This window comes from Cyrtonyx montezumae, unplaced genomic scaffold (assembly GCF_038088225.1).
Source record: "Cyrtonyx montezumae isolate F1298 unplaced genomic scaffold, pur_monq_1.0 scaffold_3, whole genome shotgun sequence".
Lineage (NCBI taxonomy): Eukaryota > Metazoa > Chordata > Aves > Galliformes > Odontophoridae > Cyrtonyx > Cyrtonyx montezumae.
The window spans coordinates 142364937-142437025 of NW_027072034.1; the positions used below are offsets into that span (position 1 = coordinate 142364937).

General features: G+C 37.2%; 1 protein-coding gene across 1 annotated transcript; it reads left to right on the top strand.

The window, feature by feature from the left end:
- Positions 1–5671: 5671 nt before the first annotated feature.
- IL17REL (interleukin 17 receptor E like) lies at positions 5672–48306 on the top strand. Its single transcript, XM_065741526.1, has 17 exons — positions 5672–5773; positions 24618–24645; positions 30717–30866; positions 31609–31718; positions 32926–33040; positions 34585–34629; positions 35437–35576; positions 35731–35802; positions 38072–38126; positions 38355–38518; positions 40178–40225; positions 40855–40912; positions 41122–41267; positions 43560–43619; positions 44503–44560; positions 46734–46788; positions 47741–48306. Exons 1-17 carry the CDS (start codon positions 5672–5674, stop codon positions 47766–47768), a joined length of 1434 nt encoding a protein of 477 aa, XP_065597598.1. The 3' UTR covers positions 47769–48306.
- The last annotated feature ends 23783 nt before the right edge of the window (positions 48307–72089 follow it).

Here is a 72089-nt window from a genome sequence, read left to right on the forward strand (position 1 = left end):
AGAAGGGTGAGGGCTGGGACTCCTTCCAGCAGTGACTCATCCTTTCTTGCCCTTTCCCTGACACAAAGGAGGGAGCTGAACTGAAAAGTAGAAACAAGAAAAGACACTCATTCACAGGAGGGACTTTTTTGCTTTGACAGGGAAGCAATGTCACCAGACAAAATACCCTGACTAATTGTTTTACCTGAAAGTAAATCACTTTACATAGAGGTTGTTGCCCTGACATAGTATACATGATTTTAATAGCAAATGCAAACATGAGAATGACTCCCTAGGTGTCTGTTGTACTGGACCTTCCTCTGCTTCAGACCCTGTTTTGAAAAATGCATTTTCCAAAGGGGACCAAATGAAAGACAACTGATATAACTGTGTAATCTCAGCAACAATGAATATAAGTGCCTGCCTGTAGTGAACCTTGTGATAGATGAAATAGCTGCCTTCTCTTTTTGCATCCTGCTGAGCATTTAATTCTCCTCCTTGTACTGAAGACATGCTCAGTACATTTCCAGCCTTTACCTGCAATTCTGTGTGTTTTAGCTATAGGTTGTAGGCAGAACTCCTAAGATGCTGCCTGCTTTATCATTGTCCATCACTGCTGAATACTTAGTGCTTTTGTATGAAACAGGGTGGAGAATGACTGTGGGTGCTTTGGATCATGTAGCCCAGGTAAGAAGTGATTGCTTTTCAACAGTGAAACAATATAACGTTGAATACAGGAGCCCTTAGTCAATTCCTGTGTCACCAAATAGCCTATGGCCCTTCAGTGCCCCTGCTTAGTACCTGTGTGTCCAAATTTATGTCTTTTTGGGGCCAAAATGATTGAAGAGAAATTCTCTTGGGCCACATGTACATAGGTTGATCCAAAAGTAATGCCTTCTATTTATTCTCGTGGAAACTACAACAGATACAAAGGGGACAGTAATGGATGGAATCACTCTCAGCTACAGAAAAACTCTTTCATCATAGTCACCACTATTAGCTGTGCATTTTTGCCAGCAATTAACAAGAGCCTGCATGCTGCACTCGTAAAAATCGATACCAGTGGAAGTGACCCACTGTTGCTGTTGCCACTGTTGAAATGCACTGCTCTCTACCTCACTGCACTCACATCCACTGTTTCATCTCCATAAATGTTCAGCAAGCATTGACAAATGTCAATAGGTGCAATTTTTCTGTATGGAGGAATTCAGTGACACAGTTTTGCTTCATATGTACTTCTGTGTCAGACATTGTTTTGTCAGGCTGCCCCTCTGCTGACATCTGTCACAGAGCAACAAGATGTAATGGAATATTGGTGGGAAGATTCAACCTCTGCTGCCATACCTCCAACATCTGCCTCTGATGTTGTGGGTCAACATTATAAAATAGAAGGCCTTACTTTTGAAAAATATATAATAATGTACACAAGTAACAAAGTTTATTTTATTCTTTATTACAAACATAAAAAAGAGAGAAACAAAATCATAAAACTAGTGGGATATTTGACAATGTTTTTATGAAACTAATGCATCAGGCTAGTTTGATGGCAATGGTTGCAATTTGTGGTGAGTTTGCAAGGTGTTTGGCAGAGATTTTTGTTGAAATTTTACTCTTCCTTTGCTTTATCCTTGAAAACAATTTCTAACAAATGTATGTACTGCAAAAAGTGATTACATGAATAAGGTGCTATTGTTAAGGGAGGGGTAATTTCTTGGTAAGAGATGTCTTATAGAAGTCTGGTAAAGAGGCATAGTCAGATTTTTCTTTGAGTTGAACGTCTGACTGCAGCTTTATACATTCCATTTCAAAATCCACAGGTAATCTATTTATGCTGACAGAAATTGGAGTTTCAGATATAACAAAAATTTGATACTATTGAAACCTCAAATTCCTCTGTCAAAACAGAAACATGGCTGTGTTTTTTTTTTCTGCTGTGTTCACACAGTGTATCAAAATACATACAGTTATTTGCCATCACTTGAGTCAGCACTGCGCTGTGCCCTCCTTGTGCCCTGGTCCCAGCCCAGACAGTACCAATCCCACACTGACATTTGGTTGTGCAGAGTGATGTGTGCTGGGCTGCCTGGTGGAGCACTGCCCTGTCTATGTGGGCTCACTCAGCTGAGGAGATGTAGGCAAACTTCTATAAAACTGCAGCTCCATTGTGGCTCTGAATCATTCTGAACATTTTGTTGTGATTACAGTAGTACCCTGCATGGCTCTACTCCAAAGCTTGCCTAACATGACAAGAAGCTGTTGAGTTATAAAAACTCAGCTGTCTGTTGGTTGATGTGAGTGGCCCTGAGGCAAGATGTCTGCTCCCTGGTGCAGGCAGTGCGACTGCACACTGAGTTCAAAGAGAAGCCTGTGGAACTGTGCTGGCTATGGCCCTTCTTCTCAAGACAGCTGTAATAATAATATGTGTCCCTGTGTTGGTGAGACATGAAAGTATGTAGTGCCATACCACAGGATACTATTGCAAAATGTAGTGTGAATGTGGCTATTGTGGACCAAAGAAGTCTGGGACATGCCTACCATCCCAGACATAGACATGTTCATCTCAACAAAGTCAGTACATGTGAAGCCAAGTAGAAATTTATGTAGATTTCTGCACTTAAACTCCTACAGAAGAAGTCACAGTATCTGACTGTTTGGGTCTATCTACTGATATGCCTATTCTAACTTTTGTTTCCACATAATTCTCCTTGTACATACTTGAGCAATGGTGGTATCTCTTGAGATACCTCGATACAAATTATGTAAGAGTGGGAAAATAAATAGCACTGGTTGAGACATAAATTATAAAAAGTTTACTTTCAAATAAAGTATAAGTGTATTAATAACTAGGTTATTAATGACTTGCTGAACCTAGTTCCTACTATTACAGAAACTTTCAGGACTGAGAAAGTATACTGTTAGTGCAGTGCTGACCAGTGTGTTTATATGGTGAAAGAAATGTCCTATGAAACATCAGAGAGAGTGAGAAAAGAGAAAATGTAATAAAATGAGTGATATCAGTCACTTCTGTGGAAATGGAGGAGTATTACTTCAGGGCTTGATACAGATACTTTATTAGTATGAACACTATAAATGACTTAAACACTATAAATGACTGTTGCTTGGAGCAAGTAATCATAGACACCATAGGAAGAAAAGAACTCTTGGTGCTTTTCCAAGCAGCCACTTAAAATGCTACTCTTCAATAGTGGCATGAGTTCAATATCCAAAAAATGTGCAGTGCTAAAGTATGAGTAAAAAAGTAACTATATTAAATGAACAAGTGTTCAAAAGGAACTTAAAAGGAGCAGCTGAAGGGATGGAACTATATAAAATGAACAAGTGCCAAAAAGGAAATTAAAAGGAGCTGTTTTAGGGGTAGAAGTTTTCCAGGCTCATAGAGCTCACTTTAAAATAATATAGTGAAAGCTCAGAAGAGAATACATATAAGATATTTCCCAAAATGTCATTTAGCAGATCTTAATGAATGAGTAGTTTTAAGAAATGCAAAATACCATCCATTTTTAACCAAAGATGAGAAGGATTACTCATAAGTAGTCTTTGAAGCTGGCTAGAAATAGAGGAGATTTTCATGAAAGGACACCTTATGCTTAAGGCATCTATTGGCACAATAAAACATTAAGTGCTTGCTTGCAGTAGAGTTCATTACAGGGAAACATACTAAAGGGTAAGCTGGAGGAAATGTCTCAGAATCAGTGTTCTACAGGGTCCCATAAAGTTCAATTGAAGTTGCAAAACGGCTAACAGTGGTGTATGCTTAACTGGCTTTTCTGCAGTTTTAAACATAGTGGTAAATGTGATACACCAAGGGAGAGGCACAATGCCTTTTTGTTGAAGGCAAATCATGCCACTGATGATTTGGTCAACATCACTGAGTATAAACGGTTCTTGGGCTGATCACTCCTGAACAGTCCCAAGCAGGACCTCCATCTTACAAAAGGATATAATGAAAATAAAGAGGTATATTCTTAATTTTAAAATTAAAAATAATAATAGTAATAAGAAAATGCTCAATTTTTTAATGCAAGAACAAGAAAAGAATCCTGCTGAACTATTTAGAAGCAGTTTAAACTCAAAATAAAGCAAGTAAACATAGTTAAGTAGTGTAACTCATTGCCACAGGATGTTTTGAAAACTACAAGGAAAAATAGATGCTATTTGTACAAATGTTATTACAGATGTTATTGTACAAATTCATGTAAGAAAGGTCCAGAAGTAGCTATTAAAAATAGTGACATTCACATGATTTTCAGTTCAGGAAATTCATAAGCTGTGGATCACCAGAACTTGGTAGTATTTATGCTAAAATTATTCATAAAATTAGCATATTATATTTGATTAATTTCTTATATTTTGTCCAAGTATGTGCAACAGATCCTATTTGTCATGGGAGAGTAGACTGGGTAGATCTTAGCTCAACTGCATTTATTAGTGATGACATTTACTTGTTATTTTTTAGCCAAAATAACTTAATGACAATTTGTGCAATACTGTGACTGTTACCATTTTTCATCTTAAAATAATTAATTAAATAAATAAAATTAGAAAATTGACAAACTGGATTCATGAGACAGTATCTAAAATACTAAAATATAAATACAGTAGATACATTGGCAGAGTAGACACCAGCTCTAACCAAAAGAAATATTGGTAAGGCTGTATCCTGTCAGATGGAGTTAACTGTGCATACTCTACTGTAATTAATGTGAAAAGTTTATTTAGAGCACTGAAGGTGTGGGTTCTAGCACTGTCCTGGTGGAAGGTATCTCTAAGTTGTGAGCAAACCCTCTGTGGAGTAATACTTCCCTATTCCACCTACAGGCATAACATACCACGTAGCCTCCATATGAACCAGAAACTATGTTTTATGGAATAGTTATTACTTGTGTTTGATACGTTGCAGGATCACACAAAGAAATACATTCCTAAGCTAGGAATTATTGAGGTGTTGTAGCTCTCTCATACACAGATTTCAGTGCTGGTGGTGTTCAGCTTCTTCAACAAAGCCTACTTCCCAAATGTGATGAAAATCCCAAAACTGGAAGCAGGCCATAGGACAAGGGGCTTCTGTCAATACACTTTACCCAAATATAAATTCAAGACATAGATTCCTGGGATAAAAGAAACTGTTTTTCTTCTTGATGAGAAACAAGAAACCTGTCTTCCAAGACTACTTACCCGAACACAATTGTTCTTTTTTTTTTGAAAGACACATTTTTAATTTGATGCATTAGAGAAACTAGAAAAGAAGTAGATGTAATAATGCATTTTGATTTCAGTGAAGCTGCCTGCTAGAAACAAAATTCCAATTAATACATAGAATCACAGATAAGAAATGCACTAAATCTAATTCAAATCTGTCATGGTGAAATCCAGAAGAAAAAGGCTTTTATTGCAATTGTCAGAAATACAAGTTTCTTTTTTCTTTCTTTTTTTTTTTTTTTTTTTTTTCACTAAGGAACATAATAAATGAACTGAGCATGCTTTATGTTTCCCACAACTAGCTATTTTCTGTCTTCAGGAAGTTGCAGTGGGAGGAGTTGAAAGGTGCTGGGGGAGGGGCTAAAATTCATACTAAAGTTTTGGCTTGAGAGAGGGAATTGTCAGAGTACAAGATTTCTTCTGAGGTTTTTCTTTTTTCCTTCTTCTTCTTCTTTTTTTTTTTCAGTTAAGGATGAGAAATATTCATGTTCTGATTCTTCTTATAATTCTGTTTTGGAATTACGATTGTCATATTATTCCCAGGATTGAAGAATGTGGACTTTCATGTTCTCAGGTAACTTCTTACTTAATTTTATTTGCTATCTCTTAAGATAATAACAGTTGTATGTTGATAAAATCATGTAAACAAAGCAATAAAGGAAAAGTGGAAAAAATATTTCAACTGTCCTGACCATTCACTTTATATTCCTGTCATTCTGCATTAAGGATCCGAAGTGGCAGTGATGACTGTTATAATAAGAAAATGCTCTCTTTCCAGCTCCTCTTTTTGTTATTACCTTTAAGAATTTGACTGTTATATATGGAAAACAATAATAAAACTAATTTAATTTATATTAATTACTTTGGAGATTCAATTTTTACAGCAGCACTGGTGTCAAAGAAGTGACAGGAGGAGGAATGGGAGGCTGCAGGAATTACTAATTCTGTTAGGAATACTGATTTTCCTATGAATAAATGGACTAAGCTTGAGAACGAGTAAAACCTGTTTTTCATTTTGTGGAATGAATGTGACTGGACTGTTACATTTAATGATTTATGCATGTGCACAAAATTGGAGTGTAAACTATACCATCACTTCAAAAGCTTTCAATTTTGAATACTTCCAGATATCCCCACAAAGGGGCAGTATAGGGACATTCTGCTTCTGTCGGCTTTCTGGAAGTTCAAGAATACAGCATACTGGAGGACATACCAGAAAATAAAATAATAGCGTATAAATAACAGGTTATCTGATGTTTTCAGTCTGAGTAGGCAAGGATAGCTATGTAGCCGCTATGGAGAAGTGGAATTAACGGCATAAAAGAATCTGGCTGAATGTGAACTTCTGCTTGAAGCTGTACTCTGCAGTCCCTGGGACAGAGAACTGAGACATACTAAACATTGTCTAAATGTGATAGTACTATCTAAATATTGTCAGTATATTGCAGTAATTAACTCTGTATTTTATATGTGTATTCTAGGATGCATCTGGAGTGAAGATGCTTATAAAACACTGGAGTTGAGGGGAAATAAACCCTCTACTTCAAATACTGCTTTATACTTCCAAACTCAAATTCTGTGCAGTCTCACCACATTTAGATGCTGTTTTTAAAATAACAAAATGTAGTCATCAGAGATCCATTTCTGGATGTACCTGAGCACTTTCCAACAAATTATGTACCTATGAATGTAAAAGTGTGTGCATTTAAATTAATTTATTCTCCTTGACATGCAACAATGAGTATTTAAAAAAGATCTGCTTTAACTTTCTAATTCCTTTCTTCAGAGAGTAGTTTGCTCTCAGACTCAGAATGTGAAAAATAACAGCTTTTATTCTAGGGCCCTTAAAAGACATCCTTCTCTGTTGTATCTTAGGTATCTATTTTAGGAAGGCTGATTCACTAGCTGCATAAGATGTTGACATAAAGAAAGGATTCCTTTCTTTGCCTTGCACATGTTGTCTTGCAACTTATCCTGGTTGGATAAATGAGAAAGCTCTATTTATTTATTTCTTTATTCGATTTACAAGGAAAACAGATTCTTTCCAGTGTAACAGAATCAAGTATGAAGTCCATTTGTGATGTTAAAAGACAGAATTCAGTTCATGTTCTGTATGTTATGTTTCTGCTAGTTGTATTCAGTAGAATCTTGAATGCATTAATGACTTTTCAAGACAAAAATGTTTTCTTACTGGAAACAATAATGATCTCAACAGGACAAATTACTGCCAACTTTGCATTTGCAATCCAGTGCAAAGCATTTTGAGCATTTTGAACTCTAGACTAGTCTCGTGACTGGGTTGTTAGAGAAAACTCCCTCTTTCTTTTCCACTGGAAGTAACATCAGTTTTTCTGCATAATCCATTACAGTTCCATGGCTTCAATCTCATTCCTACCTGAGTTACTTTAAAAAGGTGCAGTTTATCTTTTCTGTAATTCACAATTCAGTGGTTTTCATAGGAGCACTGGCCAGGGGTTACAATTAATCTTTCAATGAATGATTAGTACATACCTGTTGCCTTCTGCTATAGCACATCAGGTCTTAAGGTAGAGAATATTGAAAAATTGAATTAACTTTACTAGCAATTTACTTAATGAGATAATGAGAAATTGTAATTATATAGCTATAGGAAGCTTTCTTTAGCTGTTATGAAGTGCATATTACTGATTTTTTTGTCCTTTATGAAATCTTCCCATAAGTCTGTTTAGTGATTTTTTCTTCCAGAGTCAGCCTTGGGGGTTGTACATTTCCTCATAAAGCAATAGAGAAATGAAAAGCTTTTTTCATTTTTTTCTGCATTTTTCAAGCTGTGGGCATTGTCAGAGGGATATTGTGCAGAGTTGGTAGCACAAAACGTTGAGATTGACCATCAGACTAGACTCTAGAGTCTAGTGTCTCCTAACTATTTGCAAGCAGCTTTGAACTCCTTGTGTACTCCTTAGCAGAGAAAGGCATTGGTTACACTTTGGGGGAAATAGAAACTTAACTGTTTAGATTTTGGATCCTGTTGCAGTGTAAGGAATCTTTTTTAGCTTACCAGGAGTATTCAGCAGGGCATCTCTGCACTGCCTTTTGCAATATCCACATACCATTACTATAGCACAAATTACTTTATTCAGTACAGGAAAACAAAAGATCACATTTTTGCGAGTGTTATGCAAACATTTAAACATCATGAAAATATACAGTTGTGGTTGAATGATGGCAAAGGAACATACAAATTTTTATTATGTATTGTGATTTTGTTTTCTTCTTCCTTATTTTAATGGCTTCTCTTTAAAACTTGCATTATATTCTGCTATTCAAGGGTTAACTGCCATAGGCTTGGTCTTCAGACCTCACCCAAAAGCAAATACAACTATCAACCAAGATTCCCTGTAAAAGCACAGGGGAATCCCAGCCTGCAATTGATACTGAGTTTGTGCTCTACTTGCTTTACAATCCACATTGTTCGCAGGCTGTACACAAAGGAACAAGCTAACGCCAAATTTGACTCAACAGCTGGTAAAGATCATGAGCACTGCATTTAAAAAAAGTTTCCAGAAAACTATGAAATAGTATTTGTATTGTCTGCCTTTAAATGTAGCAACATTTCCAAAGTTCACAAATAAAGAAGAAATGAATGAAGAAAAGAAACCGAATGTGGGATTTTCCTGCAACTATAAAGGTTATTGGCAATAAATTTTTGATATAGCTGTTGCCTGTTCATGCTATTCATTGTGAAAATATGTAGTGTTTCTTGTCTGGATATTTGTGCCATGGATCAGACTGTTCTGACTGAATACTATATACTACAAAACCAGTGATATAACTCTCAGGCTACCAACTCAGCTGACATAAGTTGGAATTCATTGTTCTTTACTGAGGTAAGAAATTTGCATTTTAAAAGTAATCCTATGACTCTCAGAAATGTAATACCTAGTATCTAGTTCATGAGCTGCTAATTCAGTTTTTCTCTAAAATTTGTTTGTAAAACTAGTTTAAGATGTGGAAAACGTAGGTCGAGATCAGTGGCCTCTTTTACTCAGAGTAAGATATATTGGCATGAAGGCACAAGAATGGAAGAATCACCACAGGTGTTTTTATGTGCAAAAATATACCCAGTGACTGGAGGAGACATGCAAAAATATGAAACATATCCTCTGTTAAAATCTGCTGTTGTGCAGTGCAATCCGTGAGAACATGCTGTTAATGGAAAGCCTGGGTTTTACATCCCTGTCTGTCACTGACTTGTTTGAGTGGGCCTAGTCAAGTAATTTTACCTCAAGAGTTTTCACAAGTACAAAATAGTGCTGACCTTCCTGGTGATATGTCTTAATTACATTTTTTAATTTTTTGTCTTGAATGCTATAATTAAATATTAAGTTTTCATTAGTCAAATTATTCATACTTAAGCTGCTCTTGAATCATTGTATTAGTGATATTAACCCATTTTCTTGCCTGCTCTGCTTGTAGTCAGGAGAGCTGCTGTTCAGGAAAATTATATGACGTATGGTCTGTGTATTACAGGATCAAAAATAGCTTGGTAATAACAGGGGACTGTCAGCTTTCGTGTTTCCTGCTGTTTCCTGTGCCACTGATTGGTTATCATTCTGTTTCCACACTCCTAGAAAACAGTCAGATACACTTACAAGCAGGGACTTAAACTCTCCAATGTTCCTCATAATTAAGAGGATCTATTATCACTTCTTTCAGGAGAGGTGAGGCTGGAGAAAGCTCTGCAGTTCAAAACTTGCCAAAAATGCAGCAGTAGCTCTTATTTTTTTTTCTCACTCCTCCTTCCTCATGAACTCTGGAAAATGGTTCCAAGGCCTGGAAAGAGATGAGCTGCTGGAGTAGTGAAAGCAAAGGCACTACAGACAGCCATGAAAGTTTGGGGCATAAAATAAGCTGATTTTGAAGCTGGAACTGACAGGGTGTCCTGAACTTCAAATACAAAGCAATGTTATGTGTAAGTTGGTCTAAATTGCGACTACTAATCATAAAATCATGGAATGGTTGACGTTGGAAGGGGCTTCTAGAGGTCATCTTATCCAACCCCACTGCTCAGGAAAAGACTCCTAAAGGAGGTTGTGTCTGTATAACTTTTAAGTATCTCCAAGGAAGGAGATAATTTAGGAAGGACAAATTTTGCAGAGAGTTGTAGTAACTTGTTCTAGACAAGGTGGTGTGACCTAGCTGGAATTCTTGCAGTGAAGTCAAGAACTGGCCTAATTTGTAAACTTACTGGAGATGGTAGTGCTTTACCTATTACTTTGTCATTTTGATTTATATGGTTTCATTCTCCTACTCTTGACAGAATGCCTGTGCTGGTGAGAGAATCTGGATGATCCAAAATGTGAAGTAAGAATAGATTTTAAATAATTCCTTTCTAAAGATAGTTTTGGATAGTCTCCTGTCTTTTTAGCATTTGCTTCAGAAGTGAGAAGCTCCCAGATAGGTAGGTTACTTGGACCTATGGAAAGTTGTCAAAGGTTTCTGTCACTCACTGAAAATCATTAGATATTTGGGATGCATGAATTCCCAGGTGCAATGCTATGGGTACCAAACTGTAGCATCTAGAAACCCACATTTAAAGTTACACACATTGTGTTACCATTATTCCCAGAAGAGATGTCTTAGATCAGTTTTGGCACAGATCATTTAAAAAGTTATAGAACAGCCCAGCCCACATCCAACTTTTTTGAGAAAGGGAGCCTAAGTGAGGTTCTAGTACCTAACAATTGTATTTTGAAAACCTCCAGTGATGAGGATTCCATCCTGTTCCTGTGTAGTTTGTTGTGGTGATTCATCCTCTCTGTAAAAAATTTCTTTTTTATATAAAGAATAAAGCTTTCCTGGTAAAACTTATACCTGTTGTCCTTTGGCTTCTCTTTGTGGCTTCTTGTGAAGAAAGACCCTCTGTCCTCTTTATAGCTATCCTTTAAGTACTGGGAGACTGGAAATATCACTCCTAAGACTTCCTCCATTTTTGTTAACGTTTATTGGATGGTTTCTGAAGACCAGTACATTATTGATCTTCTTAAAAGTTTAGATGAAACACAAACTAGAAAATGTTCCTAAATAGTAACATGTGGCAGAGGAAGTTCCAGAGTAGCTCTGAGCTACTTGGCTAGGGAAGTTCACAGAACCAGTAAATTCATGTATACTCAGGTGGGTTGTAGACTCATCATATCCCTGACTCTGCCTTCACAGCCATCTGAATTCACTGGGCCTGAATTTTGTGAAGTTGTGAATGATTTGGATTGACATAATGACTAATGATGCTGACCACTGTAATGGATTGCCTGTGGAGCTTGCAGAGATCTCACATGCTAGGCAAATATCTCACATATATGTCTTAGATAAAGGACATTCTTCCTAAGGCAGAAGTGCTGAGTAGATGGCATCTTGAGTTCTTTATAACCATAATATCTCTACCTTTATGTGCAGTTTTATCTTTTTGCGGGATCTAAAGATGGTCATATTTGAGTTGTAATTAACTTACTGCTTTGAAACAGACAATAGAGCCAAAGACCTGTTTTGTTGTATTGTACGTGCTGTCCTTTCAGCATGCAAAATCTGGGAATTGCAATTTCATTCTGGAAGTGTCTGTGCAAAAATAACTTAGCAAATGATCAGTGCCTCTTTCTTCTGCAGGAAAGTGTTTCTGATTAGTTACTTCGAATATGTGTGGTAAGTTTCAATAGCTTTTGGAAAACTGATTGTCTTGGAGTTGCCTCTACTTGCCTACATATTTTCAGAAAGTATGAATCATAAACACCATTGTACAATATTAGATCTACATTCATTGTCTTTTCTTGAAAAAACAGTGAGGAAATATAATTTATTAAAACTGTCTCCAATTTTGTTTTTCCCTTTCATTCCTATATATGAAAACTTCCTTGATCTTTTTCCCACTTCCTCATCTCTCTGACTTGCTATTCTTCCTTCTGTGACAGTAAAGTCAGATTTCTCCATTGCTTTTAAAATATTAATATCTTTGTATTATGGTCTTCTTTCTTATTTTTTTCTACTTTTATTTTACCGATTCTCATTAGAATATCAAGCTTAATGCTGAACTTTGATCAGTAGCATATATTCTTTAAATTTTGTCCCCTTGATGTTCATATATTATTTTTCTGTAGGATATAGAAAATAGTTTTAGATCTTGATTGCATCTCTGTTAGCATCTAGTCTGTTTTTGTAGCTTATTTTCTCATCCACCTTGGAGAAAAAGTAACACATACACTTTTTAGAAAAATATGTGGCATAGGTAGTTTTTAGTGAGTTAAGGCTATCGCTAAAAATGAGATGTAGGGTGAAGAAGCATAGGATGGTACTGAACTCTGTGGATTCATTAAGCTGTTGCCATGCCCAGGAATCATTGCTGCCTCTAGGGACAACTGCACGATCAGGAGAGTCAAGTGAAACAATGGTGCTGTTGTAAAACTGGTGGAATCCTTCCTCTTTGGAAGCACTTCTTTTGGACCTCTGCCACCTTTAATTGGACCTGTGCTAACTTTAGCAACTACAGATTCACAAGATAAAGTTGAACTAGATTAGTCCTTAGTTTTTTTGGTTTTTTTTTCAAAACCTCTTCCCTCCAATTTGAGTTAACTGTAAGAAAGTGAAATAGACTAGGTAATGACTGTTTAAGTAATTATTATTTAAAAAAATATTTCATATGATTTATTCTTCCTTAGAAATTCTATTTTCATTCCTCTGTCAATTATTTCAAATTGCCTATCTTTTAACTGAAATGCCCATTATATATATTTTCTTTAGGGCTTTTCAACACAGCTGACTCTTTCAGGGGAATATTACTTTGGCTTTTGTTACTTCTGGCAATACACATAGGGAATCTGGTATGAATTTTTTAATGTGGACTGAGAGTTTCAGATGTCATAAAAACACAAAAAACTTCAGGGAATAACTCATCTCACACCAAAATCTTCAAGCATGCAACAGCAAAAAGGTTTTCATCTACATCTGCTAAGACAACTTTCTCTGCTATGGTGAGAGTGTTTCTGTAACTCAAGCAAGCACAATTAGAGATAGTCAGATATCTTTGTCATTAACTCTATAATGGAGGCAATTCCTTAACTGATGATATGGCACCAAGGAGGAATGCAAACCTCTCAGGATTGCCATCTGAGACTACTGTACTGCTGCTTCTAGCATGGCCTGAGGGATCATCTGTGTGACTTTATATCCTTACACAGCAACACAACAAGCTAAGGCTAGAATAAAAACAAAGTCAACATTAAAAATTTTTCCTTACCAGGATGAACGGTAATTAGAGGTACTTATAAATTTATTTCAGTTTCAAATTTTTTGTGTCTGAGGACAAGAGGGAAAAACACTTTTATGGGAGCTGCAACCAACAGAAGCATGTTCCTGTATTTATCTCCATGGCTTTAATATGTGTCTCAGATCTGATATGTGACTTCCAAAATCTTGAAACTTTTATAGAAAATTATTGCCGAGTTTTCTAAGTTCTAAATTTTGCTATGACTTTGTGATCCACACTGGCTGGGATGGGAAGAGATTAGCAAACTCATTTTTAAGAACTCCTCTTCTACACCAAACATTTAAGATAGCATCTGTAGAACTTTCATGCATTCTATAATCCAGCTCCTTTTCTGTAGTTCTGGGTTATTAATTGCAGTCTAAATGGTGACTGTGAAACAGCACTGAACATCTGCTAGGACAGTATAAGAAACCTGAATGTTCAGCATGATGATTCCCTATGTAAGCCAAAGTAATAAGTTAAGTGCAAGTTTAATCTGAACTTCACTCTCTGCAGCCCAGACTTGAGTTAGGACCCTCAGGTTATGAGCCTCCTCACCTTAGTTAGGAGACAGAGTTTAATGTTTTCTCTTCAGGGTAACTTTTGAGAGCCAGTCTTCAAAAGTGTCAGGTTTTCTTTCTGTTTTGTTTTGTTTTCCTGGTGAAAATGGAAATAGCCTTTGAAGTGAGAAATAGATCTTGCAATTGAATGTTGAAAGCACTCAACTTTGAAAATCACCCTCTCTCTTCCCTGTCCTTCTCTCAAACCATCAATTTTCCATTTCATACAGTGTCATTGCTTTGATAGGAAGCCTCAGAAATTCTCATTTTCTGGGGAAGCATTGCAAAAAGATAACTTGTGTAAGGTTGGGGCTATGGAACATGATGAACTTGGCTGCCTCTTGAGGTTAGGATTTGAGCAGCCAGAGTGTAACAACTGGAACATGCCCTTGTTCTGCTTATCTTCTCTGGTACTTCCATTTTGTAACAGAAGCTACACTTGATCTTTGTTAAATCTTTTCCAGTCACCTGCTGCACTGGAGACATGGGTGTCTCACAAGTGAGTGTTTGCTATCCCAAAGAGCTTTGGTGTGAAGTAGTTGCCATTCCAGCTCAGTTCTGATCATGAACTACATGCCAAGTCTCAAGCATACAGGGAGCTTTTAGATCAGAGGCTTGTAAGATTCGGTAGCAATTAATAGGGTATTACAGATCATGGTGTTTGGTTGTGATTACTACAGCTTTCTTAAGTAATGTTTCAGGTACCTGAATCCTATTTTAGATTTGGGCCTCAAAATTGACCTCATCTCATTTTGGAAATGACTTCATTTTCCTACTAGTAATAATGCAAAATCCACAAAGAGAAGTTACTTACTTGGAAATAGTGTTAGTGGCACTTTTCTTGTGGGTAGAGCTAGAATTTGTATACACAAAGAGTTTCTACCACATTTAAATCTGAATCAAAGTTCATTAAAATATGTGGAAAGAGTTTCAGTCACTTTCAAAGGTTTGCAGTTAAAACCATAGTGTTCTGCAGTTTGTGAATGTGAGCAGGGTGACATATATCATTTATAAAGGCTACAATGCACTGCAGGACAATGTTCCACATGAGAAGATGGTGACTGGAATAGGAGAAATCTTTAGGCCTTCCAAAAGAATACGCACTGCCTTTAGCAGCAGCAGGAGGAGAAAATCCAGACCAGAGGGTCTCTTTTCGTAATCTTCAGTTCTTGCTTTCTTGCTTGATTTTTTTTTTTCCATTCCTGTGGAAACCTTACTGCCCTCTTGTTTCAGTCACCTCTCAGTTCTGTCTGTGCTGCTGACGGATCTGTTCTAAACTTCTCTCGTAGCCACTTCTGGGCTACAGAGATCATTCCACCATACTGATCTTGAAGTACTGGACACCAGTGGATGTCTAGGGAGGTTGTAGAACTTAAAACCTTGACTTTTTCAAATTGGCAAATTCATGTCTAAATTGGTCTGGTTTTAGTCATAGTACAACTCCTAGGGGGAGGCTGGACTTGGTGACCTTCAGAGACTCCTTCTACTCCAAATTTCCTTGATTCCATTTTATCATTCTCTGTATAGGAAATCCAGTCATTCACTGAAATAACCATTAATGCTGTGTCAGAATGTCCCAGTCTCATTGTTAGAATAGAAGTGCTGATTTGGTAGATTAGTTGTCCTTTCAAGTAGCTGAGTGGTCTGAAATTTTTGACACTCTGTGTATGGGATGGTGCTGATTTATACCAGCTGAGAGTATGGCATTCAAAGTGCATTGTAATTTTATTTTGTCTATTGTATGCAATTCTGTTTTGTTAACAACTTGTTTTCATATTTTAGGAAACATGACATCAAAATGATTCAAAACGATTCGTTTTATTCATTTTTTTTCTAAATTTTTATTATTATTTTTTAATTTCTAAAAAAAATAAGAAGTTAGAGTATGCTTTTGCTTGAAGCAAATTCTGTTTCCAGTCCTGGAGCTGAAGCACACAATAGATCAGGCAGCTTTTATTTCAGACTGTCATAGCTCCCTTTGGTCCAATAATTTTGAAAGCAAGTGCGTTCTGTGTAAGTCCTTTTTGTATCACAGGATTATTTTTATGTACAATTCACTTGAGGTACAAGGGGGGAATATTCTTCGCAATTGTGAAGTAAGGATGTTTTGACTGGACATTCAGTTATAGGATGAATAATCTAGCCTCTCTGAAGAGTTCCAGGAGAAACAATTACTCTGCTGTTAATTCTCACTTGTTCTGTCCTGCAAAAGGGAGACAGCTAAACGTCAGTGGAAGTTATATGCCACATGCAGTCCATGTGGTGTATATTGTGAGATTCTTCTGCATCAGTACAATGCTTGAGGAAACAAATACTGTCTTGAAGATATGAATTTCTGTTGTACTTGAATAGTAGCAAGTAAACAAAAATCTAGGAGTCCTGAAAAACTTGTGTTAGTCATATACATTACCAAAATACTCCTAGACTGCAAGGGAAATGTTGGCTTTCAGTTTTGACAAACACCAGGTTGTGGAGGACAGGGTCCATACATTTGCATCATAGTACCATAGAATCACCAAGGTTGGAGAAGACATACTATATCATCTGGTCCAACCATCAACCTATCACCAGTAGTTCTCTATAAACCATGTCCCTCAACACAACGTCTAAACGTTCCTTGAACACCTCCAGTGTTGGTGACTACACCACTTCCCTGGGCAGTCTATTCCAGTGCCTGACCACTCTTTAAAAAAAGTAGTATTTTCTGACATTTAGTCTGAATCTCCCCTGCTGCAACATGAAGCCATTCCCTGTAGTCCTATCACTAGTTACACAAGAGAAGAGGCTGACTGCCAGCTCACTTCAACTCCCCTTCAGGTAGTTATAGATAGCAATCAAGTCTCCCCCGAACCTCCTCTTTTCCAGACTGAATAATCTCAGCTCCCTCAGCCACTCCTCATTGGACCTGTGCTCCAGACACCTCACCAGCTTAGTTACCCTTCTCTGGATGTCTCCAGGGCTTCTATGTATTTATTGCAGTGAGGGGCCCAAAACTGAACGCAGTACTCAAGGTGTGGCCTCACCAGTGCTGAGTACAGAGAGATAATTACTTCCCTGCTCCTACTAGCAAAACAATTTCTGATACAGGCCAGGAGTCCATCGACCTTCTTGGCTACCTGGGCACACTGCTGGCTCATGTTCAGCCGAGCATCAACCAGTGCCCCCAGGTCCATTTCCTCTACACAGTCCTCCAGCCACTCTGCCCCAGACCTGGGGTTGCTGTGAACTAAGTGCAGGACTCACCACTTGGTCTTGTTGAACCTCATTGGCTTCAGCCCCGCTATCCAGCCTGTCTAGATCCCTCTGTAGGGCCTTGCTACCCCCAGGCAGATCAACACTTCCAGCCAAATTGGTGTCATCTGCAAACTTACTAGGTGCACTCAATGACCTCATCCAGGTCATCAGTACAGATACTGAAGAGGACAGGCACCAGTACCAACCCCTGGGGACTGCCACTTGTGACTGGTTGCCATCTGGATTAACCTCCATTAAATCCTTCTGGATATAACTTCCATCAGTGAAGCCTTACTGAGAGCTGTTCAGTGATTTTCAGTAAAGCCAGTATTATTTTCCCTGTTTGTTCATTGGCAGCTGAATGGACAGGGAAACAAGTCAACGTATTTTTAATACAGTCAAGAAATTGTGCTGTTGGATATGGGACAACTCTTACCCTAGAGGTGTGTGGCCTCATTAGCCCTGGTCCTGAGCCTAATGTCCTACTTCTCAGCTGCTCTTATCCTCTCAGTTTCAGCACTACACTAATGTGATGGGTTTGTTCATTGTGGAATACATGTAGAGACAGTAATTTCTGCTCAGAGCTGGATGATACATACTCATGACTCAGAAATGCTTTGTTTTTATCATTCTATAATAAAATCCATCAACATTCATATGCTTTTGTAGAAATAGCAGTGCAAAGTAGTCCAAAACAATGCTTTGCTGTAAGTTATAATGCCTATTTCTTTTTTTGCTTGGACATCAGTCCAGTTGTTTTCTTCTATGATTGCATAGCTGCTCCCATTATATTCTGTTTATGTGTATCTGATTACCACACTGTCAGTAGAAGTTGAAGAACAACCTTGTGGTTTGCCAGAAAGATAGTTTTACCTTGGCAGTGAAAGTAATTACAGATGACATCAAAACAAACACAAATGCTCCTTTTGAGAAAAGGTCTTTTGGGGACAATGTATGAGTAGAACTATCTTAGCAGTTAGTTCTACTTATTAGAACTTCCTTAGCAGTTCTAAATGCTCATATTACGTGTATTGTTATTATTCCTCTTAGTTCTTAGTAAATATTATAATTTATTCAATTCCCAAATGTCTTCTGTAAGTATAATATTTTTCATTTTCACTCGTGTCCAGTAATATACTCTTTTGCATAAGTACTTGGCCTTGATGTAATTATGATTTTATTTTAGTGGGACAGGAATCATTATATTATGCTTTTTCTTACTGTAAAGGATTCTGTTTCCTACATTTTGTAAGATAAATACAGGGGTGATCTTTTTACCTGTCTTAAAATGAAATAAAATAATGTGAGAAAAATTCCTTGAGGTTTCAGTTCTCACCATCATCAAGGATATGTAAAACAAAAAGTTATTATCTCCTTCATGTATGAACACAGCTCTGGGAAAAGCTACAGTATACTCACTTGTTTCTATCTGTGAAGTTTTCCCTAGATGATTTCTGGTTATGAAGATTTTTGTAAGAAATCATTGTAATGTGTTGAAAGTTGAAGAACATGATGCAGCTCTTAAATTTCTCTTTTTCCATCCAGGGGCTGTCCACCCCTCAAAGACCTTTTTCCTTATGAAAGTCACTGAAACCTCATTAGAATTTTCATGTTTTTCATTAGAGATCTTAACAAATCATTTTGGACTCTTATAGTCCAGCAACTGTATACTCTGTCCTCCACAAACTGAATGGGATAAGCAGATGGAGAAAAGAAAGGCTGACTGTGAATTGCTTACATGGGAAAGGGTAAATAGATCCTTCTCTGTATTGCAGGGTAGCCACCAATATGACCATCTCAGCCATGCTGAGACAAAGAATATTATCACTTTACAAAGCATCAGATAAACCCTGTGGAAAATTCTTTTCAGAGTGTTACATGGCTCTGCTCACCCCATTAGGAATAGAGTAGAGTAGAGTAGAATAGAGTAGAGTAGAGTAGAGTAGAGTAGAGTGGAGCAGAACAGAACAGAACAGAATGGAACGGAACGGAACGGAATGGAATAGAATAATTCTTCTTCAGAGGTCACCTAGTCCAACTGTCTGGTCTCAGGAAAGATACATTAACATAGACATAAAAAGAGGGAAAAGGAGAATAAAAGAGCTTGGCTTTCATAGCCTTGCAAAACAAAATCTGAGAAAAGTTGAATTACTGTCTGCAGATAAATGGAAAGTAAATTCCAGGGTAGAAAGTATCTATTTAAGTGAAAAGCCAATAGACACAATCAGAAGTCAGTGCAAACTAACCTAATACTAACCTAATACCTAACTAATACTGTTGTATTTACATTAAAAAATAAAACATTTGTTACTGTCAGAGAATAGGGCTTCTGAAGAAGCCTTAGCATTGGAGCAGTACAGACCTGATTTTATCTGATTTTAAATGTTTTTGAAAGAGATGAGTGGCACTTGTAGGTATCAAGGGACTAGACCCAGTGGTATGTAATACCCCTTCTAATTCTGCATGAAATAAGATGAATTTGTGCAGAGCAACCTCTCTTGACTGGAAACCAAAAAGGACTTATCTGGATTCACCAACCTTATGAGCTTTTTGGTTACAATTTGAGCACCAGCTCTTGCAAGACCTTGTGCTGTTAGACTACGTACAGCCTCATGATTGCTTTTTGTGGTAATTAAAGAATAGAAATTGCTGGACTAGAGGCAAGCTAAAATGATCATGTTCCTTTTTCTCTTCTCTCTGATAATGTGGCTTCAGGTAGGAGTGCAGGTAGTAGCTTTGCCACTGCAAATCTCAAAAGATTCACTTCGCATTCACTGACATTAATGCAGGCATTTTGGAAGAGTGTATGTTGAATGTCTGACAGTCTGTCCCAAATTATGATCACATACATTTTAAAGCATTTTCAGGCATATTACTACTCTTTTTGGAATTGTGGAAGAGCTGCCATAAGCACTTCTATGAACCAGGTATAACAGAGCAAGTGAACCGACTAGGAAACAGAATTTGCCTTGGACTCTTTCCTGTGTTGACAGAACATTCACGGAATAATTTCTACAGTTCTGCTTTTGCTTCAGTGCCTGGAGTTATAAAAGGAAGAGGGAAATAGGTCTAATCTTTGTTTCTTTTCCTCAGCAGTTTTATTTCACGAAAGTACTCCTTGAGTCCTCAAGTCCAAATCTTCCTCTGTCAATCTTACTTTCTGCTCTACAGTCTTTAAAAGCACAATGTGCTATTATGGTTGAATTAGAGTGAGAAGTTGCTGTGCTAGCTAAAAAGTTGGCACCACACCTCCTATTCAGAGCGATGCATATTGGTGGTGTCTGTTCAGATAACCTCTAGCTACAGTTGAGTAATAACACAAGTGGGGAAAACCCTAGAGAAATAGGAAAATCCCTAACTGTGCATTGTGTAAGTGTATTTCATTCAGGCTCATTGCCAAAGCAAATATGAATCAGAGATGCTCTCTGTGTTGCACTGAATTGTACCATCATGTTCAAGATTTCATTTTTACATAGAAGACACCCACAGCATTTGTGAAAGAAGAAAATTTCCATTCTGGTTTTACTGTGTTATGTTTTTTTATTGCATTCAACACTGAAAATTCCTGAAAACAAAAGATACAGAAAGTGGGAAAGGAACTTGGTTCATTTATTTGAGTTCTCCTTTGAGACAAATGGTCTCTTTTAGACTGTTTTGTAAAATGATTATAAAAGAGGAAAAAAAGCAAAAACCCTTTGGGATTGTGCAGTAAAAATAATCACATATTTAAAAAAAGAATTGAATTGTGACTGAATGCTTGCTTTGACTGGCAAGTGTTTGAGCAAATGCTTGATTATTTATGTAAACCTTCCCAACACCTCCTCATCCAGAACAAATCTAATCACCCAAGAACCACAAAATGTCTCCTTACCAGAACAAAAATCACTACTGTGTATATTACTTTTTCCCCATGGAGTAGATGAGTAAATAGATACAAGATATTACTAAAAAGTAATCAGAGATTAGGATTCATCTAAACAATAGTGAAAAACAAGAATTAATTGAGGTAGACGTATTTCTGCATCATCCCACAGCTCCAGAGAAGTTGGTGGTTTGCTTTCTCGTATGTAACTTAATTTATTCACATACAGTTTACATTTTTCAGGTGTCAGAACAGGGGATCTTAAACACTGTTCTTTTAGCATAGACTAGATGCTTTGTGTTTTGTCAGTATTTTTGTTCATTTCAATGGAAATGTTTTTTTAATTAATGAATTTTTGTACTGTGTCTGTAAGGAGAAGACAGTAGACACCTTTTTTCTTCTGATAATTTTTCACTTGCAATTGGGATCTCTCTCAAGCCACCAGACTAGAACATTTTCAGTAGTTTGGCTGTAAAATGGGAAGTTATAAATACGAAGGTAATTTACTAGATTAAAAACCTCATTGGATATTAATTCCTTCCAGTGAGCAGTAGCTCATCAATTGCTGATCCAACAGTTAGATTTTCTTACCAAAAAGCTAGCTCCCTGGCTTGCTCACTCATTGAATTTTTTGCAGTTTGTGTATTTTTCTGTTCCATTTCCTAAGGCCATCAAGAACCTCAAGCAAAAGAGACTGAATTCAAGTTATCCTTCTGCATACTCCTGCAGGGTCTGATTAGACATTACTTCAAAATTAGGGTTTTGAAACTGCAGTTAAAAGTGGAGTTCTTCCAGTGGAGTTTTGTATGAGTTGGCATGTTTTATTAGATTAGTGTTACACTGAGTAAGTGAGAAAGCTAGAGTCTTCTTTCTACTAATGAATGTGCATTGTGAAAATCAGCAAAATACAAAGTCTTTCTTCAGAAATAATTTGTAAGTGACAAATATATCTATGAAGACATTGCAGCAGAAATAAGGTCATGACAGTTACATTTTTTACTCCTTCAGGGGATCTGAGGAATTTATTAAGCCATTGAAATAGAAGTACCCAAGTTTTAGAAGTTATGTAAAGAAGTTTGATTTCCTTGGGGGTCCTGATGGATAAAAAGCTGGACATGAGCCCTCTGACTTGGTGTCATTTGCAGACTTACTGAGGATGCACTCAATTCCTTCATCCAAATTGTCATGAAAGATACTAAGCAGTGTGGGCCCCAATTACCGGTCCCTGGGGTCACAACTTGTGACCAGTTGCCAGCTGTATTTAACTCCATTCACCACCATTCTCTGGTCCAGGAGGCCAGAGAAGGAGACTCCACCACCTCTCTGGGTGACCTGTTCCAGTGCTCCAACACCTGCACTGTGAAGAAGTCCCTACGCACATTTGTGCGAAACTTCCTATGCATCAGTTTGTGGCCATTTCCCCTCATCCTATCACCACACACTGCTGGAAGAGTCCAGCCTCGTCCCTTTGTGTCCCACTCCTTAGGTATTTATAGTCGTGCATTACTGTGGGAGACAGTGACATAGGCTTTGCTGAAGTGTAGGTAGAGTACTTCAGCAGCCTTTCCCTCATCCATCATGAGGGTCACTCAAACATAGGAGTTTGGGTTGGTTAAACAGGACCTGCCTTTCATAAACCAGGCTGTCTAGGCCTGATTCCCTTGTTGTCCCGCACATGACATGTGATCTCACTCAAGATGACCTGTTTCATAACCTTCCCTGACACCAAGGTCATGCTGACATTACAATCCTTGTAAATGGGAGTAACATTAGCAGGCCTCCAGTCCTTTGGGACCTCTGGTTGACCAGGAATGCTGATAGATGGTGGAAAATGACCTGGCAATCACCTCTGCCAGCTCCCTCAGCACCCTCGAGTGTATCCCATCTGGCCCCACAGGGTTGTGACAGTGCAGGTGGAGTAGTAGGTCTCTGACTGTTTCCATCTGGATTATGGGGAGGTTTATTCTGCGCCCCATCCAAGACTTACAGACCAGGGAGTAGTCCACAGTTACCCTGTGGATAGCTGATCTGACTTTTAAAGACAGATGTAAAGAAGGCATTGAGAACCTCAACCTTTTCCTTATTCTCAGCAGTCACATTCCCAGCCACATGCAGAAAAGAATGGAGATTCTTCTTAGCCCTCCTCTTACTGTTAATATATTTTATAAAAAAGTTTTTTGTTCTCTTTTGCTACAGTGGCCAAATGTAGCCATGAAGGGCAGAAACGCTCTTCAGCTACTCTGGGGTAAGACCATACATGCGTATAGCTACAATAGGGCTGTCATTTCACACTTTTGGAAATAAGTTTTTACAACTGTGTTTATGAGGCAGGCAGAAAGACCTGTGGGTGACAGCCACATAAAGTCCAAGCAATAGTTCTTTTCCGACATGCTAGTACTCACCCAAGCTGCTGACTATTTGTCTACAACTTGAGAACTTTCAAACATCTGCTGAGAGACTTTTGCTGGCTCTAAATCTCACAGACGGTTGGCTTACTACTGACAGGGTCCTGAAATGATTTAAAGGGACTAACAGCTGCCAGTCGATCTGAGGGCAGAGGAGACAAGGTGATGCCTGCTTCTGCAGTTGTGACAAAAGCATCTCTGTGAATAATGCACTGATTTTAAAAGAAAGTGGAGGGGAGTATACTTTATGCCATACAGAAAGGAATGATAGTACAACTGCTGTATCAGAAACTTGAATGCCAGAACAGCTGGAAAATATATTTTTTGTTTTAGCAATAACCTGTATTTAGAAAATGACACATAGTATTCAAAGTAATATTTGTTATTTTTATATTCTACAGAATTTTGGTGTGTGGTTGAGTGTTTATTTTACTTGGAAAATGGGTGTAGCCTGTCTGAAAGACAGCTGGAAACCTGCTCAAATCTCAATGTCAGGTTCACTTTGCCTCTTACAAAAAAACTTACTCACTTGACATGGTAAGTATTGTGCCTGAGTAATTTCAATTTCAGGATTATGAACCAGATAGTTCTCAGAAATAAAATGGCAAGTCCTATTCCTCAGCTTCATTTGCAGTTGATTATAAGACATCCTGTTGGCCTGATGTGACCTAAAACTCATCTAATATTCAAAAGTGTTATAGTTATCTTCCATTAAAATATCACTTGGTTTCTTTATGTGATATATTTATTTATATCTGAATCAATAAGTAAACTATTGGTATTTTTCATTTATTTATTGAGCAGTGTCTGATTGAAGTCTTCATTTGATGGAACTTTGGACGTGTTGTAATGGTTACAACTCAGCTGTGTCCCTTAACTTGTCTGGCCATCAAATGAAGTAGTGGTGTGCATTTTCACTGTATTTGGAAATCTGTTTTAATTTGAAAACTGGTTTCTTTTATGGACTGTGAATGTGCTTATTTTTTTTTAAAGTATGTTCATAATTGTGTATAATGATTAAGTACTATTTATTTTTATCATCACATCAGAAAACCTATTATAATATATATTTTTTCTCTTTTCAGGGGATTCATTGTAAAAGCAAACCTTCCAGTGAGTATACATAATTCATTTTTACTGTATTAATTTTTGGAAAATAAAGATAATTTGTTGCCGACAATAGATCCACTTTCCTGGTCACTTCAGATCACTGTTTCATAGAATCAAAGAATCATGGAATCTTAGAAGGGCTTGAGTTGGAAGGGGCCTCAAAGATCATATAGTTCCAACTCCCCTATCATGAGCAATGTTGCCTACCACTGGATAAGTCTGATCAGTAACCCATCAAGCCTTTTATTGAATGCTTCCAGGAACTGGGCACCTACAACTTCCCTGGGCAGCCTGTTCTGCTGCTTACAACCCTGTGAGTAATGATTAAATGTTCCTAACATTTAACCTCTTGCAGTTTGAGTTCAAATTGCCCTGTACAAAACACAGGAAATTGGTAGGCTGTAGTAAATAATAGGTTAATAATTGAGCATTATTGCTTAAAAATTTTCTTCCATAGGTAGTCATTGGAAGAATATGCTTTGACATTTCACTTACATACTTATGTTCCTTTTACTTACTATTTTTTGCTATAGTAGCAATTTAGGCTCTTGAATTTCATAAACTCTGAAGCCTGCATCAGTTACTCTTCCAGTCTGCATGCTTGGTTAACAAGGAACTATGATGCAACTGCCTTGCAGGCTGTCCCCTATCAGGGGATGATTGTACCTGGAGGGTCAGCACTGAGCACTGCTTTTCTTCAGCAAGCCTTTCCTGGATTCTCATGTCAGAGTACACATGGACAGCTCTGACAGCGAACCACAAGTGTGTGAAGTTCTGGTGCTGTGGGATAGGGCAGTGAGCTGCATGACAGTTGTCCTGAGTCTTATTCTGAAAGCATGATGTTTATGGGACACATACTGTTGGGGTGCAGAGAAGGAACATGGCTTTGGAAGGGATGCAATTAAAAGTCCCACCTGAAAAGTCATTAGCATTCTACTAGTGAAGAGAGTGAACCATATCTGATCGGATCAGGGTTTGAATGAGTCTTATTTAGAGAGCTGTTTTGATAGTTACATAAAATGCACAGAAGGAGTCATAGAATAAGAGAGATATAGGGTTATTGAACTTTGCCAAGCTGAAGCATGCCTTCATGCCTTTGAATATCACACACTGAGGAAACCAAACCCTATAACTCTGTCCAGTTAGGGAATGACACTTGCTATACTGTTGATTATGAGCTAGAATAGTTGCTAAGTATTACACAAATGCAGATCTAGATAGTGGAGACAGTACTGGTAACAGAAGGTGGTAATTCATTCTTAGGACAAAGTGAATTATATTCTGGAAGGAAGGCAAGAGGGGTTCTTCCTCTCCTTTGACTGCCAAAGGTAAGCACCTTATGATGCATATGAGCTTCAACTAGTTGTTTAACTCTGAGCTGGACACACTCTGTGCCTGAAGAGCTTGTAAACTGAAGATCCTTATCTTGCAAGCAGTGTACATCAAGCAGAGCTGGTTGTAGGTTTTCAGTGCTGCCTGAATATGGCTTATCAGCTATCTTTAATATGAGCAACATGTAGGATGACTCAGCCTTACAGGGGTGATGAAAATACATTTTTTTCAGTCTTCATCCTATTTGTCTTGTGCAACACTGGGTGTATACTTATTTCCATACTTTCTTTGTCATTCTTTGTATTAATTATTTTTCAAGGTAAAATTACCTCAAAAGACCTTTAATGTGTAATAGCAGTAGTCATTGCTTTTAACTGCACCAAAAAGATGACTTTATTCTGCAGAATTTACAGGTATCACCTCTTTAGTGTTTGGCAGTAGAGCTTTGTTTCTGCCTTGTCCCTCCCCTTCCCACAGACTGTTAGTAGTTTATTATAGTTATTAAGGCTACTGCAGTATTTAAAGTTAACTGTACTTTTTGAAGATCCTTCAATTTTAAAATCACTCTGAAAATATATTTGACATAGTGTAACATTATGCTATTCATTGTTCTTGCAAGTCTGAAATGCTTCCTGAACATACAACTGTGGAATTCTTCTTAATTTACTCTGCATTGAAATCTACTGTAAAAGAAAAGATAGAATTGTAGTCAATTTCATGACTGGTTCAAGTGCTTTTAAGTTGCAGATTTTGATACTTGTTAACATAAATGCATCACGTTGTTATCTTCTGTGAGTGTATCTAGTTTGTTTATGAAGACTGTTGAATCATCATTATGCACAGATGCAGCAGATATTGCGGTAAATCATATGCAAATAGGTTTGAAATGTTACTGCAATTTATTCTTGTGGAATGATGCCCCAGTGAAGAAATTTCAGTGCACAGTAGATATGCTAACAGATTTATCCCTGTCAATATCCTCAGTAGTTTAGATTCTTACCGTTCTTGTAGGGAAGAAATACCAGAAATAAAAGAACAGGCATTTTCTTTTGGGAGTTGCCCTGGGCCTATTCTTAATGGGTTTTCTCTGGAATTTTTTTTCCTGTTCCCCAATTTCATCTTCCTGCCCGGGGCTCCAAATTATCAATCCAATCATTTCTATTGCGTATTCATTGCTCAGCTCTGGCTTCTATTATCCAAGGATACATAAGGCATGTTTTGCTGCTGTGTCAGTTCTAGGTTGATTGCTGCATCAACAGATAAAAAAATAATTCGCTGTGGTTAAGCCAATGACAAAAGTACAAGGAAAGTGTCTACATTCTTAATTATAAGTCTTGGCTTCTTTATGCCTTGGTTTATATCTGTCCATAATTAAGGATTCTTTTATTACAGCAACAATTGTCTCTCATGTAGGGCTAATTACAGTTACAATTCACAAACATAAAGTTTAGGCAAGATTTACTCAGAATATGGTTTGTGTAGCCAGATGTACCTTTATGTCTTCTGGGGTGTAGATCAAACTACTCATGAGAAAAAGAAAGAGGTGTGCATTCCAGAGGAAACTATTTAACGGGGAAGGAGGATTAAAATATGATAAGGGAAGAGTTTACTGAAGAATTAGTCAGAAATGAGTCTCCTTTTGTGATTACTGAAATACCTGTGATGATTTATAGCAAGGAAATTCTTTTCTGTAAGCTCTTTCTTGTATCATCATTTACTGAGATTCAAGCTAGTATCTTCATGCATGATATGATCAATTTAAATTACTATTGACGAGTTTTGTGGCATCTTTTGCAATTCCCAAAATTAATGAGAAAAAATCCTAAAATTAATAGAAAAAATCCAAAGTGAAAGTGTGTTTTCATTTTATAAAGTGTATTGCTTGCTTGTTCTCAGTTTGAATGTAAAAACCATGACCAAGAAAAGCAGTGTGCCTCCTTATTGGTGCAGCAGTTCTAAAACTGTACTGATCCAGTGTTTTTAATGCATCTAAGTGTAACATAGGATTCTCCTTTGATAGGCAAAGCCTGTGATATCTGATAATACTATACCTCAGGCAGTAATAACTAAGGATAAAATTCAATTGGCTCAAAACAATCTCCCCTAAAAATATAGAAGCTCAAATAATATGGTCAAATTAACTCAGAACACTTTGTCAAGAAGTAGCACATTCCTCTTCCCTTGAATCATTTCTACACAGACATAAAAGTAGGCAAGGGAAGACCTTGATCAAGAAATTTACATGGGCAACTGAGGAAATAATCTGAAATCATTTATTGGCTTATTTCAGATACTGCTTATGGAAAAAACATAGACTGGTTATTTACAGCAAGTGCACATAACTGAGTTATCATTCAGTGTAATAAATATGGATAGATCTGTCAGCCCTGACCTGAAATGTGTAGACCTGGTGGCTGAAGAAATCCAAGAAATTACGTTTTGAGCAAAGAGCTGGAAAAACTGGTTATTACATTTTTAGCACATTAGTAATACTAATAATTATCAAGTAGTTCTGCAATATAATTAACTGGGTGGATTGATTGAGTATTGCAGAATAACTCTCCATCCTGAGACACCTTCATAATTATCACACAACCCATTCTTGGAAAATGGAAAAGAGTGTTTTCATCTGCTGCTGTGTACAGTACTTCTTAAGTCTGCTTCATCTCTGTGGAAATATATTTAAAAATGCTCCAAAAGTCAATTTTCTCCTTTTATAGCATCATTTGTGTATTCTGAATGATCTGTACTTGATCTTTGTTTTGCTTCTCTCACTACTCAGATAATTGAGAGTTGGCTTAACTGTTAGTTGAAGTAAAGTATCCTTGTTTTCCCACTTTTTCACTTAGTTGAGGTCAGAATAACCTGTTACCTCCACATGTGCTCATTGGCAAGAAAACCACAAGTTAGAGATTCAAGTGTTTTGTATTTTCTGACTTGTGACATCTGATACCAAGTGTGAGGGCACCTTAAGGCTTGATGGAGTCAAGCCAAATTTCCTCATTTATATCAGCCTGTCTTCGTGTTGTGCATATATCAGAATTTGATCCCTGACAATGGGCTTTTGCTTGAAATGGGATGTGAAAGTGCTAGAAAGTGCTCTTGTACAGGTTATTATTCTTTCCGTTTTTATACTTAGAGCACTTTTCTTCATGACTGAATGAATAAATAAGGATATGCTTTGTCCTTCCATCCTACATTTCCTCTGGGAGAATAATGGATGCATTTTTCATGTGAGTCAATGAGAATCCACGCCTTGACAATAATTATTGACTAGACACATACTGAAGGTGACCACTTTCCTAATAATTTAAGGGAGGATTGTTAGGATGTGAGGAAATCTTCCCAAGCTCTGGGTGAGGAGTGACTGTGGCAGATCAGGTTTACAGTTGATCTTGATGATCTCAACTGTCAGCCTAGACAATTCTACTATTCTGTGCTATTCTGTATTTTTATAGCTAGCACAGTATCATGCCATTGCACTTACATGCTATGCTTTTCTCCATAGTACTTGGATGCCTTCTAGGAGTATGCTTAGCAGCATGAGTAACAAGAATCAAAGGTTGAAAAGGAGAATGAGCTGTGAAATTCCTTGTTTTAGTCAAGTGTCTTGTAACTTTCATGATGAAGTTAGGAGGATAATAAATATTTCAAAGAAACTACAATCATAAAGTTGCAGATAAAATGAGGAATGCTGCGTTGTAGATCACAAAGCCAAGGGACAAGACCCAGTTCCCTAATTATCCATTCTGACAGTCTCTTGAACTCTGATTTTTGGGACTACAAACAATGAATTTGAGGTAAAGAAACCTCAGGCATGCACTGGGGATTACATCCACTTACCAACATAAACTCATAAACAAATGACCAATTCCTTTGTTGAGTGGTCTGGGAAGTAGAGAGAGATGGCTAACTAATGAGACATGGGGCCTTAAGACTAGTTTTTCTTTTAGGTTAGTCTACAGAAGGCTGTTGTGTGAACGCATGTCCAAAGGATTTGAGGTATGACTAAACTGGCACAAGAAAATAAGACGAGACATAGTAGTTCTGTTTTGAGACTTCTGTTTATACCTTGAACAAAGCATGGGTAATGGATTCTTTTGATCTTGTTTTTCATATCTTACTGGAAGGAAGTATTGTAGGTGTGGGGGATTCTTTTCATCACTAGGAATGCAATGGTGCCCTCTTGTGTGAAAGTTATATTTAGCATCAGCAGAAACACTCGTGTGAAAATTATATTTAGCTTTAGCTGAGACTATCAGCCAGTGACTCCTAAAAGTGAAACACTACCTACAAGGGTACTCATAACATGCAGGCAAAGTTTTTTTTGAGAAGAAACAAACAAGCAAAAAAAAAACCCCAAAAACTTGTATTATTGGTCTAGCCATGACTTGGAAGATCTAATTGCTTAGAAATGCTGTTAGTCTAGCTGCACTCTTGCTAACCTTAACTATTAGAAATATGTTTTTGTATTTTGAGTTCATACTTTCTTAAGCCAGGAAATTTATTATCAAACCCCATCTGTAATGTAGTTCTTTTCCACTATATTGCTGGTGAGGTCAATAAGCTATGTGCTTGCTGTGGTCACACGAATATCTTAGGTAACCTAAGTATAGGTTTTACTGAAGTCACTGGTGACTTCTCTGTTGATTTCCAAAGAGCTGGAGCTTCATCTTTGGTTCTTCCTCCCCCAGAAATATCCTGTGCAGACTAAGATTTCTCTTCGTGTTTTATATTTGCAGGTGGCATTTTCAATAGCTTCTGCCACAGTGCTCCTGCATCTTTGTCTTCTGTGATACTGAAAAGCATGAAGATCTCTACAGTTATTAAATGTGTCCAAGGAAGCCCTTGCTCTCTTCATTTAAACATTAAAGGAACTCTGAGTCTGGATGGTAGGAAGCAGATTTGCTACTGAATTGTTTCTGTTTACTTCTTGCTATTCTTTTGCCAGTTTTTGTTTCATACTGTAATGCTTGTGTCCAAGCTGTTTTCATCTGGTTGTACAGATTTCCTTATGGCACTATTTAACTATGAACCAAGATAAACCCCTGGAATTTCTCTAAGGAATGAGAACTGAATTTTTACTTCCAACATATTACAGTTTCTTCTACCAGTGCTCCTGGAGTACTGCTGCCCTTTCTTTCTTGGTCTCTCACAAGCGAGTATTTACACACACATAAACACAGATTCCATCTGCCCTGGCAACATGGGCATGAGTAACACCAGCAACAGAAGAAACTGTATTTCATTCTAAAGTTACAATTCTAAACCAAAATAAAATGAAAGCACTAATTTTTTTTGGGGCATCGTTTATTTTTACTAACAATCTGCCATTCATGTAGTTAGTGTGTTATTGTTTAGATATTTCCTGGTGTGCTTCACTCATTGTGTGATTCATGCTTAATCATTTGCATGACAGTTTGCATAATTAAAGTCTTAATTCATAGCAATCTGTTCTAAATCCATGGAGGCTTCCACCTCCATGCTGTACATGTTGTACCCTTTTATTTTTACAGAGATAGACATACCTATACATATGCCTTTCACTTGGAAAGCTTAGGATATGGGATATCTTGTTTTACTGTTAAAGATGTTCAAATCACAGTTTTGAAATGTGTTCCTAACTTATTTCAGAAAATATTCGTGGGCTGGAAATATGTTCTTTTTCAGTGGACACGCAGCAATCTCAGTGCACAAATGTGAGATTTGCCAGGAAAAAAAGCAAGTTACTTAATGGAAAGAAGGTAAACTCATTTTTATGAGGTTGTTTTTCATTTAAATGTTTATAAACCTTTGGAAAAGCCAAGTTTTTGTATTTCTCTTTATTAACGATTTTGTGGAAAGCAGAAATGAAACGTATGCTTCAGTAATGTCTGATGAAAATCCATAACAAACATCTTCTGTATGTTATTTGTCATCATTTTTTTACTTCTTCCGCTTGACTTCTATCAGGAGAAGATGCCTCTATAAACTCTACTTTTCAAATTGATCTTTTTTCCTTTCTTATTGTACCTGTCAGATTGTGGGGAAGCTTTTGTTACTTCAGTTGTCAGGAAGCACAGTGTCACAGGGACCATTAAGTGCATGTTATCACGTCCCACTTGCATTTATTTAGTTCCAGCCGTATCAATAGAATTTGCACATCTAGAAAGCAACCCTGCGCCTGAGCACTTGTGCATATCTGTTTTAAACTCATAATAATAATTGCAGCAGCAGAGTATGATTTTGTAGAAAACTAAACCCAGAAGTATTTGTTATCTGCAGCTGGCAAAAAAAAAAAAAAAAAAAAAAGAAAGAAAAAAAAAAGAAAGCAATTCTTGACCCACTGTTTAAAAGAGGAATTTTTGCTTTCAGCTAGTGGTGAATAACTGTTATTAATCCCATACAAAACATGTTACTTCATGTGGTTTTTTATATTGATCGCATGTGTGAAAGCAATTTCTGCTCCCAAACTGCAGTTACAGTCTACACTCAGTATCATCAGTTGATGATCAAAAGTCCCTACAATGCAATGCAAGACTGGCAATTGACAATTATTAGCTTCCAGAGAAAGGTGAGTTTTATAGGCATGACTCAACAAATACATTTTGGAAAATTTTCTTACTTTCAGTTCAGTGACAAATCTTTTACCTTTCAAAGGCATTTATATCAAATAGGAGCATATGCACTTGGAATTCTCACAGTTATCTCACAGATATTTGTTTTTCTGGAAGGGAAGATGATGGCAAGCTCCTAGATTAGAAATAATTACACTCTTTGATTTGATCTTTTAATTAAATGGCATCTGCTTCCTTTACATTCTTAATTCTACAGTATCTCAGAATGCTTAATGCTCAGTGCAAATATAGATCAATTTAAATAAAAATATTGCTTGCTTAACTCTCATAACTAGTAGTTTTCATACATTCTGAAAGTCACACACAAACTTTATTTTATAAACGTTTTAAACAGGTGCAGGTTCAATTCAATTGCTTTGAAGTCAACGTAGCACAACACATCTATGTGACCATGAAAACAGTACCAAATTACTGTGAAGTTAAGATGAGTCAGGAATACTATGTTGAAGGTAGGAAAACATCTTCAAAAAAGTTTTTTTCAAAAGACATCTTTTCAAAGAGAAAAACAAGACAAGATCAAATAAAACAAAACCAAAATCTGAATGTAAAGGCTAATTACATTTTGGGATGCTCTGATCTAAATGGTACTATATTAAGTATGACATAATCAATCTTATTCTACTTTCTGGTGATTTATTTAGCGCATGTAAATGTCTGACTTGCCAAAAACAAAATAAAACACCAGATACCAGAGATTGTAGTTCAAAACGTTTAGAAAAATACATTATGCATTTATTCCAAATTGCATTCCTGCAATTGGCATGTGGTTGATCTCTGCCAGCAGCCCTAGTCCTGCATGATCTCTGTGCATAAGATGGAAATTCTGTTGTTTTCTATTAGGCCTCAGGTGGTTTCAGAGCTTGAGGAATGTTTAATAAGAAAGTGCAAAGAAATATCTTCTTATTTTCACTGCCTATCTGTTCTGTAACCTGTTTTTATTTAACAGAGTGAGATAAGGTACAATTGGTCCTTGTTTTGGGTGTTAAGTTGCCCATTTATATGCATTTTGAAGTAGATTCAGTGGTTCAACCAGTGTGGCTGATGCAGGTAAGTGGTGGTGCAATAAATGAACTGAGAGCCTTAGTTCAGCCCAGTGCCTGTACTTGTCCCTGCCATCCCATTGCCACAGTCTGTGCATGGCTGCTCTTGCCTGTGGCCATTGGTGCAGTACCATCCCTTGCACACAGTATCAGACACGTTGTGGTTGCTTAAGATTTTACTATTTAAAAAGTGTTTCATTTTCTTGCTAAATCTTCCCCTCCAGTTCACTGCTGAAGGAGATATGTATTTTGTGAATGAAAAAGGGAAAAACAAGGCTTTATAAAGCCTGGTTTTAAGCCACTTCAGAGAGAACAAACAAATGAAAACAAATGAAAATGCTTTCCTATGGAAAATTGCAGTGTGGGGCCATTAAAGCAAAATACTGCTCTAATTCACACTTAAGCAAAATCTTCTAAAATCAAGATTTAGATTCTGGAGATAGAGGTATGAAGATACTAGTTCTGAAGATGATGGTTGGTGTGTAGTTCTGACAAGTTCTCTGGGAACTAAATGAAGGTAATTCCTTGCAATTCTAGAGGAAAGCAAGAATAAAAAAAATATAGTTGTTTTTAGCAGAGAAATGAGCCTAGTAAATAACTGGAGTGTGTTTCAAGGAAATAATAACTGAAATTATTATTACTTATATTATTATTAGCTACTGGGTAAAGAAGTGGACTTTTGTATCCTAGTTTGCCACTTTAAACTGCTAAAGAGGTTTAACAGGAGAAACCCCATACTGGTGAGATAGCTCCTTAATACAAGTTAAGACCCAATCTGTGTGTGCGGTACTTCCTCTACTTGCTTCACTATCTAGAAGTGGATCAAAATATGCCTATAAAAGGGATGTATGAGATTGCTTTACTGTTGGGAAACTTGGGTAATTTGTAAATCTTAGTTATACATCTACATAAATAAAGCAATACTGAAGAAAATTGTGGCCTCTCTTTTGCAGATTGCAGAAATAGTGATGTGGGAAAGCATATTCCAGCTTGTTTGGGTGAGCTGATTTTCTGTATAACTTGAAGTTGTGGGATATTTCTTGTGACCTCTACAACTATATGTTTTCATAGCTGAATAAGCAGAAAAGAAATAATTTACAACTGCTACTTAAAATTATATATTGGATATGTTGGAAAATTTCATTGTTTCTCTATATTGACTGGTAAATGCTATATAGCATTTAAAGATGTTGACAACCTATTCAATACTTAAATATTTGGAAGCAGGTTCGTGTCTTTTCATTAACTTCAGATTACTAGTTCATATTTTGTCTATAAACAGATCTCATAATTAGCTTAAAACTAATTGGCCAAACTGCTATCATGATTTTGAGATACCTGTGAAGAAGAATAATAAAGAAAAAGCTCCCACGTGTCATACTTGTCCAGTGTAGTTGCAGATATTCTCAAAGAAATGAGATTTCAGCCTTAGGATAATCAGCTTTTAAGTACCATTAGTGTGTATATTTCAAGTATTTGGACATGAACTACGTATTTCAAGTAATGAGGTCGAGGTTCAATCTGCAGGTGTCTTGGCCTCTCATTATTGACAGTGTTAATTAAAAAATAGTGATATTCAAATTTATTATTTAGAAAATTATTATATGTCATAAAATAAGATTACCTATAGGAGACTCAGGATATAAAAAGAATGAATTCAAATAACCTACGTAAGAAATGTTGATTTATCTCTTAAGTTTTTAAATACATTCTTTATTTTTATAATGCAACAATCAAATCAGAAATATACAAAATTAAATTAAGACCTAAATATAAAAAATTAATGCTTGAATTTTCTTTTTCAGCGGGAAAATTAGACTTTAATGTAGACAGGACGAAGAAAATCATATCAGTGAATGTATCCAACTTTCTTCGAGATCAAGATTATTACATTCGTTTGTGTCACAAATGGTTTACCTGTGAAGATGTAGGACAATTTGCTGTGGTGAGTTTAGGCCTGAAGCATTGCTTTCTTGAGGTGTCTGGAGTGTGAATGCTAATTAAGATCATATTCATATGAAATGGTCTTCTATGTCTTTATTTAACTTTATTAAAAGGTATTAACTAGCTTGGATTCATGTTCATCTTTCTCATTTCAGATAAAAGGGAAGGATTCCTTAAAATCAGTTTCTCTGAAGTACTCCCAGCTACTTCCTTGTCTTTGCATTGAGGTAACAGTCTGGATTTTATATATATGTGTGTTTCTGATTAAATAAATTTTAAATGGGATGTGTGCTAAACAGGCTGGGAAAATCTGCAGGAAAATGCTCTACAGCTCTACAGTTTCTGACTAAAGCTTGTTTGACCTTATGATGATGAAAAAGTTGAAGAGATTTTTCAGAAAATGCTAATTAAAAATGGAGGGAAAAGGAAAGTAGAATACAATTCACGTTAATTTATACAATGTTGATTTAACTGAGTTTTTATAAGTAATGAAAAGACAGCAAATTTAATCTGAATTTCAGCATAGCATTTGAGGTAGTTTCACATTCAAAACTAAGAGATGATTTAAGGAAGCTGTGGTAGATAATACTTTCTTGGAGGACTAATTCAAATGCTCTTGTTGAATGGTGCAGTGATAATAGAAAGGTTATTTAAGGATCACGCTCAGGTCTTACATAGAAGTTTTCATCAGCCACAAGGGCACAAAAAGAAGGAACATGGTAATGAGATTTGCTATTAATACAGTTGAAAGATATAATAATAATAATAATAAAAAAGAGAATCTGGATAATTGGAAAAGACTAGTGCTCTTCATATAGAAATAACTAAATGAGGATAAAGTGTAATGGTGTGAAATGCAAGTTCATGCATTTTCTCCAATACAAACAATTCTTATTGTAAAATGTGAGTCCATATTTGGAAATCACACAAAGATCAGGGTGTAATAGTTCATCATAGAATGGTAAAAGAAATGTGCTTATGTGGTATAAATGTGAAATAAGATGTAGGTGGCTAGATTATCCCAAGCTAATGGGAAAGTATAGGTAAAACCTATGAAATAATGTAGGCAATTATTGCATCTGTATTTAATAGACAATAATTAAAATGGAAGATGTACATAAAAAATCTAGAATGGTTGGGGAGTATAAAGACTGTCTTAAAAAGGAGATTCAAAGAACATTTCACTAGCCTGATAAAACACGTGTAAAGAGAAACTATGTTTGTTAATTAAATACTCATCAGAACTGTCTCTCTTCTTAAAAAGGAGATTCAGAGAACATGTTTTCATTAGCCTGGTAAAACACATGTAAAGAGAAGCTACGTTTGTTAATTAAATACTCATCAGAATGGTCTCTTATTTTAAGCTAAAGCCATTTTTGACACAAAAATGAAGGATGTTAATCTCCATTCTTCTAATCGCAGTATCTACACCTTTTTTCTAATAATCTATTAAACAAGAAGAAATAAAATTCACCAAACTAATTTAAAATGAATTTGATAGAATACAGAAATACTGATTTCTCACTGGATATTGGAGTAGGATTTTACTTGTGGATTAACATAATAAATGTAGACACCCATTTGCAAATACTACATTTGAATTAGATGTCCAAACTCTTTAGACGGTGATAATCTAGTTAATGAAGTTAGTGAAGCCTGTGAAGTTACTCAGTGGACCAAATGTACTTGCTTATTTTTGGATGAACTGATTAGCACTGTGAAAACTCCACTGGCAGCGTTGACTGGATCTTTATGTGGCTATTGTAATAAGAATTTGGGCAGTCTAGTTACATTCAGATGTGTATACTGTAGACATCTAGTATCACATACTTTGTATATGAATTGGATCATGAGGCCTCTTCCAAGCCTATTAATATATATATTTTTAATTTCACTCTGAAAGGTAGGAGGTCACTAGAAAATAGTCCACTCAGCATATATACAGAGAAATCCAACGTATCATTGCTGAGCAAACAAATGAGAACTGTGAACATTAATCAAAATAATTAGGTTATACTAACAATCATGCGTAGGTCCTTGCATTATTGAGTTTAATGTTAGTCCTCAGACTTCAAGGCTGCATCCTTAACCACAATGAATGTCATGAGATCTGGCATTATGATTCTTAAATGTCTTTTCTTACCCCTAGAATATAATGACACTGTAAGAAACAATGAATATCATAGAAGTCTTTTTAAATGAAATATGGTCCAAATATATGACTCAGAAATAGCAGGCATATAGGGCTAGAAGGGATCATGTCATCAACTCCAGTTTATTGGCTTCCAGCTAGGATCAGTTCATCAGCTCCAATCCCAAGAATGATGAATAGATATCCACTGAAAAACAACCTTTTAAAAAATACTTCCCCAAACACCATAATAGGCATAATACATGTGTCTTTGGTGGGATGGCTGGTCTTTCACATAGTTTTAGAAATGTTAAAAATTGTTGTAACTGAAGATCTCTAGTTCATCACTAATTTTTGGATTGTAGGGTTGGCTGGCAATTCCAGATGCAAGGAGATTACAACTTTGTCCCTTTGAAAATGGCAAGTACTTGATGATTACTCTTTATTTGAGTGTTTTTTTTTTTGTCGCAATTTGAAATTCTTCTAAGGTGAAAACCATCTATTCCAAAACTGCAAGAAAACTATCATACTGGATTGTTGTACTGTGGTAGATAAAATAACATATTTTCAGTTCTTAAGATTAAAGCATCTTTCCCTGGTTATATTTTTAGACATTTTGAATAATATTTCCACTTTTTTGGTGCGCAGATACAAAGGCATTATGGGATAATATCATTTATAATCCAGTGACACAAACCCTAGCTTGGGAACCAGCCTGCCCTGTGCTTGTCATTGTTAACCTATGCAGATTAATGAAGTCTAATGACCAGTGTGAAGATATACAAGATTCTTCCAAACGTTTTCCTGAGAAGGTAAGAGCTTTGCAGCTCTTCATTCAAATAGCAAGACTGGCCATGACCATACAATACATAACATGAAGCTACACTTTGAAATAAGAGCAGTTGCAAATTCCTCTTTTCTTCTCTGATGCTTTGAACTGTTCATAACCACAGCCTGTTCTTGTACACTAACCACATAATTTATTAAAAACGTTCAATATTGGTTGACTCACGCTAAGAAATAAAACATGGACATGACTATGAAGCTAGTAATGTTTACTAAATTCTTTGGGGTTGATAGATTCCGCTTTTCGTTTATAGTAAGGGCATGATTAATCTGCTCTTTCTTTACTGTCTAAAAATTATGTGTTCAAGACTAAACTATTCATCTAAGATTCCCTTTAAGGTGAGGAAATGAAGCAGACATTTAGAGGACTACTCTTTTCATCTGACAATAGGTATTTAAGAAAGGCTAGAGGGATATGTCTCTGATGTTTTGCTTCACTATGTCAAGAGTCTGTTGCGATTGGATATCATAATATCATAATCTGGATATTTAACTTTAGATATCTAAAATGTAAGTCAGATAAATCTAAATCTCCTTAGATCTTACTGAAGATGTAAAGGTACTTTGATGGTAGGCTTGTACTCCATTATGTTCACTTTGAAGTGCCTGCCTCAAGCTGGTTTCAATGCCTTGAAGATGTGGGTATTGAAATATTGTGTTCCCCAATTCTTCCAGCACTTATTTTCTACATCTGAAAAGGATTTTTATGCATGTATCTTGAACTGCTCCATACTTCAATCTGAACTGTCACGAGAGTGAATGCACTGGATAGAATTTGAGCTAACATTTAGTAAAGTTTCAGACTTTAATGTGAAGAAAATCCAGTAAAATTCATGTAACATCTCAAAAGGCAAATAAAATCATATACACATTATTTTTAAAACTCTGAGACTAATTACATGATGGCAAGGCAGTAGAGGGCTAGAGTGTTTTTTTTTTTTTTTTTTTTGTTCAGGAACTCCTGGTCAAGTATTCAGTGATTGATTGTTCAGATTTACCATTTTACGTGTTTCAACAAAGATTTGATCTTGAAAAACTAAGTAAGTTTAACTTTACATATGTGAGCAGGCCTGTTGGGATTAATCATCTGCTGACAACCAGCACAACTCATTGCTTTCAGGAAAATAAAATAAAATTAAATAAAATTAAAAAAAAAAAAAACCAAGAAAAAAAGGAAACCTAAAATGAGATTTGACTGGTAATGGTCATACCTGTTACCCAGTTCATTCTGTGTTTAAGTGTTTTCTTACTGAAAATTGAGAATTATCTCTGCTGAAGGTGGACGTGTTAATCCAACAACACTCTGGGGTGAATTTTTAAACATTATGCAGCATTACTGATGAATGAGGGACTGGAACAAGACTGCTGTGTAATCAGAATTTTGTACAAAAGTCACATCGAAATCAATTAATTAAACTCTAAAGGGTTAGATTGACTATAAAAATGCTACGTTACAGATAAGCAAATAATTCAGTAATCCAAAATAGCAGTTGTTTCTATTTTTAGTTTCATGCCAGTACATAAACCAGTTCCTTTCTCTGCTATCAAACCAAGAAAATCTGGAGTAAGTAATTGTCTGAAACTAGTCAATGAAACCAGCTAATGCTGAGTACTATCTTTTCAAGCAGGTTAAGTATTCTCGTGTGGACACTCACCCAAGACTTTGTATGAAGGTAAAGTAGTTTCTTTGAAAAGAACCTCTTTCCTATCCTCTTTCTGAATTGCTATTATTATTTAGGATTAATGTTTATTTTAATAGCTCTGATGAATAGGAAGTAAAAATGAAAGAAATGTGAAACATTAAATTTAAAGGAGGTTCTTGGAAATGCAGCAGCAGTGATCTCGCAAAGGTCAGATTGCGCCCAGATTTTTCTACTTAAGAAAAGCAGTCAAAATATTTTAGGTCATACATGCAAACTCTGAAGCATACATTGAAATTTTTGTGGAAATTTTTCCATAGTAAATATTTGATAATTAAAGTGTTTGAACTGCTACATTTACTGGAGTACTGTTTATTATTGGTGAAAAAAAAATCCACATAAGATTAATTTTGGCACATTATTATTTCATTTTATACTACTTTTAAGTCAATGGAATGAAGTTTCTGTAAAATTGAGCAGGGGTATAAATATCTGAAGAGCTGGGGATCTAATTTTAATCAAATGTTAGAAGATACTATAGAACAGAAAAGCTGCGAATTCAACCTCCTTTTCTGGAATGCAGTGATTATCTGTACTTGAATGTGTACCCGCATACTGAAATAAAGAAAATCAGTTTTCCTAACAGATTTCTCTGGTTTCAGTTTACAACCAAGCAAGGCTCTTGGGTTAAATGTCCATTTGCACATGGAGAATTTCCAGGTAAATATATATTTTTTAAAATTATGTAATGTTAAATTGTAACTTGCTTTCTCCAGTAAGCAAGTTTTTTCTTTACTGATGTATTCACATCATTGTAGCCTGTAAATTATAGCAAAGAGATTTGATGGTTTGTTACTTCTGTTTATAAAGTTCCCGGTAGGTCCCATGTTGATCAGTATGAAAAAATAATTATTTTCCTCTGTTGTCAGCTTGGAAGATGAGAACAGCTGCAGTTGCAGATCGGATACAAGTTTTCTTCACATCCCAAACCAAAGCACACTTCTCAGTGCTGGTGTGTAACAGGACACAGCTGGCCTCATGTGAATCTGTTGGGATACGCCGTTCAGTCTCTGTGGTTTGTATACATTATTTATTCAAGTACTGTAATACTTCTGACCAAATTTAACCACATTTGTTTATTATTCCATTTATTGCTATGCAACTTGAAAGCATTAATAAGCACATGCATATGCTTACTGGAACAATTACTGGAACATTTTTAAAGCGTGTAGTCCCGATTCTGATCTCACACTGATGGAAGGTATAAAAAAGGAGACTGAGGTCAAATGAGTCATGTCAAAGAAAGTAACTACAATTGAGAGGAACCTAATATTCTTTTAACATCATTTTTGTGGTATAGCATTTGTACTATGCATTATTTTATTATTAATATAATTATATGGGTCACTGGTGTAGCAGACCTCACAAGTCTCACATCGTTAAATATAAGACTTGTGGCACAATTCCACAAAGGGCTTTAGCTACTCTCAATCTTGTGGCTGCTAAAAGAAACCCACGTTTAGCACACAAAAAATTAAGTTTTCATAAAGTTTAACTTATTCAGACAGCTGACTGGGACTGCACAACAACTTCTGACTGCACAACTGCTTCTTTCAACAAAAAGAAGGGAGAAAGGAAAAAGGCTGTGGGAAGACAAGACTGCTTTTGCAGTCTTTTGATTCTTTCATTGTGCAGTGTGTATATAGCAGGGGGGTGTTGATAAGAAGGCAACTTTTTAAGCAAGCAGTTGAGTTTTTAAACTCAAAGGGATGGACACTGAAAGCTAATGAATATGTTTATTTTTATTTTTTAATTCTCTTGTCCTGAGTGTAGAAGAGCAGCTGTTCCAAGCGGAGTTTTCCAACTCTGGGTTTTGGTTGTGCAAGTTGAAGTTGAGTCTAAGTGGAATATGCTAACTCCTCCAAGAGATCTGAGAAATGAGGGCATGGGTCTATCAGAAGTCACAAAATCACAGAATGGCAGGGATTGTAAGGGACCTCAAAAGACTCTAGTGCTCCTGCTTGAGCAGGAACACCTAGACTAGGTCACACAGGAACACATCCTAGCAGTTTTTGAATATATCTGCAGAAGGAGACCCCACAAACTCTAGGCAGCCCATTCGGTGTTCTGTTACCTTTACTATGAAAAAGTTTTTTCTCATGTTTGTGTGGAACCTCCTGTGTTTCAGCTTGCACCCATTGCTCCTTGTCCTATTGTTGGATGTCACAGAGAAGAGCAAGAGAACTCCATCCTAATGGAGCAAGATATCTAGAGAAATGCTGTATTATTGACGGGGATGGAGTTCTGTGCAGCAGCAGTTGATAAACTATATTCAGTGAGCACTTATTGATGTGATTTCCCTTCAATTGGCTTATTTCAAATAAAATGTGTGGAATTTCGACTATTGGTTTTAAATGCTCCCTGTGTGAATTACAAAGTGGGAAGGCTAATGTTACAACACTGAGGAGGCAGAACCAGGTGTTGTACAGTGTCTTTCATGGAGGGCACCATTACATTTAGACATGCTTTTTTTCTTCCTTCTGATGCAAAGCTGTGATTTCCTTTGTGTACTGTGACAGAGTGGAAGCCCACATAAGTTGCATGCAGTTCCCGTCTCACCACCGTGAGCAATATACACAAAATTTTCATAATGACTTAGCTCTGTGTTCCCAGAAACTGATGTTCCTTCTAGTAATCCCAATTTGGTTGTGCTTGAGTAAGAACACATTTACCTAATTTACCAAAATTATTTTAGGAGTTTGCCACACTAAAGAAAACAGTGTGGGATGCAGAACTATTAGTGAACTAACTAACAGTATTTTGAGGACAAACTGTAAACAATCAAATGTTAAGTGTCAGAACAGTCATTTAGGACAATTTTACCCTAAGGCTGAGCTTGTTCTTGGCATACAATATGATGGGAAACCCACACAAAATGCAAAAAAAGGTCATTCCTTCAATTCACGTACACCAGGGAAAAGAAGCGAAGATGCTTGGTGCTAATGTGGTGTCAGTGGCCTTGGTAGGAGCGTGCCCTCCCTCACAATACTTCACAAAGTGCAGGAACACTGGCCTTCTTCCTGTGCTATCCAAACTGTGCTTGGCAAAACTACCCTAGCTACTTATGGTCATTGAGAGCCAGAGATATCTCTGAAAATATGTAACCTTCCATAATGAATGTGTACATTCATAATTTTTTACTTTATAGATTAATTTTCCAATCCAGTGAAACATGCAGTATTAATTGGCAAAGGAAGAAGAGAGCTGGAAAGGCAATATTTTTTCATTGTTCCAGATATGGAAAATGACAGTTTTTCTTTTTCTTTTTCCTTTCTTTTTTTTTTTTTTTTTTTTTTTTTTCCATAAGGGAGATTCTGTGTCAATCACTGTGTCACGGGAAATGTGCAGGTCAACAGTTTGCATTCAGGTACGTGTCCTGATTTTGCCAGGTGCTGTGTACAAAATAAACAAGTCATAAAAAAGAAAGAAAGAAAGAAAAAAAAAAAGAAGGAAACCAGCAGGCACCCTCACAGCTTCCTCTTCCTAGCCAGATCTGATTACTGTGCAAATGGAGTTGGCAAAGAGCATTATTTATAGCTTGAAGTGCTGCCACCACCTCTTGTTGAGATTATATTAATTAACAGAGAAGTTGCTGTCAGCGATCCTGCTGCTTTGTAAGTGGCAGATAAAGGGATATCAACAGGAAATTGTTAATCCTGTCTCTGTATGTTCCTTTGTTTGTAATGAAAAGTTAGTTAAAAGATCCAAGTAAATCATAGATGAATCTTTCAAACTTTGACATTAGCTAAAAAAGGTTAGGTATACAGCTAACAGCACAGCAAGTACATAGAATGCTAGAATAAGTGCTCCTGAAAGCACAGCAGACCAAATTACTGACATTTTTGCACACTAATTCTGTATCTGAACTTCATGAAGACATTTATAGAAAATGAGTATGAAGCTGATATGTTTTCTCTGCTCTGGAGTTGAAAGTTCTCAACTTGGTGTTTCTTGAGGTTCTTCAGTTGATGAGTTGATAAGTTCCTGCGTAAATTGCCCATTCTGTAAATAACATCTGTCAGAACATAACTCTCCAAGCAAGGAAAAAACTGATTGGTTTTAGCCTTTACAAACTTAAAAATGATAGTGACTCGCTAGACTGAAGTCATCATATATATTTCTTTAAAATTAGAATAAAAATGTACTCAATCAAGTAGACTAATAAAGCAGTGTTTTATTATTTATGTCAACAGAAATGTTTAGTAGCAGTACTGCTGAAAGGGGAATAAGACTCTTCTTTCTTTTACAAGGGCTGGAGGACAGATGTAGATTATTCAGTTCCGCTGCAGATCTGTGATATCCACTGTGGTAAGTACTTATGGAGACAAAAGAAAAATCAGGTCTTGACTGAATGGACAAGAGCATCTCAGGTGAAGTGTGCTTTAATTTGGAAATGGAGATGGGATTCATTTTACTGAATGTAGAGATCTACATGTGAGCTAGATAAGCTTAGCTTCCTTTATAGACAATGGATTAATACCTAAACCAGCTTTTAATTAGCTACTGGAAGGGCAACTTGTGTGGCTGTCTGTTTTCTCTGCTCCGTGGGTGAATTTACCAGCCTGTGCCAAGTGCTGCATACCACACCTACATTTGCCTTGCTCTTGGTAGATGAAGTAGCTAGTTTAAAACAATTCTTGGCAAGTAGGCACACACTTCTGTCATCGTAGTGATTGCAGTGTAGCCCTACAGTTAATTCTCCACCTCTGCAAATGGAACAGTAGAAGTTTCCTCCACAGGAGAATTACTGTGAGGATAGTATTATAAGTTCAGGTGCACTCAGATATGCTCATGAAGTCAGAATATTCTGAAATCTCCAACCCCTGATGGTAAGGCACTGTAAAATCTAGTGAATTTGAAGTAAATAAGCCTCTAGTGTTTATGATAAAGATCACAGGATTAGGTTTAGCAGAACTAAAAGTCTAAAAAGGAGTCACGCTGAGAAAGCTCAGTCTGAGCACTGCAAGAAAAAAAGCCTCCTGAAACCCGTGCAAACACTGTCCCACTCAGTTCATGGTAAACATAGCAATTCCTATGGAAGATTTGCTCTGTGCTCTAACACCATCTATTAGTTAAATGTAGCTTCAGATTTGGAAACCTGATACTTGACACTTGAATATGCAATCCAACTGCAGTACTCTGTGCAAGCACTGACATAATGCTTTTTCAGTTTTCTTCTGTACTTAAAAACTCACAAGTCCACTCAAGGTTAATCAGTTAATTTCTGAATACTATGATTCATGCAATCTGGATGCATTTTCCTTATGCATAGTTTCCATTTAAGAAATGTGAAAGATATTAAAAAAGCATAAAAATAACTATAGGTTCCAGGGACGACAGTCTGCGAATTCCCCTTTGCCTTCTACTAGGAAGGAATGGATCTATGTATCAAATTAAAGTGGTGGAATCCTGAAAACTGGGAGAAGAATTTTATGGACTTGTTATTTGATTGAAATGTGAAATTTGTCATCATAATTTCTGTTCTGATCAAGAATTTGTGGAGAATCAGAAGAAAAAAAAAGATAAATTGAGCATTTCCAGGACTTCGAAGGTTTAATATGTGAATATTGTGTTTGTTGTATGGAGCATAAATAGAATAGGCTTCATAGCTTCTGACAAACTTCATATTTTTGAGATAATAGTGTCCACATTAGCAAGTGGACCTTTGCTGTCTTGCCAGGGGGAGATTGCTGAAACTTCCCTCTGAGATAACTGGTGCCAACTGTTACCCAGTGGTGGGACTCTGAACTGGGTGGGTCCAACTCATTCGTGTAATCCTTGTGCTCTCAATGGCTCATCAGGAGTCATCAACTGCCTGTTTTGCCATGAGTCAGATTTCAAATGTAACAGCATTACTACTAAGAACTTTAAATTCTCAAGTGATTATTTTTCTTAAGACATTTTCTTAAGTATAAGTTTCTCAAAATCAAAGGATAATGAAAGTTCCTTAAAGACAACCTCATCTAGGGTGGCAGTCCTTACAGTGGGATGCTGTTTGTCCTTGATCCTATTATGTTAAGAGAAAAAAAGGAATATTAAACCTAGAATTTGCCCATAATTTGTGGCAGTTGAATGCTACTAAATGTCAAAGTAATTGAGAAACAATCTTATAAGGGCATTGTGAAAATATTTACTGTATACATCTCTTTGAAATAGAAACTTAGTTCATTACTACATTTTGTAAAAGATTCCATGCAGTGTCAATATGCCTAAAAGAGCAGTGATGTTATTGACATGCTTTTTTTTTTTTTTTCTCAAATGCAAAACCCAAGGGAAAACTTGCTTCCCTTTTCAGTTTTATTATTACTTTGCCCACTTCTCTGGATTTTATTTAATGAAGCAAAATATTCTGGAACATTTATTTCACCTATATAAGAAGAAGCATCTATTCCAAATGAAAAAATAACTGGAATCAGAAAAAAAAGTACATGAACTATAATGAAAACAAATGAACACCTTGCATTTTAACTTGTTTCTTTAGGATTTCATGGACAGACATATGGTAATGAAAACCCTGCAAAGGCCATGACACACAGGTATTCATCCATTCTCATCAATGTTTTGTTTAAAAATCTTACCAGTTGACAGAGTTGTTAATTCTGAAAACATAATTACTGTCTCTAAGGAGCAGAAGCAATATAAGAGTGATTTTTTTACTTACTGGGAAACTTACTGGGAAAAGTTCCTGACTCTCCTTGTCCCCACTGATTGCATCTCTTACTCCTTTTGCTCTCGCTCTCTCTGTGTGCAGTCTGGCACTGAAGATAGTTTCTAAAGAGACGAAAGGGCAGAATGAGATAAATAACCAATGAAAGTGAGAAGTTTGTAAAACAACTACACAGCCTTCAAGAGCCCTGGAACAATCAGATTTACTGAGCATGGCTTTCATATCATATCTCCTGCTTTTCCCCTGGCATTTGCAGGGAGATCACAACTCCCCATTCTCTCACTCTCTTGATGTATCTGCTCAGCTGTTCCAATCTGCCTTTTCTTTCCCACATCCATTCCAAAACATTTATTCCTAGGTTGTAAATAAGTCAGTAATTAATGAAGTCAATAGGTATATGATTTGGTAGGACCCCGAGCTTTTCAAAAAGCTCTTTCTTTAAGGATGTCCTTTTGGAGGCAGCCAGGAACAGTGGGAGCAATCTAGAGCACTAGAAAGAGTAGAGGTATTCTGAAAAGTCATTGTTCAAAGGTGTTTAAAATATGCAGCCTTGCTGAAGGTATGCAAAGCATGTGGTTGAAAAGCTGCTACCATCTTTGATTTGGAATAGTTTTTGCCTTTTGACTTACTAGGTGATACCGCTAAGAACAAAGTATTTTGTCTTTGTGCATTTGTTAAATGCCTGTGTGGTTTGGGCCATCAAGTCCTTAAGGGATAAGTAAATCGTTAAATTTATTGCTGACTTCAACTATATAACAATGCAATGAACTCTCTCACAGTGCAATGAAAAGAATACTTTTCCTTTTCTGTTTCTCCCCTAGAATGAAGAGTGTACATTCCTTGCACTGAATTTAAGAACACATTTTCAATATCCTCAGTGGTTTATCAACATCAACTTGTATTTTAGTGTAATTTGCAAACTGGTATCTCTGATCTTAATAAATTCTCCTAATTCTGTGGGATTATTCTCGTGGGTGAAGAATTTAGCAAGTTAGACCTACTTTACTGCCCCAAAGAAGCTAAATTATGATTTCACAGTATTTCAAAACAAAGCCGATCTTAGGTCATGTAGTTAGAGAATCAGGTTCACATTTTCCTTCTAAATTAATATTTTATATATAATGTGCTTTAAATGAATAATTTCACTGTACCTATAGAACAAGAATTTCAGATGTTATTTATAACTTTCCTTTTTAAACCATAACAAAAAGATTTTGGGAAATGAAGAAAGGAAGTTTTCTCACCTTTTTACAATATCCATCTTTGTAATTTCCTTTGTTTTCTGATGCCGTCTGATGACCTCATTGTGACAGACCATATTCCTTAAGTATATCTAATAACTGATTTCTGTGTTTATATTTGCATTTGACTTGGATGGAGATAATTCATATTTGTCAGAGGAGGTCTTAGGTTTGATAGTTATTTAAAATCCAGCCTAGAAAGAAAACAGTCATGTGGAAATAACTGAAGTATTTTTTTTTCTATTATATCAGTATTTATACTTAACATTTGAGAATAATAATACAAATTGTGTGGATTATCAAGCATTTGGCCTTCATTTCAAGGAATACTCCCGTCAAACATCCTTACTTCCTCTTGTGTAAAAAGGAAATAAAGTCATTTAAATGATTATTAATACCAAATCCTGAAACCATGTAGAATTAATCATGTGAGATCAAAAAGATGGGAGAGGAGTGAGGGTCTGGAACAGGAAGTTGATCAATAAAAAATATTTTCCATCTGAATGTGTTTTTTGTTTTGTGATTTTCAAAGAATTTACAGAGTACAAAAATGGTGTAATATCTGCTATATTGAAACAAGGTTTGTGATGGGCTCTTAAGAGTATGAACACTGCATGCTTCCTCTGATATTAAAATTTCATTATGTAGAGGGCATACCTACTAGATATATTTTTATTCTGTATAGAGTTACAGTTCCAAAAACAGGTGTGAAGGCAACGTTTGTGCAGCATTTAGTTACTTGCTTTGTCTGAGAAATAGAAGCACCAATCTATTCAGAATCTGCTTTTCCTTAATACCCTCCAGACTGCAGCCAGAAACAAAATTTTCAACTGAGGAAGCATTAACATTATTTTTTAGTGTGTCATCCGAGATACAGGAAGAAAACTGTCTAACTCCAATAGAAAACAGCATTCCTTTATTCCTCACAGTGTACACCAGGCGACTTGACAAGCGTGTTCAGGTTCTACATTTATACAGTTAAGACATACATGCGTAGTACACTGGCATACATATTCATTCTTTTTCAAGGAGTCATAGGTATGTGCTAATGTTCCTTTGGGCATGCTTGGTGGTATATAGGATGGTTGAGTGGCCACCTAATTCTTCCCCTTTTTTCACCATCAACTTCATCACTGACTCACTTTCATTCACTTTTCCCCATTTTGGAAGATTTCCATTGCTTATTAGGCCATAGTCAGCCACTTTAAAAACAATGTATGTGGAACCTGAGAAAAATGTCCTTGTGTGTTTTGAGGCAAAAGATAAAAGCATTCTATTGTGTGTTCAGTACTTCTCGTGAGGCAAAATCATTGAGGCAGAAGATAAATCTACTCTATTATGTTCCCAGTTCAAAGCTATTGAGGAAATACAAGACTGTTCACCCACTAAAGCTGAAATGGAAAGTTTTAGAACTATAAGTTATGGATTCCTTTACTAAACTAGTATGTTGGTTCTTAAACTAAGGTACTAATCCCTATTGCTAAGCAAGACAACCTATATCAAGTGGAAAAGCCCTTTCTGTAGGAAAGGCTGATTTGTACAGTGTACTGCCTTTCATGGCAGCTAAGTCTTAAGATTAACTTTTTGCCTCTCTTCTCAGACTGAAAAAGAATTCAGATTATAGTGATGTGGTGCAGTCTGAAAACCAAAATATAGCTAAGACAAAACACCACCACCAATGACAAGTCATATAAGGTCCTGAAGCAACAATATCTATACTGGAGGACGCTTTTAATTGCAAAATCCTATTTTGACTGCACAAGTACTAAAAATTGTTGGGTAAATATTTTCCTGTGGATCGCAGTGACGGAAATACAAAAGAAAATGTGACCAGCTGTGGTCCCAACTACTGTTCATTCTAATTCACAGAAAAACTCAAATGGTAAAGGTATCAGATATACATGAAGTTTAACTGTTCATTCAAAGGTAGTTATCTAGTCTCCAGTGTGGCCACTGCAGTGACAAGTACTTCTCAAGCATATTTTGTTCTGAGTAGACACTCGTGTTAGAGGTAGACTAGACAGCCTAAATGCTTACCATTTAGACATTCTAGCCTATAGCAATGTTTGCAAATAATTCCTAATTATATTTCTGTATTCTGGCTCAGATCTAGCTGTTTGCATTTGTGTAGCTTGAAAATTGATTCTGATCTACTCTGAGTTGAACCTTAAGAATCCTGTTTCTAATACACCACTTCAGGTAACCCTTGTCTCTTCTGATTACAAAATTCCTACTCCACCTGAGACGAGCTCTTAATGCTCCTTCAAGCTTCGATGCTCCTTCAAGCTCCCTTCTCTGGAAGGGAGTTCTATGTGGTGCCTTTTCTAGAGAAGTTCTGCATTACTCAGCTACCAGACACTAGTGTACTTGTGAAATATAGCCACAGGTACATACATATATGTATATATATATTTTTTTTCCATGGGGCATTTCAAACATTGGTAGGTAAACCTGAATCAGGTATAAAAATCTGTTCTAGCACTTAACGTATTCATGTCACTCTGCTGAACACTGAAATGTTTTCTCTTTCTCGCCCACACTATGCAATAGTTTTGCAGTATTTACCAATGCACAATACGGCAATAAAAGTCAAATTCAAAAATCCCATGAATGATTGCTTATAAACGTGAATAATTGTATAGTGCTTCCATTTTTTTTATTGAAGGAAATTCCCTTCTTGCTGATAATTGGCTCAGTTGGATCACCCTATTTTGAGACAATTCAGTTATTTGTTTTCCATTTCATATGAATGTATTTTATTTGCAGTTGTGGCTATATCTCCTTGATTACAAGTTACAGTTGAATTTCATGAACAAATTGCCTCATCATAATGAGAAGCTGTGTGTTATACTAAGCCATAGTAACAGCCACAGCAGAGCCAATCCAGTACTCTGCAGGTCATTTTCCTGACCCATCTCTTTTCTGGCCTGCTGGTAAAGTGCTGAAAATTGCTTGAGATAAATCAATGGGAAAGGATATAATCCTGCTTTGTATAGGCTAAAAAACTTAGTCCTCTTGCAGGGAGGTTCTTTAAAGCAAATGTAAGACTGTTGTATTTAGTGTAGTACTGGAACATGTCCTGTAGCAGTGGTGGGAGCTATTACTCCTATCCTTCTTTTGATTTTCTACTGCGACTCCCATTTTCTGTTGATATAAATACATTACCTGTAAATTTTGAAATGGAAAGTATAGAGTTGCAGTCAGATAATCAACTCAAAGAAAAATCTGACCATGTCTCTTTACCAGACTTTTATAAGACCTTACCACAGAAAGGTACCCCTTGCTTCATGGGGGACGACTGCTGTCATCGAACTAGCCTGATGCACTAGTTTCACAAAAAAAAAAAAAAAATTACATCTCACTAGTTCTATGGTTTTGTTGCTCTCTCTCTCTTTTTAATTTTTAATAAAAAATCAGAATTTTTGTTAATTATATACCTTAGCTACATTATATATTTTATATGCAGCCCAATACAATTCTTCTTCACTCCATGTGGCCCAGGCCATGTGGCCCATGCCCTAATATACACTGATACCATAAAACCACAATGATTTATCTATTGAAAACCAGATGATCATTTATACCATACCTTTAAACAGATGGATTTTGTACCATATGTTTATTGCCATTAAATTACATACTGGCTAATGAAACATTCATTAATCCATTCTCTTTTTAAGCAGTGTAAATCTTCATCTAATTTCTGAAGGTCCAGTTTTCAAAATCATCTTGGGATGTGGTCATGTTCCTCATTACTGTCTGCACATCAATGCAGTACAGGTTTGGATCTTTCCATACTGTAGCTAATATAATAAAGAATCAGTTGTCTTTGAGCCAATAACCCATATTCACATATATTTCTTAGCTTTTAATATATGCTAAAGTTGCTGAACTTCTGCTGCAGATGTTTCCAAGCTTTGCCCTCATAGATAATGTACTTTCTTAAGTTGGGTTTTAGCTTGTACACTAGTTGTAGCTTAAGAGGTTCCCTGACAAGGTTCACCTGGAAGAAGAAAGGATGAAGAGCAAAAGGCCAGAAATACGGTGACTATCTATGAGATGCTTTGAGCATGGGCAAAGGTAGGGAGTAACATTCAGCAGGAAACCACATATATGAGGCCTGCAGGTAGAAACCCATAAATGTTGAAGGATGAAGTGGACATGTGGGATCAAAGGCAGGGAGGAGGAGAGATAAGGCAGGGAAGGTGTATTGGAGGGATCAAAGATTGACTCAGGAGAAGACAGAGGAAAGTTAAGCCAAGTGTGATTCACAGCTCTGAGCCAGACCTACTTCTTACTAAGAAGCTTCTGGAAAAATGAGACATGGAGACATGTCCAAGGGGACATGAACCAGATGTGCCTGGCTCTGCATCCAGTACATACACTGGCCTTAGCTGGTTGCTCCTCACCTTTCTTGCTGCCTTATGCTATACTGCCTCCTTCTTCATGAAGTGCAAGGTCATGGTGAACAGCAGGTCATTAGGCCCAGAACACCCATATCTGGAAGAATCCCCTTTGGTGTGCCTGGCTTACCCATATGGCTTCAGAGTTTGTCAAGTCCTCAGCAAGTCATCTTAGACTTCAGCTCCAAAATGCAAGGCTTAATCTAGAAGTGATAGCATGGAAATACCCTGTCATTTTTTTTCTTCTTCAATAATAACAGCGTTTAAAGTGGGGACGGAAAGCAAAGGTATAATTCAAAGCACCGGAGGAACAGTTACACAACAGCTATATATTTTAATGGTTTTTTTTTTGCAATAATTTTCCCCCTTAAGCATTTTGGCACTTGAGAGGGCTGGGTTGGTTTTTTTTTTTTTTTTTTTGCATTACTTTCAGTTTATTTTTAGAAGCAGAACTTTCACCTTCTCTAAGGATTAAATGTTATCATGAATATCTTCCGCTCTTTCAGCACTAGATATCCACGGCAGTCATGCTCCTCTTCAGTGGTTCTTCCTCTTCTGCCCTCTATTCACATTTTTTTGCCAAATCCGGAATCGCTTCTTATGTCTATGCTTCTATTTATTGATTATTATTTTTAATCTGCAAAACCCTGGCCAGCTGTTTGCCTTTATATTGCACGTTTGTCAGTTCACTTTGGAAGACATGGTCTACAGATTCCAAGAATCACAACAAACCTTAAATATTCTGGTGTGTCCTTTTACATATCCAGTTTCTAATCTATGCCCTACCCAGGTTACAGTGATGAACCTTACTACCATGAGTGTCTAAATATCTCAAAGTATTTCTAGACCATACAAGATTTTCTGTTAGTGCTTTAAGCTGGCTGTGTATTGGAGTCCTGGAAGTCAGTCAACTACATTTGTATGGCAGTGTGCTGTGCCTAAACTAATAAAACTTACTGAAAGGCAAGAGAGATCAGTTTGACCACAACATTGCTGATTCAAGATGAAGCATTTTTCTTTTAAGTTTCTATGAGTTAATTATGCATAGAAAACTGACCTACGTATGTAATCTGACTCAATTCATTTGACTAGTTTACAGACTGCTTGCTTCTGTGATGCGTCAAACAACTCATATGTATTTCTAGAGGTACATTTCAATCTCGTTAAAGGTCTGTTACAAATAGCCTTTCTTTCTAAGTCTCACAGTGATCACACTTACTCTTCTTCTTCTACTGCCAGAAGAATATTCAACAAACATCCAGTAGGAAGTTCTATAAGCTTCCTTCCACAAGGAAGAGCTGCAATACAGCTTCCTAGTCTGTCCATATTTACCACAGTCAAATCCAACCAATGTTTTCCTTCTACTTGCATTTATGTCCTTCAGCTGTTACTATAAAATCTTCTTATTATATTACTTTTCTATCTTGTTTGCTAGTTCTCATTCCTGGGTTGCTGCTCCTTTGCATGCTCCATCTGGCCTCCATATGAAAATCAGCTCACAAGTTCTCACATTGAATACTTTGGGGTTTAGTCCTTTGTGGAGTGCCCAGTGTTTGACAAAGACCAGGTGCAAATCAAGAATGCCTGCCAGCTAAAACCTGTAGTTGTTACTCACCAATAAGGAAAGATGACAACCATCAAACTGTATTTTTTTCTGTGAGTAGAGCTTCTGGAGTTCAGAGCGAGGGCTTTATTTTTCTGTTTTTATTTTTGTTTGTTCATTTGTTTGTTTATTTGGTCTAGAAATGATAGTACAGATCAGTTCCTGTATGAATTAAGTTATTAATCAATTTTCCTCTTTCTCTCTTGTTTTGTTTTGTCCATCTGCGGTGTTAGAAACTTTTCTCTCCATGTGAAATCTTGTAGCTATTTTCCTGTGTCCGGTGAAGTAGAATGTCTCTGAGGAGGCAGCAATTTCAATTGCAGCCAGCTGGATCTAACTTAAAAGAATACAAACAGCAACAGAACACTGAGGTAAATGTCTTCCAGTTGCAACAAAGCTGTTATCAGGAACTGAGAAATGAGGAATAACTATCTGGAAACTGGCTCTTAAGGGGCATTATGAAAGAAACTGCAATTTTGGGGTAATGCAAACATCTTCAATATTTTGTTTTGTTTCTAACTTATCTAAGAAAAACAATTGTAGTCCCTGTGGTGAAACTTCATAGTTACAATTTACCTTAGTGTTCTGATCTGCATTACATTTGTTTTAGTTTTCTCCAAGGCTTTCATTTGTAGCAAACCAATTTTTCCCATTTGAGACAAAGCTTGAATGTACCTTTGGCTCTAGGGTTTCCTCCCATTTGGGAACTGTAGATATAGTCAATCTGCTCTTGAAAGAGTTCTGGAATGCTCCATATACCACCTAGTCGGCACAGGTTATATTTCAGACTAAGATATACTCCATTGCAAAGATGAAAAAGGCAGTTTAAATGTATTTGTGACAGCTGTTTATCACTCGTCATTATCTCCTTGGTACAGAGACATTGGGTATAATGGGAAATAGCTGCCATCACATCATTGCTTAAGATGAGAGGACATTGTCATTCCAGAATTAGTGCTCTCCAGTAGTCCAGTGTGGCACTGTTCTGTCATCATTAGAAGGGAAATGTAGTCACTGTGTTTGAAGAGCATAAGCTACCATCTATGTTTCTGGTTATAAGACTCACATGCTATGGATTTGTTTGATGAAGATCCTTACTAGATCTATTTATCTTTCACTGTTAAATGACCCCAGATTTTGGTTGCAGCTCACAGAAAAGGAGAACTTTTACATCAGGTTTTACCTGGACATAGATTTCTGTAAGACACATACAGGGTACTAGCATTCCTTTATCTATACCTTAAGGTCTGTATAGAATTTTTTTAAAAATTTAATAGGCCATTTAATGGAATTCAGAAAAACTCCATCAAAATGAAAAAGGCCCCTGGACAATGTTCATTGTAATATAGCTCACAAGCACAATTCTCATCCCTAATCTATCACTTGTGAATTAGTATGAAGTTTGTGTGTGTGCGTGCATGTGTGTGAGGGTGAGACAAAGGGAGAGAATTATATTCACTGGGAGAAACCTCTTCTTGATTTAAATGGTCTGTGAACCACTGCCTAACAGCAACAATACAGAAGGGTGATCACTGCCTTGCTGTCAATGCTATTTCTGATACAAGACAGGATGCCATTGACCTTGGTGACCTGGACACACTGCTGGCTCATATTTAGCTGAGTGTCAACCAACACACTCAGGTCCGCTTCATCTACACAATCTTCCAGCCACTCTGCCTCAAATCTGTAGCATTGCCTGGAGCTGTTGGGGCCAAAGTACAAGACCTGGCACATGTTCTTGTTGAACTTTAGGAGCCACAATAATAAAAAGCAATGTGCGAGGACTGGAAAAGTTAAATATTTACTACTGTAAATCCCATCCTTTCCTACCTGTTAAACTAGCTTTGTTAAGTAACCAGGCTTTCAGTGCACACTGTCAGTAGAGCATCTCTGTGCCACTGTCTTATTCAAATCTATCTCCTATTAACTCTCAAGCCTCTCAGCTTTTGTAGAAGGACACATTCATTTGCACTGAGTAAAATTAATTGTTCTTCTACCTTGTACTCTGACTGCAGCAGATCCCTCTGCAGATAGCCAGGACAAGCATAGTGTGATATTCCCAAGTCCCTCAATACCCATGGGTTAGGAGCTTAAAGAATGACATATATCTATTTTTTTTTACTTCAGGACCTCCAGAAGATTTTTTCTTTCACAGATTTACCTAATTCTTATGAACTCATGTAAACTTTTCAAATTTTTTACTTCTTGTGGCACAGGACTCTACAGTTTAAGCAGGTGACATGTGAAGTAATCTTCTTTGCTTTAAACCTGTAATCAGTGACCATGCCATCTGCCTATCTTTAGCTGTCCACTACCTCTTCTACCGTATGGGACAATGAACAGTTTATCTACATTTGTTTTCTCACAGTCTGTATGTTTTACATTTCTTTCTGATCTCTTTGCCAATCTGAGGCATTGACTTCCTTTCAATCATTTTTATATTTCATTTTGAAATCATTTGAACTGCATACCGTATTCAAACAATGAATATATGATGGATTTACATAACTGTAGGAATTTTATGTCCTATTCTCTGTTTCCTTCTGTCATGGTTTTATGATTTTTGGTACTGGTATTCCACATCATAACATCATGTAGTGCATTTAGAGTTAAAGTTTCTTTTTTTCAACCAGTACTACTAAGTGCTGACCTGTTTATAACATGAAACTCATATAAACCTCAGATATCATTTCTTAGTGGCTGTAGCTAAATCAGAGATTAGCACTATGTAATGTTATAAAAATCACAGCTTTGCGATATGTGCTAACTTTGCTTTTTGTAGATTGGATGAAGAGAGAGATGCTCCATTATTACTTGTTTATCTAAACAAAATTTGAAGGGGAAAGAGATAACTGCTGGAACTCGATATGTATCAAACAATTTAACATAAATGGTCTGTAATATTTTCCTGCAAGATGTATAGCTTTGGAAAAGTTTTGCAGCCCACTCACTGTGGATTGTTATTATTTTTTTCTACAAATCTACTGAGTTAGTAAGCCAGCAAAGAAAATGTTCTGTATGTAGCTAAGGCTTCATGGTAAAGGTATTGATGGTAGTGTCAGTGAAGTTTATTGTAGTTGCTAAGCTATGATTGTTTTTTTACCCACACAATATAACTTTATTTATCAGCATTCAGTGTTACCTACCAATTTCTCATCAGCTGTTCACTTTTGTGAAACCCATTTACAATTTATTATATTCAGCTTGAATACCTAATGCCGATCAGTAAATGGTTTATATCAATAGCTTGACCATTTATGAACTTGTTGAACAGTTGAGAAACTAACACTAACATTTTCTCTCTCTAAAGCAGTAAAAATTTAGATCACTATTTCTTCTAAAGCTGCTGGATATCTTTTCCATGCACTTTATCTGAAATTTTTTATTTTTTATTTTTGTCAGTAGAAGATATCTCTGCCTCTGGGTAAGTTGTTTAAAACATGGGTGGAGCCAAAAATGAAAGCTGTAGAATGGAATTGCACTGACTTGCAATTGGCCATGGAGTGCTCTGAAGGGAAGTGTCTCTTGGTATTTATTTCTTAATTTATTCAGGTTACTGTTTGCTTTGGATTAGTCATTCTATTTCACCTTTTCAGGTATGAATTTTATGAAGTGTTTCTTAACAGCTCAGTAAGTTTAACACTTATTTGATTAACTGTGAAAAACCAAACATAGCATTCAACAATAATGACTAGTAGGGAAGGAGAATACCTATTGGGCTTAGAAGCTTTGCTGATAGGGGAAATTTCTATCTATGCTGAAATGTATCTAACCAGTCACATAGTTCTTGGAAAACTGCCTAGCAATTTTTCCATGCAATAGCCAGGTCATCTAGTTATTCAGTTTTTCCTTTCTTCCTTCTTTGTCATCCTTCATTGCCATCCTTTGTTTTTTTTTTTGTTGTCATCCTTCTTTTGCTGCCATCCTTCCTTTCTTCCATGTCTTCCTTCAGTTTCCTTGATTTTTGAGACAAGCCATGTGAAAAACTTCCAGACACCATTTCTCTCTGTACTTTCAAGGTCTAACGGGACCCCTCAGATGCAATTTAACCTCGCGTTCCTCTTAAAAGTGGCAAAGAGAAGAAGAAACAGAGATCACTTCTCAGTGCACTTGTGTATTGAAGGTTATAGTATGATGGAAGATAACTTGTTTCATAGAATGTGCAGATAAGTGATAGTTGCTAATTCCATCTGAGCTGTGGTATCTGACCTCATCTACAACTTGACAGTGCAAAAATTGTCCTGTCTCCAGACTGGGAATTACACAAAATACCATTTCAGCTCTGGAAGAAAATAAGAGGAAGAAGAACTCCCATCTGTCTATGCAATAATGAATATAAAGAAGAAACTTGAGGTACAGTGAGGAAAATAAACAAGGCTGGAAATTCCCCCTGGGAAAATGATAAGACTTAATCTCATCTCAATTTTTGTATGGCCAACACCTCAATGGTGATGTGTTTCTTGCCTTCCATCTCAGTAACTCATGAGAAGGAAGAGGAGCTTTCGGTTCAGGGCCCAAAATCTGACCCCTTAGTAGATGGCAATGCAGTGGTACCTGTAAGTGCAGAACTGTACCCTTCGTGGAAGTGACTCTTGGGCAGGTGGGGAGTACAATGATTTTGCTATGTGTGCAGAAAACAGTCAGAAAAACCTGGGGCCTCGGCCAGCTTGAAAACTGAGAGAACCTACTGTGTACCAAGAGTACATCTCTAAAGCATTTATTTGGCAAAGATAGATAATAAGTACACAAAATGTTCTGCCTTCCCATTTTAAAATGCATTTTATAAAATATAAACTTGTATGTATGTGATGTCAATTAACACGAGGCACAGGAAACAAGCCCAGGTGAGGCACCCTGTGGGTTGTTTGCTCCTAGAGGAGAGCTTGTTCATTGCAAGGTGGAGGGATTACTTTGGAGGTGACTTCCCTGCTGTTTCATGACAAAGAAATTTGGCATTATGAAAGCAGATGAAAACTAGTTATACATTGAAGAATTCTATTGTGGTGGGTTATGATATTATTTTTTGAGGATTTATTTTCTTCACGAAAAGCAGTGGTGGCTTTGCTGTGATGGCTGTGGGACATGGCTGCATTATCCATAGATGTGGCTCCTCTGTTTCCACGGAGTTAACTTCACATGTAACTTTCAACAGGAAAAATGAGCAGATGGTGGTGAATCATCATAAAAGTTTTGGCATAGCTTTCCACAGTTCTCTGATATTTTTCTGCAAAGGCATCAAAGAAAAACCTCTCAGATCTCTTTTGTTTCTCATCTCTCTTCAAACATTCACTTCCCATCCACTTCTCTCTACTCTAGGTCATCCTCAGCAGTTCTGTTTTCACAATGATTCTGTTTCAGTTCTAGGGTTCCCAAAGCATTCTCCTAGCCTGAACATTAAACCACTTAAACCATATTAAGAATAGCAAGTAGGGCTGTTTACTTCACAGCTTTGTGGTATAGCAATGACAGATGCCCTGAGGGAGGTCCCTCCAGTTTGAAGAGATCAGAATGGGGAATTGCATGCAAATTTGCAAATTTGCAATTTTTTTTTTCCTATAAAAATCTCATTTTTTCCTAGATACAAGGGGAACAAAAGAAAAATGTTAAAATGATATAAAAGGGAGGAATGTACAATCTATGACTGATTTGATACCTTTGGGAACAAAATACAAAGGATCTATCTGCTGTCAGATTATCCCCTTCTATGAGATAATGACTGAGGTTTGAATTGCAGAGGCAAGTCTTCAGGGACAACAGGAGTACACAGTAAGGAGTAATTACATACTAAGGAACAGGTATAGCTTGATTGTGAAACCTCACTTTAACTGATGTTAACTGATTCTGCTTCCTCAGTTTTCTTTGTTATGGAAGAATTTGTTTATATTATTATTTCTCCCAGTATTACACAAATAATTTTATCCCGATCTGCTCATAACCCAGAGATTTGCTCCTATCTCTGCACAGTTCCTGGCTTTTCTCTTCTACTAGTTTCCACTGAGGGAAAAATGAGGCATCAATCATAATATTATTACATCGTTATGACAATTTATTTTGTTTAACTTTTATTCCCTTTCTCCTTTACTTTGCCAGATAATTCCAAATGTTTATTACATTCTATAAATGCTTTGCAGTGAGCAACTGGCTTCAGAAGTAGTTTCTACGTTTTAATTATCTGTTTTATTTTGTTCATTTTGCACCTTTCAACTGTTTATGCAGAAGGAGATAATAAGTCATTGATTATGAAGAGACACTGTATCTGTGTTTGTCTTTCAGGTGAATTTTTCTTATCAAAAAAATGTCTTCCAGAATTGCTTTGTTATCAAGCAGAAAGCTAAAACCTGAAACCTTTTATCTTTATTTATCTCTTTCCTCATTTACTTCTTCTAGACATGTCTGAAAATTGTTCCATTCCTTAAACTTCACACTGAATTCATGGATTGATTCACCACCAATAACATCCATCCCAATGTACTTGTTCCAGAATCTGATTTTTAGCTTCTGCAGGCAGTATAAGAAGATTCTAGAGATAATTCCAGGCACTTTGTCAGGAGACCATGTGAACAAGAAAACTGCCAAACTTCAGGGATGTATTCCATAATCAATGTCTGTGCAATGGTGTCTGTATCTCCGCAGGGAAGAGCCTATTGCTGCTTCTTGGTAACACCCTTACCTGGAATAATATTATCAATAATAACAACATTACATGTATAATATCACCTTCCAGGTAACAATTTTCTGAGCCTGGGCTCAAAAACTGCAGACATTAAGGTTGTGATCTGTCACACAGCCCACTGCAGAGCTGCTTATTCTTTTCCAGTTACAATACAGCTTCTTTTTTATTTTTATTTTTTGGTCAGAGGAGGTAACTCAAGCAAAGTAACCAGCTGATTCCAAAACCACAGTCTGCACTCAGTACTCACCTGTGCTATGCAGATGTATTGTAGACTCTAAACCATGTTTGTTCAAAGCTGAGATTTTCCCCTCAGCAAGCATTTCTGAAAACTGGTGCAATAATCACGAACGGTGATTTCTGTGAAGAGTGATAACAACAGGAATGATAGTTTCCAGTAAAACATTCATGGGACAACCAAGTTAGCTTGTGCTGGGAACTGCTAACAGTACCCAAGAACAGCACACTGTGACAAAAGAAACCACTGTGCGACAGTAAATGCCATTAGTGTCAATGACTTTTCATGTGGGACTGTGAGGAAGTGTAACTTCCTCTTCTCTGCTGATTATGGGTTATTCTGCATGAGAAAACCCCTTGAAATTTACATAGATAACACTGAGAAAAACATGGCCTTTGAAAGCTGGGATCCTCCTGTGCATCTTGGGGGACTGCTCTTGTTCAGGCTCTGTTCAGCTGAATGGTATGCGCTGCTTTTTTGGTACAACTGGAAAAAAATCACGGCACCTAAGGAGAGCACAAATCATCCTGATCTAAATCACTGTTATTTGTCATGCTAACCATTCTTGTTCTCATTATTGCTAAATGCTAATACTTAACGAATACTCAAATTACAAAGTAATGAAATGGAATTCAAGAAGATTAAAACTCTCTACAGATGTTTTCTTAACATTTTCCTGTTAAATGAATAAGATAAGGAACCTCCAGAGAAGGTCAAAGATATAGCATCCTAACTCCCTGGGTATTTTGGACATCTGGAAGAAGAGGAAGCTGAAAGTATAGCTGCTGGTGCCTACCCTTTCCAGTAGGCTGGTTTCTGTATGAGGTAGGTAGAAGGTGAACTAACCTAGTGGTAGTTGCCCACTCTCATCTAACCCTGCTGTCATTTTGAACTGGAAATCTGAAATTTGACAGTAGATCAGTAACACATGGAGTTGAGGCTCCTAAGCTGCAGACAGGAGAAATCTGAGTGTTATTTTCCATGGATCCTTGGGCCTCGGAGATCTGGGCTGCCGAGGATAGTCATGTGGAATGCACTCCAAGCTGAGTGATTTATGATTGCTCCTGTCCACATGGATGTGAAGGGAATGAACAAGTATTTTTACCTGTAAAGAAGCATATTAGCTGTATAAATTGAGAAAGGGAGAGCAATTACCGTTACACTGTTTGCTGTACGTCTTTGCACTTTTGTGGGCTAGCTTGTGCCAGGCTGATGGATGATAACACACTGATCACAATTATGGAAGCATTAACAGGAATTTCTTACTGATACGTAGTAACCTACATGGCTGTAAGCAAATCAATGTGGTAAGAAATGACTACTTCCTCTTTTGGGTGAACTTCTCAGCTTTCATTTGTTTGCTGAACTAATTTTGCAATCCTGAGCATTAAAAGATGTTTTTCTTTGTCGAATATACGATCTAATTATTTTTTTGGTAAAGAATTACCTATGACTACATCAGTCTGATGAGTCATGTCTGAAATACCCATGAAAAATCTATGCTAATCAGGAAAGGGAAGCAATTTTTTTTTCTAGATTTTGAATCATAACAGACTTGATCATAGATACAATACACATTTCAAGGTTGTCGTAGAAAGGAAACAGTGTTATTATTATTATTATTATTTTTCAACTGAATATCCATTTGAAGTGCACTTTCAGATCAGCTGCTGTGGTCAGGAGTTCTCCCTGAGCCAAAAAATTGTATAGCAGCCCTTTCATGAAGGGCAATTTGTTACACAGAAATATATACATACAAATAAGGAGTAAATTCCTAGTGATAGTCTTTCTCAAGCAAGAGGAGCCCCATCTCAAGAGTATAAGGAACATAACAACTTCAGTTCTGACACAAACAGTGACAAGTCCTCTGGAGACAGGGAAATAAAACTAGAAGATAAGGCCATATTTCTATCATTCAGCAGGCTCTTTAACAGCCAATTACAATGTGCTGGTGTTGTGGTATATATAGCATTGCCTGTGAAGCAAGGAAACACATGCCTCTGAAATGACCTTACAGAGCAGGAATAGATGGGTGCAGGCTTGGCACTTGGAGGGTGAGTAACACCATGCTGTCATGCCAGGGAACAATTCCCTGTGGAAACAGCAGTCCCTCGTGCTGTCCAAAGGTTTCATATGGATGGTCTGAGGCCACCAGTCATTTGGTGTTTTATGTCTCTGCTCTGTGCTTGCCTCTTTTCCTGTACCTGCTATTTCCAGAAAGGTCTCCTGCAGCAGGCATTTTCTCACTGAATGACAAGTTTATTTACAGAAATTCTTCACTCTTCTCTCTCAGGACCATAATACCTCCACTTTCTTGTCAACTTTTCTTCCTTTACCTTCTGTGGAGTCTAAATAAAGATGATGTTCAACTTTTGCCTCTTGTCAAAACTGGAAAATTAATATTTTCTAAATAAGAAGTGTGGTTTTGAAAAAAAAACACATTCTGAAAACCAAATTGGAATTTAAGTCATTTTAAGTCATGCTCACTAGTAACTTTGATTTAATTTAAATAATGAGTGATAAAGCTGAATTACAGAGGCAGTCTTGTGGGATTAGTAAAAACAAAGCGTGAATGGGAAATTTGGGGATAAGAAAGAGGTAAAGGCAAGTTATCTGACAGACTGTTTACTTATAATATAATATAATATGGTAAAAAGGATTACATGCTGTGCTTAGCCATGTGCTTGAAATGTTTTGTTTCATGCAGCTTATGGTTGCTCCCATGCCAGCAGAGCTACATCCTTGTCAGTCACTTCTTTACTTCAATTTAAAGTGTATAGATTCAACTCCTTTTCAGTAGTGCAGGGATGATCTAATCCATAAACTAATCTGGGTAGCTTCTAGTTTTATCTTACTCCCAGTATTTTTGTAATACCATTTCTTCCTAGAAACTGAACTAATGATGTTATTTAATTCCTAGCATCAGCTTTCCCAAGCTTGTTTTTGGTTATTATCACCAAGTCAGTGAAACTCTTGAAATTTCTTTTTGTGTTTTTCTGCTGGTCATCCTCTTTAACATACCATGCTGTCTGAAAAGGGGAAACTGATGCCAAAACACACAGGTGGTTGATGCATGGCAGTGAGTGCAAGATCCTAAATACACAGCACCTTGTTGGCTCTACAGCCCCATGACTGTGCTGTTTGTAATCATATATCTTTGCTAATAATTGTGGCAGATCTAGTAGCAGATAGGGGATGAACAATGAGGGATTATGTGTGGGACTAGGAACCGAATTAGCCTACGAAGAGTGTGAGGCAGTACTTCTGCTCCTAAGAGGAGCCGGTATTAAGTATGCTGAGGTTTAATGGACATTTTATAAGAAGGTGATTTAGTGGCATGTTGGGGATTTCAGAGGCAGGCTGTAGATGCACCTGTGGGGTACTTGAGGTTGTCTGGGGGAATGGGGTAAATGGGGACTTTGTTCCTGGAAATAAATGTCTATGAGTTTCTGCCCTGGCAATAGGAGTCCCTACACAGCCACCTCCCTGCTCACGTACTGGGCAAGGCCCTGGACTGGGATGAAAAAAGGAAGAATTTATCTTCATTTAACTGACAAAAGATGCTATCACACAGATCCAAAAATATTTCATGTTTATCACACTGTTTATTGCTGTTGCTTTGAAATATGGTTTTCTGTGAGCAGGTGACTTCAAACATAAAAGACTATGTAAAAAAAGTGACTCCTTGGGGTGTTTCCCAGTAGATTACAAACCTGTATCCACAAGCTTTAGTGTAGAGTCCTGGTTATTGTAATTAGTGCTTTTACAAAGACAATGAAAATAGCATGCTGGAATTTGGCTGTGAAATACCAGTCCTACTCACAGACATATAGGTTCACAAAAATTAAAGGCAGAAACCAAGCCGGCTTTTGGGGTTTTCTAAGATCTTAAAAAAAACAAAAACAAAAACAAAACAAACAAAACAAAACACAAACAAATGAAAAAACCCCAATAAAACACTGTACAAATGTGATATAATTTGTGACCTCCCTGAAAAGTTACCAAAATTACAAAAAAGACTGAATCAGGGCAAACCAATTCTAATTTAAACATGCTGTCTATGCTACTGTCAAAAAACATAAAATCATGCTGGAGTGCACAGCCTTATTTTATAGCACATGCCTGAAGATAAATTTTATGGTTCAGATAAGGCCTCTGAAAATAGACATGGATGAATCTTTTATTATAGGGAACTCTTCACTGGGCACTACCCTAATAAAATCACTTCTCTGCAAAATAGATAATAACCTCATGTTGTTACCATGCAACAAAGTAATGTTTCAAAGCCTGGCCACAAAACATGTGCAAAATTGTTTCAGTTTGGGTCAGCAATTATTCAAGTTATCCTTTGAGCAGAAATTGTGCGTTCTCTTCAACTCCAGTTTTTCTAAATTTGAAGGTGAATTTTGACTTGATATTGGAATATTCTGGCTTTAGGGAAATGGAAAGCTAACCATGGTTTCACTTTTGGGTTCAATTCGCCAAGCCATAGGGACTTCCCGAAGATGATGACAGACAATTGTTAATTGTTTTATGAGAATTTGAAGGTGCTGTTGCTGAATACGCAAGGGCAAAGGAGAAATACTTTCAACATCCACTCTGCTTAGCTGTAGTTTAATTCCTTGGCTCTATTATGGACTTCCCCATCTGCATGAGTTAGGATGAAGCCCTGACATAGTTCTGGGGACCACTCTAGTCTCTTTTCTCAAAAAGTAGTATATAATTGACTATCGTGGCTCTGTCTCTCCTCTTCTGTGCAGTCTCTCCACAATATATCAGCATCTTCTGCCCTCTAACATATCTTACTACACTCCTATAACATATCCCTGATCATGTAATGCACACTCTACATCAGTCACTATGAAAACATCCTGGAGACCCTATCTTGGATACTGTGTCCAGTTCTGGGGTCCCCAGCACAGGAAGAACATGGAGCTACTGGAGCAGGTCCAGAAGAGAGTCATGAAGAAGATCAGAGGGCTGGAGCACATCCCCTACAAGGACAGGCTGAGAGAGAAGGAGCTCTTCAGCCTGGAGAAGAAAAGGCTCCAAGAATCCTTCCAGTATCTGAAGAGGGTCTCAGTAAAGCTGGGGAGGGACTTTTTAAAGGCCATGTAGTGACAGGACAAGGGGAAATGGTTTTAAACTGGAAGAGGGTAGACTTTGACTAGATATTAGAATGAAATACCTGGTGTAGGGAACCTGCTTTGGCAGGGGGGTTGGACTCGATGATCTCTTGAGGTCCCTTCCAACCCCTATGATTCTATGATTCTATGAAATTCTTTGCTTTGAAGGTGGTGAGACACAGGTTGCCCATTGAGGTTGTGGATGACCCCTCCCTGGAGGGGTTCAAGGCTAGGTTAGACAGGGCTTTGAGCAACCTGTTCTAGAGAAAAGTGTCTCTGTGTACAACAGGGGAGTTGGAGCTAGATGATCTTAAAGGTTCCTTTCAACCCAAACCATTTTATGATTCTACAGTTCTGTGATTCACTTATATTATTTTAGACTTTGATCTAAAAACAGCAGATAGAATAATTGCAATATCTTAGAACCATCAGAGGACCAGATGATGGAGTTCGTATATCAGTGAAGGGAAAAAGCATCTTTGTCTACAGGCTTGCCAAGCTGGTTAAGAGAGATTTATGCTAAAGTTGCATAAATCGAGGAGAACCTCAATCCACTTGATCCTTACTGGTTCAAAGACAGTGCCAGCAACTTATATCCAGAGCCATGAAAGGGAGTAGAGATCAGTGAAAAAGCACCAGAAGAGCAACGCAAAGGAATTCTAGCCAATCCAGCTGTTAAAACTATTTCTCCAGTGGCCTGAAAATGCCTCTACCTGAAGGCATACAGCATGGGAAACAAATAAAAGGATATGGAAAGATATGAGGCACATCTTGCAAAGCTATCATCTTACTAGCATCACAGAGATGTGGTGGGATGGTTCACATGACTGCAGTTTTGTAATGAAAGGATACAGGCTTTCTAGGAAAGATGGGGAAGGAGTATGAGGAGGGGATGTGCTACATTTCAGTGACCAGCTGGAATGCATGGACACAGTAAGGCAAAAGTAATCCAGGAGATTCCTGTAATGTGTTGATAATAAGTTCCTGCTTTCCAAGTGATTGAGGAACCAACAAGGACAAGTCCCATGTTGAACCTTGTTCTCACTGACAAGTTTTTATGATAGGTTGCAGATGTAGGCACTGAGGGAGCTGTCAGTAGTTGTGAGGTCACTCCATTAGTTTTGTTTGACTGTGGCAACTGGAAGAAGTGCCCAAACACTGGAGGAAAATCACTTGTACCTACAAAAAGGACAAGAAGACTACTGGCTAGTCAGACTCACCTCAGTCCAGAGAGGGTGTAGGAACATAGAAGGTGATGGAACAGCTAAATCATAGGAGTAGTCATCATGGATTCACCAAGGGGAAATCATACCTGAACAGCCTTTTTGCTTTATGCCCATCTCCCTTTTCTCTTTTTCCCTTTCCCCCTTCCCCTTGTTTCCATGGGTCCTGTGCCCCAGTCATCACGGAACCAGGCTGAACCAGCCCTTAAACCGTTGACTCTGAGACTTTATAATACTGCATGTGATACTGCAAATCTACACTTCGAAGTATTTTCTGGTTATGTAAGAAGCACTGAAACACCCTTTTCTTAAATTTGCTCATGCTACATTAACTGTGTGGTTTCTACCTGGACAAAGTATTTCTTAAAATCCTCTCTGCTGAAAATGGATGAAGAATCTTAGCTAATCTTAAAAAGTTCAGTTACGTTCTTCCCAAAGCTCACACGTTCTGTATGGGAGCAGTGGTCTAAACTCTAGGTGCTAGATATAACCAGTTCTTTCAGTTCACATAGTTTAGTTGTCTTCTTGTGTGTTGCTATGGCCATAAAAGAAGCAGAGGATATACCAATCTCCAACCATTTGAGAACTCTCCAATGGAGGTTGCATAAAGAGCTTCTACAAGTTAGTTAAGATACTAAGAGGATTAGTAAAATTTTAATGGACCTTTCTCAGTTCATGTTATGCTATTTAAATTTCTTGCCTGAATGCAGTGAATGACAGCATCAGAGGTTTCTCTGCAGTCCCCAGAAGGACATTTGAAAGTCCAAACCTAAATCTCTGATGGCTCATCGATTTACAGAAGCCTCTGGATTTAATATCTGGCAAAGCACTCCTGTAAATCACTATTTTCCTTCAGTTCCTTGAGTTATGAGTTTGGTGTTGCCCGCAGCAGAAAGTCCCTCAGATGGGAATCCCTTTAAGGGATTTTTCCAATGTAGCTTACATTACAGAAGTAGTTTTTTAAAGTATGATGCCTTCTAATCTGTCTTGTTCTTCACAGCAAAAAAAACCACATTCCGCTATGGGCACTGTCCGTCCTTTACACTCCTGAAGTGTGAGTCACCACAAAATGCATGCCTGCTATGTATCTGTACAGACAGGTATAGCTATATGAATAAACCCACTATTATCTGTCCAGTAGGCACAACAAAATGACAGCAAGGCTGGGTATGAGTGCCATGCAGATGCCAAGAGCTGTTAAGTAGTTCCACATGCAGCTAAAATGACTTCTCATTTCTAAAATGGGTTTTCTTCTTGTAATCTCACTTATGACTGTCAGCTCAGTGTGATGGTAGCTCTGCTATCTTCATTCATGTAAATTTTCTGCTAATGATTGACTGGTAGAAATGAAGGCCCAGTTCAGCCTATTGGCCAAGCTCAGTCCCTGGGGAACCCTAACAAATGAGCACAGGCACACACTTTTTTCCACTCCCATGCAGGACTGTAAGGAAATTAAATTAAATTGAAGAAATTAAATCAAGCTCTCAAGATTTTGAAAGAAAGGTTCCTCCCCTGTCATAAGCAATGTACTGAACAAATGGATCTAAACAAAGAGAAAATGGTGGGAGGAGAGAAGCAAAATACACATCATGAATATCCCCAGAGATGAACCACTACCCTCAGAATATACTGATGTCAGTCTAAATCCAAGCTGTTCCCCTGTAAAAGTGGAAGCAGGAGGCAAGCATCCACCACAGACAAACACAGCAGCCACCACCTGGCATGCTCATTGATTTGGAAGGCTGTGGCTTCTGCTTCTGAAACTTATTTTTCAGGTCATGATTGAAAATGAAGGTCTTTGTTTTCATGTAGAACTCCTTGAAATTTTTCTTTTTCTGTAAGTCAAGTTGCCAGTGAGTGCAGAAAGCCCTCTTCACCTCTAGCAGTGTTGGGTGTCACCAAACCTGGACAGAGAACAAGTAACTTGAGCAAATTGTTAACACTTCATATAGCAAAGAGGATGAAAGAAAACAATGTGACAAGAAAAACTAACAGGTTACTTTGATGGATAAACCAGCTTCCTGCTCTGACGTTTTCCATAGCAAATGATAAAGGGTAATGTCCTTTGTAAGATCTGTTACCAGTAATATTTTCATGGTGAAAATTTTCTAATGTTGCAGTGTTGCCTGTTTGAAATGGGAGTAATGGTGTGTCTGCTAGATGCTCAGAAAGGGGGAATTCAGCAGTTCAAAGCTATGTCGATCTCAGCTCATGTCACTGGGAGTGAAATCCCCTGCCAGAGTTGTTACATTACACAGTGACGAGAAATTACCTGACCTGTTCCACAATCATCCCGGAAACTATTTATATATAGGAATTCCTTCTCCGCATTTTTGGCAGCAGGAGGAGTTTCTCCCTGTACTGTCCTACACAGGACTTTTTGAAACGGACTGTGCACTATGAGTTGCTCATCTGGTTTGGGAATCCCTACACAGAGGCAGTCTGAGCAGTCCCCCTCACCTCTGCCAGCCTCTCACACATATTCCAGTACTCTGCTCAGAACAGATATTTTTGGTTATTTCAGAAAACTGTGTTACTTATTCAAAAAACATCTCTGAAGAGTTTACACATCAGTGTTCATGATGTTGAGAGCATGGGAATAATAACTACAATAAGAAGGATGTTTAATGAAACCAAGATGTGATCTTAATGAAACAAATGCTTACTGCATCCACTCCACTAAGCAGGTGGCAGGAGTCTATGGTCTGGTTTGGCCCAGTTCTGTGACTGATGGGGTGAGGGACCCATGGTACCATGCCCAGGAAAGGGGAAGGGGGAAAAAGGGAGGGAGATGGGCCTAAAAAGTAAAACAGTGGCAACAATCTGAGGAGGAAAACTGATTTACTAAATAAGATAACACAAAATACTACAGTATGATACAATATAATTGGAATTGAAGCTAATAAATAAAATGAGAGAGTGTCTATCTGAAACCGAAAGCCTTGCTCTAACGCTGAAGACAAGACAGCTAGGAAGCTCCCACTGCTGACATGCAGCAAAAGGAGGAAATCTTGGGACTTGTGTGCAGTTTTATCTTTCCCTCTGAGTGGAAAACAGGAACGCAAAGTCCTCTGGGGTATGTAGTTCTTTTCTGAGAATCAGGTACCCAGAGATTTAGCAGTCCATGGAACTGGAACATAAACTATTTAACCCCCAGTGCCTTACATGAGGTTACGATGTGGAATGTCGATAGCAAAACATTTAATAAACATGACAGTAGGGGATTAAATATGTGCAAAGGCGTAGGACTAAAATTTTTGCTGCTTGTAACTGTGGTATAGTTTTATATAGAAACATGTCCTTATAATGGGATAATAACTAGGTGAGATAATTATCAGGTGAAAGCACATTTAGGTTATGGAAATGAACTCTGCCTTTCATAAGAGCAGAATTGCAGCTGTGAATGAGGAGACTATACTTCTGTGACTAATGGACATGCTTCCACAGCAAGTTGAGCTCAGATCTGCCTGAGCTTGCTACCTTTACTTCTCAGCCTCCATTTCACTGATTCTGCAGATCCTCTCTGATTGGTTGATATTGCCTGTGTTAAGGTATGTTAGCTCGTAACAAACAGCCAAGGTATTGACAAGTGGTGGCAGTCCTCAGTGCAGTTACAGAGCAACAAGGAAGCAAAGGGTGTTTCTTTTTGCAGCTGATTTGCAATGCCATTGAAGGAAGTTGAAATGTTACTGAAGCAGTGGCTTGTGTGTAGAAGCACATGCCTCTTCAAGACTGTTGTTGGTCTTCTGGAAGTCATGGTCACTATCATGAGAACCCATGGTGCTGCCAACTGTGGTACTGTCCTTCAGAAGGGTCTGAAACAGTTTTGGTAGAGAAGGATTTCTCTACAGTGGTTAAGAAGAAGTTAAAAGCAAGAGTGGTATGTGCCCCTCTTCCTGTACACGCACAATTCTGGACAACTGGGAAAAAAGAAAAAACAGGAACTTCCATTGCAAAATGGGGCTACTTCATTCAGGAGCAATGAATGCTTCTGATTTTTTGGCAGATGGTTTGATCAACACTGTTCAGCCAAGAAGATGGGGGAAAATTTTTTATGTAAAGTCAGGACAATTTCTCACTCCTCTGGACAAGGGAAGTCTTATTTTTGCATGGATTTCATTTTTTTTTTTTTTGATAGAACATGTTGAGAAATAAATCATGAAAGAAAACTTTATTTCCTCCCTCCCTCCCTCCTTTCCCTCCCTCCCTTCCCTCCCTCCCTCCCTCCCTCTTTCAGAGGTAACAAGCTCCCAAGTGTAGAGAGAAGGAGATGATGTACACAGTTTTTCAGATACTGGTGGATGAAATTCATGGCATAGAATGGCTTGGGACATCATCAATAATGAAGGAACAAAGTCTTTCTTCTTGCACATCTCTTCTCTTGCTCTCAATTACATCGTCTCACTGTTAGTCTTGCAACAATCTGCACACATAAGACCCTGATCATCCTTACTTGCCAGAAAAGTTAAGTAGCAGAAAAAAATATATATTTTTTTAAAATGTCTTTTTCTTGATTAGAGACAGATTAGGGCTGCATGGAGACATGAGAAGAAGATCTCTTCTGGAGATCATACCTCAGCAGTTTTGTTTATGTTTATTTCTGGGTTCATGAGTAGGGTTGATCTCTGCACTGAGACAAGGGTCTATACCTAGGGATACTGGACTA

Coding starts and splice junctions, on each gene's coding strand:
- IL17REL (XM_065741526.1), top strand. CDS start 5,672: ATGAGAAATATTCATGTTCTGATTCTTCTTATAATTCTGTTTTGGAAT. Junction 34,630..35,436: donor GCATATTCCAGCTTGTTTGG/GTGAGCTGATTT, acceptor TTTCTTTTTCAG/CGGGAAAATTAGACTTTAAT. Junction 44,561..46,733: donor GATCTGTGATATCCACTGTG/GTAAGTACTTAT, acceptor TTGTTTCTTTAG/GATTTCATGGACAGACATAT.